Source organism: Gracilinanus agilis, chromosome 5 (genome assembly GCF_016433145.1).
Source record: "Gracilinanus agilis isolate LMUSP501 chromosome 5, AgileGrace, whole genome shotgun sequence".
NCBI classification, from domain to species: domain Eukaryota; kingdom Metazoa; phylum Chordata; class Mammalia; order Didelphimorphia; family Didelphidae; genus Gracilinanus; species Gracilinanus agilis.
The window spans coordinates 202,107,082-202,160,771 of record NC_058134.1 but is presented as its reverse complement, the minus strand read 5'-3'; the positions used below and the strand labels follow the sequence as shown (position 1 = coordinate 202,160,771).

Below are 53,690 nucleotides of genomic sequence, written 5' to 3'. Positions count from 1 at the left end.
TTTTAAAACACTTACCTTCCGTCTTGAAGTCAATACTGTGTATTGGCTCCAAGGCAGAAGAGTGGTAAAGGTAGGCAATGAGGGTTAAGTGACTTGCCCAGGGTCACACAGCTGGGAAGTGTCTGAGGCCAGATTTGAACCTAGGACCTCCCATCTCTAGGCCTGGCTCTCAATCCACTGAGCTACCCAGCTGCCCCCTTTCCACAGATTTTTAAAATATCAGTTAATTGATATGTTTTTTCACCCCCTTTGGGGCCAACTTAGACTGAAATGTTAGTGCATGGGATTTCAGCTATTTAGCTTTGTGTGCATGCACAATTTGGGATGCATCTTAGAGCATTCCCCATTTACTTCTCCACTAATCACTACTCTCAGACCCCAAATCATTTGTGAATACTTGGAATAGGGTAGTATCAGTTGCTAAATGAGCTTTTATTTTTGTAGATATTAATCACTAGATATCATTATTTGTTAATAGACCCAAGATTTTTTGGCTAATTTGAACTTATATATCCTTCCTTGATTAAGCAAGCACCTGATGATTTCATTGTGGGAATATCTAGCTTATTTTCTCTCTTAAATAGTACAGTCCTGCCATTCTCCTTGGAATTCAACAAATACTTTGGTGTTTTAGCATGAAATGAAAGATGTGAATTTGCACCTAACCCTGCTTTATGACTCAATCTGACCTTAGAACCTAAATTTTTCCCTGAAGTTACACTTCAGACTTGCCAACTTCGACTTCTCCATTGTTCAAAAGCAATGTGGTATTGTAAATGCTTTGGAGACCTGCTGTAGAAAGAGGACAATTTTAATTCTAACTGATTTTTATCTTTGGCAGGTTTTTTTTTAAAAAGAACCTATATCTGATGTAACTTTTCATTATCAGCCTTAAAGGTTATAAAATAAAATGCAATTCCCAGGAATTCCATCCCTTTGGTTATTAGTTTGACTGGAGCTCTCTTAGAAAACCTACTCTCTTTCATATTTGTTTGAATGGATCAGAGGTGGTCTACATCCTTAATAATAAAACACACACACACGCATACGCATGCATGCATGCATACATACATGCACACGCGTACCTTTTGGGGTTTCCAAAAGTACTTGACATTTTTTCATCTGATTCTCCTAACAATTGTGATGTTGATACTGTTATCCCTATTTCACAGATTCGGAAATAGCTGAGAGATTAAATGACTTTTCCAGAATAATAACACAGCCAGCAAGTGTCTGAAGCAGGAGTCAAACTCAGGTGTTCCTGATTCCTAAGTTCATTGCTCTTTGTAGCCTACTACTAAGTCATTCATGATCCTAAGTATCAAAGGAAGAATAGAATCTGGTTTGGAAATAATGCAGAATTGTTTTATCACCTTAAATGATTCAGAAAATATCTCAAAGGATTCAGTTATCTGGAAATTACTCTATAAAAGAATGGTGCTATCAAAACTTTTTTCAGGGTTCTAGAAGTACCCTTTTAGAATATTAGCTAATTCTGATAGTTTTATTTAATGATTTTTCACTAATCCCATATCCTCATTCCTATTCTTCCTTGTATTACTCTGTCTTTTCCCTTTTGTCATTCTCTTTAACCTTTTTCTACTCTCTCTCAAAACTTTGCTTTACATGTTTCCTTTATTTTCTCCTTTCCTAATCCATTAACTCTTAAAATCTTTACCTCATCTCTTGCCCAGTAAGATGTAGTTGAGGTGTGAGGAGGAGGCATAGTTCACTTATGGATTTTAGTTGTGACTTTTCTAGCTTCTGCATAAGCTACAGGAAGAATGTCAAACTGGGGCCCCTCCAAGCCTTCTGAACTCTCCAGAGCTGCCCCAAACAAGATTAAAATGTCATTGAGAAATGTTTAGGGGGAAAAAATAAATGAAAAGTATGTTCCTGAGTTATATATTGTTGGTCTTAAGGAGTTGTACTTTGAGATGTAGAGCCCCAGCCCCCTCCTGAAAATTGATCTTAAGGATATAATCCTAATTACTAAACATGATAAAAAAAAAAATCTTTTAAACATCTTTAAGCATAACTACACTGTAAAACTTTAGCTATTTAAGATAATACAAGAAAGTTTGGTGAACAGTAGTAATAAAACTTCATTTCCTAGATCTAGATTAGTGATGATAATCTCTGCTCCTATTGAATTAATTAGTGGCCACATTTTCTGTTTCTAGTAGAGGAAGATTGAGGTGTTTTTTTGTTTTTTTTTTTTTAACCTTTGGAGATTTTTGACATCTTGGATTGCATATATAGAAATTCCTACTAAACTTATAAATGAAGTTTATGGACTTAAGTTAAATAACTTAGGAATAAGAGCATCTTTTCCATATTGATATGTTGTAGAAATAAGTTACATTAATACTAGTTTGTACTAGTTTACTTATAACATGCTACTTCCCCTATCTTTTTTTTTTCCAAGATGAGGATTTGAGATAACATCTTAGAATGTCAGTCTTTTGGTTTTTATGTATGGGTCAAATAACCGAGTACAATTTACAAAAAATGAAAAATGAATCCAGGGAATCATCAAGCCCCATTTTCAGCAATCACTTATCTTATTCAGTCATTATAAACGGATAGGCCTTGGCAAAATTTTTGTGTTTAAACTAAAATAGAGTATCTAGACTAAACATATTTGGGTAAAATGCTTCCATTCTTCTCTGCTATCCTGCATTGGAATTAAAACTTACTGCAGGTGGTGGTAGTTCAGCATTCAGGGTATTGGTGGAACTAATCATTTTGATGTACAAAATCAGGAGTACTTGGGATTTTAGATCAGCAAATATTGAACATTTGCTCAAGTAACCATCAAATCTATCACGAATTGCTTTTTCATATTACTTTGCCTATCAGCTCACTTGCATGGTTTGCATATAATCTAGCCTGTCAGCTTGGATGCATAAGGTGACATCTTTTGAATATATGAAATTTCTTTTTCTTGGGATTCACCCTCTGCAATATTCTGGTGGTCTTTGCTGTTGCCCTTGCCTAGCTTTCCTCCTGATTCTTTGCATTTCTTTGCTTCGCTAGTACCCTGGGGAGGAGGAGGAGGAAGGGAGTGGCAGCAGTGAAGGATTCGATCCCCCCACAGCTGATGGGCAGTTCCCTGGGGCTCGGAGTCAGCTGCTGCGCCGCCCACAGTACCGGCAGCGGCGGTTCCCGCCATACCACGTGGGACAGACCTTTGACCGTCGCTCACGGGTCTTTCCTCATGCCAACAGCATGCAGGTAAAATGGCACCCAAATTCTCATTGCCCTGCGGCTGCCCTTACCCTCAGTCCTCCTGTTTCACCATCCTTCTCCTATTGCTCTCTTCCTCTTCCTCCTCCTCCATCTGGGTGAGAGCAGAACCGTTTCTATGCCCTCCTTTGGGGCTGCTAAGTAACTCACAGTCCTAAGTACTTCTGCATGGCTGTTATATCTAACAGTGTCATTGAAAAAAACCTTTTTATTCACTTGGATTTGCTGAGACTTCTTAGGTAGAAAAAAACTGCAGCAAGGTTGTGATTTGAAGTCTTTGCCTACCTCTGATTCTTTCTGATCCTTTTGGATGGCATTAAAGCTATTGGTTTCCCTTCTTTGTTTATGTCATCACCATCAGTGTTGACTCAGTACCCTTGAAACTTAATTTTCTTTTTTAGATGAATGAAGGAAATGTATAATAGCAGATGGAATGATGACCTTTTTTAGTTCAGTGGAACATTTTTACTTCTGATGTGTCATTTTATTGATGGGGTAGGGAAAAGAGAAAGCACTAGCATCTGGAGAAATTAGTAGAGAGCTTGTGTAAGAGGCTATACTTGAGTTGAGCCTTGTGACAAGTTGGGGTTTCTAAGAGGTGGAGGTCCCAGGAAGAAGTTCCAGACATGGAAAAGCCCATGGAAAGAAATAGATGGGAAATGTCATGTCCTATAGTAAGCAGGCCAGTTTGGCTTGAACATAAAGTGCATGGAAGAGTTTACTTTGTAATAAATCTGAAAAGTAAGGTAGAGCCTTATAGAGTGGGAAAGACTTTCAATACTATACAGAACCTGTTTGACCCTGCAGGCAATATGGAGCCACTAGAGCTTTTTGAGCAGTGAAGTATCAATTTGGCATCTGTGCAAAGGATAGATTGGAGCAAGGATTTGATGGTAATTTTGTTTTTCATTTGTTTCAGTTGTATCTGACACTTAGTGACGTGACTTGGGGTTTTCTTGGCAAAGACACTGAAGTGGTTTGCCGTTTTTTTCTTAAACTCATTTTAGAGAATGAGGAAAGTGAGACTTGCCTAGAAAATGTTCAAGGCCAGATTTGAACTCAGGAAAACAAGTGTTCCAGAATCAAGGCCTGGCACTTTTTATCTGCTGTGCCACTCATCTGCCTAAGCTATTGGAATATTCTAGACATAGTTCAGTTCACGCCTGAGCTAGGATGGTGGCCATTTGAGTAGAAATAAAGTGGAAGACATAAATTATGACAAAGGAGAGAAAATGCTAGGGTGAAAATGATAAGAATCTTGGGGGTAAGAGACAAGCTCCTTCCTAGAGTTTTTGATAAAAGAGGAGAGGAAGTCTGAGCATAGTTATGCACTCTTTAGAGTAAGCAGATTTCAAAGAGTTCAGAAGAAAATTAGGTTTCAGCTCAAGAAAGAAATGCTGAAGACATAAGAGACCATTTAGAATGCAGAAAAAAAAATATCCTTGTATAAAGAGCCTGAATCAACAGGGAGCTTGTCAGCCAACTCATAAAAGAAATGAATGGAGTGTGGAAGCCAGACCACGGAAAGGAAAAGGCATGAAAGAGTGAGAAGAGCCCTGTAACAAGTATCAGGAATGATGAAGCTCAAGATGAGGCTAGGCTGGTGAGAGTAGCCAAGGGATGCTCATTTAATAATGCCACATTGGGAGAAAGAAGAGATTCCAAGAAGAGAAGCCCTTAGAGGGCAAGGCAGGATGATGGGTAACACCCGAGGAGTAAGCTGCTTAATTCTAATTTTATTTTCTCTATCAACAATAAAGATAAGGGTTAAAAGAGAGAGACAGAGACAGAGAGACTTGTGGCCCCAATTAAATATGACCTTTGAATACTGGCAGATAAAATTTCTGAATACTGTTGATGGTAATTTGAAATATGGAAAACGGGAGAGACACTACAAAATTGAAAGGCATATGCCTTGATTTCAAAAAAAGGGAAGAGAATAGTGGCCTGGAAATGACAGGCTGGTAAGTTTGACTTTGATCCCTGAGAGAATTCTAGAAGAAATCATTAAAGTGTTTGGTGGCATCTAAAAAGAGAAATGATGATTATAAGGAATCAGGGGACCAGAATTTCATTGAGAACAGGTTGTGCCATACTAACCTCCATTTCTTTTTTGATGGAATTATTGAAACTGGTGGATGAGGAGAGAATGCTGTGGTATGTAGTTTTACCTTGATTTTAGCAAAAAGTTTTTGAGAAAGTATCTCAGAGTAACTTGGAAGAAAAATTAGACAATAATACATTTATATAGGATTCAAAATTGGTTCACCAGTCAGACTCAGTAGTTAATGGTTGACATGATATATTTCCCATGTAATATCCTACGAGTCTGCTTGGCCTTGTGAATGTTTAGATTTCTTTTTTCTTTTCAGTGATTTAGATAAAGGCCTAGGTGACTTGGTGTATGCTCATGCAGTTTATAGATGATACAGATCTGGAAGAGATAACTAATACACTGAATGATAGGATGCAAAAAGATCTTGAGGCCATTGAGTTGACCCTAATAAATTAGACTAGAAGAAATGTAAACCTTTGTACCCAGTCCCAAAAAAGTCTACTTCGTAAGATGAGGGGAAGCATGGTTAGAGAACATTCTGAATGCAATCTGGTTCCTTAGTGGACCAAGTTCATTCTGAGTTAGCAGTGTGTTGTGGTAGCCTCACACTAATCTTGAGCTGCATTAAGAGAATTGGATGGCGGTGATAGTTGCACTGTATTCTTCCGCATCAGATAGTTTAAGAAAGGCATTGATCCGGCTGGAGGGTATACAGTGCAGCGAAATCAGGAGGACAAAGGGCCTCTGTGTCTGACATGAGGATCACTTGAAGGAACTGGGAGTATATAGTTTGTAAAGGAGACGACTCCGTATCACGTTCAGATTTTCTGAAGTCCTGCCATTTGGTGAAGAAATTCCAACTTGTTCTGTTAGCTAGCAAGGGCAGAAAGAACTATGAGCTATGGTGGAAGGGGCACAGGGCAAATTTGGCGTTTGCTATCAGAAGAAACTTCCTAACAGACATAATTGTCCAAAAGTGGAATGAGATGCTGTCATGGTCTCCTGTTTTTGGAAGCCTTCAGGCAGAAGGGCTTGGTTTTATTGGTTTGTATTTTTGTATATAGATTGGAATATTTGTCATGAATTGTTTTTTCTAGCTCTGTGATTCTGGATGAAAGAAAGACAATGGCAAATCAAGTGTTGTTTTAATGATATTTGTGGGAAACAGAGCCAGTAAATGGAGAAAGCAAATTAGATTGGGATTGGTTGATTGCAGAGACAAGCTCTGCCAGGATAGGTTCCTAGCACACAAGTGGTAGGCTTAGTTTTGGTGAGGATGATGAAAGAAAGGGCTGTCATGGAACATAGCTACTTTTCTTAGGTAAGAGACAGGGAATGGAGAGGTGGGAAATGTCGGAGGCTTGAGGAGAAAGGAAAAGATTTGTTTAGTTTTTTTAATAGTGGTTTTTTTTTGTTTTTGTTTTTTTAGTTTATTAACATTTATGTGTCAGGCCCTGTTCTGAGCTACAAATGAAAAAGCTATTCCCCTCAAGGAGCTTACATTCAATAGGAGGAAGGCAATACATAAAAAGAGCTGAATAACAGAAGTGGGGGGTGTTGGAGAGAGAAGAGAAGTATGCAGGGTGGGCTTGACGGGGTGGTGGCAAGGTGGCTACTTCTGATAAGGAAGGGCCATCCTGGGCCTTTCTCCAAAAAAAAGGGTCATGAAAAACTCAACCAGTGGGAGAAGGGGTCCTAGCTGAGTCCCTGGAGGGATGAGAATATAAAGTCCTGGCTGGGAGGTTGATTTCAATGGATCCAGTCAGCCAGCACAATTGGTGACTTCAAGTGCTATTCAGTCTCTGCATATGATAGGAGCTGAGAAGATGGCAAGGTGGGGTTTGGGCCTGGGGTGTTGATTCATGACTGGAGGAATGAAGAGAACTTGGGAGAAGGAATTTGAGTGGAAAGTTGAACTGGTAAATTAGAGGGTCAGAACTGGTAAGGAAGAAAAGTGAAGAAGCCACAGTGGGAAACAGGGATGAGCATCTCCTAATGGGTGGTGGTTACAGGGAAACTGCAGAATTAAGTTTAGGATGAATAAAACAGGAGAAGTGGAAGGAAAGGAGGGTCTCTTCAACCTCTTCTTGCCCAACATGTTTGGTTGTGCTTTTTACCTCTTAGTTTTTTTCCTCCTCCTTTAGCAGCTGCCCCTGACAAGAATACTAAAAATAACCAGCAGACTTGACAAATATGGGAGGACTTAGTACATGACACAGTGGATTTCTTTAGGGCACCAACCACTCTGGGCTTCTAGGAAATGGAGATGGGAGGAGCCAGTGAGATTTGTCATGGGCTTTTATTTTTAGTGAGTTCCGAACTGCATGCTTGAAGTCATCTACTTAGTATTTGGCATTTGCATAACACTTGTGTTTGCTCAGAGTATTTTTAGGTATGCCTTGCCAGACCTTTGAGGTGTTAAGTTTTATAGACAGGCACATTGATTGGGGCTTCCTTTTGCTCTAATAGAAATAGCTTTGGACTTGGGGGCAAGGGAGGAGACATGGGGTCACACCTCACTTCTGACAATGAATAGCCATGTATCCTGTGGGCAAGTTCACTCAACTGCAGAGCCTCAGTTTATTTACTCTCTGTAAAATGGGGCAACTAATACCCATGAGTAGCTTCACTCCCTCATAGGGTTATTGTGGAGATTCATTAAGCTTATGTTAAGCAGCTTTGTGAATCTAATCTTTTTAACTGCCAAGCGAATTCTTATTACTTATAGTTATGTAGGAAATTAGTTGAACTTCTATAATGTTTGGTAATATTCTGAATTTGCTATCTGCCTTAATGTATCTGACTGGAAAAATAAAATCACTCCTAGAGTTTTAGAAATTAGAGGTGGCAGCTTGGAGGCTCAGGATTGAGAGCCAGGCTTAGAAATTGGGAGGGCCTGGGTTCAAATTTGGCCTCAGACACTTCCTAGCTATGTGACCCTGGGCAAATCACTTAACCCTGTTTGCCCCAGTTTTTCTCATCTATAAAATGAGCTGGAGAAGGAAATAGCAAACAATTCTAGTATCTTTGCCAAGAAAATCCCAACTGAGGTCACAGAGTTAGATATGACTAAACAACAGCAAGTATACCCAAACTTTGGAGGGTGGTGAAGCCAGAAATTTTATGCTTTTGTCCCAAATCTTAGAGGAAGGGATGTCTGAAATAATTTTGAATTCAAACCCTGTCTCTAGCCCTTCTCAACCCACCCAGAAAGCAAGATATATCCCATTATATACATGAAACACAAAAGACATTTTTGCATGAATCATGTGGCACAATATAAAAAAGCACACAAAAGGTGAAAGAGATACACTTCAATCTGTATACAGAATTAAACTTCTCTGGAGGTAGACAGCATTTTTCATGAATCCTTTGGAATTATTGTAGATTATTGCATTATAAAATATTACTATTACTGTGGACATTTCTCTCCTAGTTCTGCTCACTTCACATGTGAAGTGAGCAGAACTAGGAGAGAAATGTCCACAGTAATAGTAATATTTTATAATGCAATAATCTACAATAATTCCAAAGGATTCATGAAAAATGCTGTCTACCTCCAGAGAAGTTTAATTCTGTATACAGATTGAAGTGTATCTCTTTCACCTTTTGTGTGCTTTTTTATATTGTGCCACATGATTCATGCAAAAATGTCTTTTGTGTTTCATGTATATAATGGGATATATCTTGCTTTCTGGGTGGGTTGAGAAGGGCTAGAGACAGGGTTTGAATTCAAAATTATTTCAGACATCCCTTCCTCTAAGATTTGGGACAAAAGCATAAAATTTCTGGCTTCACCACCCTCCAAAGTTTGGGTATACTTGCTGTTGTTTAGTCATATCTAACTCTGTGACCTCAGTTGGGATTTTCTTGGCAAAGATACTAGAATTGTTTGCTATTTCCTTCTCCAGCTCATTTTATAGATGAGAAAAACTGGGGCAAACAGGGTTAAGTGATTTGCCCAGGGTCACATAGCTAGGAAGTGTCTGAGGCCAAATTTGAACCCAGGCCCTCCCCAATTTCTAAGCCTGGCTCTCAATCCTGAGCCTCCAAGCTGCCACCTCTAATTTCTAAAACTCTAGGAGTGATTTTATTTTTCCAGTCAGATACATTAAGGCAGATAGCAAATTCAGAATATTACCAAACATTATAGAAGTTCAACTAATTTCCTACATAACTATAAGTAATAAGAATTCGCTTGGCAGTTAAAAAGATTAGATTCACAAAGCTGCTTAACATAAGCTTAATGAATCTCCACAATAACCCTATGAGGGAGTGAAGCTACTCATGGGTATTAGTTGCCCCATTTTACAGAGAGTAAATAAACTGAGGCTCTGCAGTTGAGTGAACTTGCCCACAGGATACATGGCTATTCATTGTCAGAAGTGAGGTGTGACCCCATGTCTCCTCCCTTGCCCCCAAGTCCAAAGCTATTTCTATTAGAGCAAAAGGAAGCCCCAATCAATGTGCCTGTCTATAAAACTTAACACCTCAAAGGTCTGGCAAGGCATACCTAAAAATACTCTGAGCAAACACAAGTGTTATGCAAATGCCAAATACTAAGTAGATGACTTCAAGCATGCAGTTCGGAACTCACTAAAAATAAAAGCCCATGACAAATCTCACTGGCTCCTCCCATCTCCATTTCCTAGAAGCCCAGAGTGGTTGGTGCCCTAAAGAAATCCACTGTGTCATGTACTAAGTCCTCCCATATTTGTCAAGTCTGCTGGTTATTTTTAGTATTCTTGTCAGGGGCAGCTGCTAAAGGAGGAGGAAAAAAACTAAGAGGTAAAAAGCACAACCAAACATGTTGGGCAAGAAGAGGTTGAAGAGACCCTCCTTTCCTTCCACTTCTCCTGTTTTATTCATCCTAAACTTAATTCTGCAGTTTCCCTGTAACCACCACCCATTAGGAGATGCTCATCCCTGTTTCCCACTGTGGCTTCTTCACTTTTCTTCCTTACCAGTTCTGACCCTCTAATTTACCAGTTCAACTTTCCACTCAAATTCCTTCTCCCAAGTTCTCTTCATTCCTCCAGTCATGAATCAACACCCCAGGCCCAAACCCCACCTTGCCATCTTCTCAGCTCCTATCATATGCAGAGACTGAATAGCACTTGAAGTCACCAATTGTGCTGGCTGACTGGATCCATTGAAATCAACCTCCCAGCCAGGACTTTATATTCTCATCCCTCCAGGGACTCAGCTAGGACCCCTTCTCCCACTGGTTGAGTTTTTCATGACCCTTTTTTTTGGAGAAAGGCCCAGGATGGCCCTTCCTTATCAGAAGTAGCCACCTTGCCACCACCCCGTCAAGCCCACCCTGCATACTTCTCTTCTCTCTCCAACACCCCCCACTTCTGTTATTCAGCTCTTTTTATGTATTGCCTTCCTCCTATTGAATGTAAGCTCCTTGAGGGGAATAGCTTTTTCATTTGTAGCTCAGAACAGGGCCTGACACATAAATGTTAATAAACTAAAAAAACAAAAACAAAAAAAAACCACTATTAAAAAAACTAAACAAATCTTTTCCTTTCTCCTCAAGCCTCCGACATTTCCCACCTCTCCATTCCCTGTCTCTTACCTAAGAAAAGTAGCTATGTTCCATGACAGCCCTTTCTTTCATCATCCTCACCAAAACTAAGCCTACCACTTGTGTGCTAGGAACCTATCCTGGCAGAGCTTGTCTCTGCAATCAACCAATCCCAATCTAATTTGCTTTCTCCATTTACTGGCTCTGTTTCCCACAAATATCATTAAAACAACACTTGATTTGCCATTGTCTTTCTTTCATCCAGAATCACAGAGCTAGAAAAAACAATTCATGACAAATACTCCAATCTATATACAAAAATACAAACCAATAAAACCAAGCCCTTCTGCCTGAAGGCTTCCAAAAACAGGAGACCATGACAGCATCTCATTCCACTTTTGGACAATTATGTCTGTTAGGAAGTTTCTTCTGATAGCAAACGCCAAATTTGCCCTGTGCCCCTTCCACCATAGCTCATAGTTCTTTCTGCCCTTGCTAGCTAACAGAACAAGTTGGAATTTCTTCACCAAATGGCAGGACTTCAGAAAATCTGAACGTGATACGGAGTCGTCTCCTTTACAAACTATATACTCCCAGTTCCTTCAAGTGATCCTCATGTCAGACACAGAGGCCCTTTGTCCTCCTGATTTCGCTGCACTGTATACCCTCCAGCCGGATCAATGCCTTTCTTAAACTATCTGATGCGGAAGAATACAGTGCAACTATCACCGCCATCCAATTCTCTTAATGCAGCTCAAGATTAGTGTGAGGCTACCACAACACACTGCTAACTCAGAATGAACTTGGTCCACTAAGGAACCAGATTGCATTCAGAATGTTCTCTAACCATGCTTCCCCTCATCTTACGAAGTAGACTTTTTTGGGACTGGGTACAAAGGTTTACATTTCTTCTAGTCTAATTTATTAGGGTCAACTCAATGGCCTCAAGATCTTTTTGCATCCTATCATTCAGTGTATTAGTTATCTCTTCCAGATCTGTATCATCTATAAACTGCATGAGCATACACCAAGTCACCTAGGCCTTTATCTAAATCACTGAAAAGAAAAAAGAAATCTAAACATTCACAAGGCCAAGCAGACTCGTAGGATATTACATGGGAAATATATCATGTCAACCATTAACTACTGAGTCTGACTGGTGAACCAATTTTGAATCCTATATAAATGTATTATTGTCTAATTTTTCTTCCAAGTTACTCTGAGATACTTTCTCAAAAACTTTTTGCTAAAATCAAGGTAAAACTACATACCACAGCATTCTCTCCTCATCCACCAGTTTCAATAATTCCATCAAAAAAGAAATGGAGGTTAGTATGGCACAACCTGTTCTCAATGAAATTCTGGTCCCCTGATTCCTTATAATCATCATTTCTCTTTTTAGATGCCACCAAACACTTTAATGATTTCTTCTAGAATTCTCTCAGGGATCAAAGTCAAACTTACCAGCCTGTCATTTCCAGGCCACTATTCTCTTCCCTTTTTTTGAAATCAAGGCATATGCCTTTCAATTTTGTAGTGTCTCTCCCGTTTTCCATATTTCAAATTACCATCAACAGTATTCAGAAATTTTATCTGCCAGTATTCAAAGGTCATATTTAATTGGGGCCACAAGTCTCTCTGTCTCTGTCTCTCTCTTTTAACCCTTATCTTTATTGTTGATAGAGAAAATAAAATTAGAATTAAGCAGCTTACTCCTCGGGTGTTACCCATCATCCTGCCTTGCCCTCTAAGGGCTTCTCTTCTTGGAATCTCTTCTTTCTCCCAATGTGGCATTATTAAATGAGCATCCCTTGGCTACTCTCACCAGCCTAGCCTCATCTTGAGCTTCATCATTCCTGATACTTGTTACAGGGCTCTTCTCACTCTTTCATGCCTTTTCCTTTCCGTGGTCTGGCTTCCACACTCCATTCATTTCTTTTATGAGTTGGCTGACAAGCTCCCTGTTGATTCAGGCTCTTTATACAAGGATATTTTTTTTTCTGCATTCTAAATGGTCTCTTATGTCTTCAGCATTTCTTTCTTGAGCTGAAACCTAATTTTCTTCTGAACTCTTTGAAATCTGCTTACTCTAAAGAGTGCATAACTATGCTCAGACTTCCTCTCCTCTTTTATCAAAAACTCTAGGAAGGAGCTTGTCTCTTACCCCCAAGATTCTTATCATTTTCACCCTAGCATTTTCTCTCCTTTGTCATAATTTATGTCTTCCACTTTATTTCTACTCAAATGGCCACCATCCTAGCTCAGGCGTGAACTGAACTATGTCTAGAATATTCCAATAGCTTAGGCAGATGAGTGGCACAGCAGATAAAAAGTGCCAGGCCTTGATTCTGGAACACTTGTTTTCCTGAGTTCAAATCTGGCCTTGAACATTTTCTAGGCAAGTCTCACTTTCCTCATTCTCTAAAATGAGTTTAAGAAAAAAACGGCAAACCACTTCAGTGTCTTTGCCAAGAAAACCCCAAGTCACGTCACTAAGTGTCAGATACAACTGAAACAAATGAAAAACAAAATTACCATCAAATCCTTGCTCCAATCTATCCTTTGCACAGATGCCAAATTGATACTTCACTGCTCAAAAAGCTCTAGTGGCTCCATATTGCCTGCAGGGTCAAACAGGTTCTGTATAGTATTGAAAGTCTTTCCCACTCTATAAGGCTCTACCTTACTTTTCAGATTTATTACAAAGTAAACTCTTCCATGCACTTTATGTTCAAGCCAAACTGGCCTGCTTACTATAGGACATGACATTTCCCATCTATTTCTTTCCATGGGCTTTTCCATGTCTGGAACTTCTTCCTGGGACCTCCACCTCTTAGAAACCCCAACTTGTCACAAGGCTCAACTCAAGTATAGCCTCTTACACAAGCTCTCTACTAATTTCTCCAGATGCTAGTGCTTTCTCTTTTCCCTACCCCATCAATAAAATGACACATCAGAAGTAAAAATGTTCCACTGAACTAAAAAAGGTCATCATTCCATCTGCTATTATACATTTCCTTCATTCATCTAAAAAAGAAAATTAAGTTTCAAGGGTACTGAGTCAACACTGATGGTGATGACATAAACAAAGAAGGGAAACCAATAGCTTTAATGCCATCCAAAAGGATCAGAAAGAATCAGAGGTAGGCAAAGACTTCAAATCACAACCTTGCTGCAGTTTTTTTCTACCTAAGAAGTCTCAGCAAATCCAAGTGAATAAAAAGGTTTTTTTCAATGACACTGTTAGATATAACAGCCATGCAGAAGTACTTAGGACTGTGAGTTACTTAGCAGCCCCAAAGGAGGGCATAGAAACGGTTCTGCTCTCACCCAGATGGAGGAGGAGGAAGAGGAAGAGAGCAATAGGAGAAGGATGGTGAAACAGGAGGACTGAGGGTAAGGGCAGCCGCAGGGCAATGAGAATTTGGGTGCCATTTTACCTGCATGCTGTTGGCATGAGGAAAGACCCGTGAGCGACGGTCAAAGGTCTGTCCCACGTGGTATGGCGGGAACCGCCGCTGCCGGTACTGTGGGCGGCGCAGCAGCTGACTCCGAGCCCCAGGGAACTGCCCATCAGCTGTGGGGGGATCGAATCCTTCACTGCTGCCACTCCCTTCCTCCTCCTCCTCCCCAGGGTACTAGCGAAGCAAAGAAATGCAAAGAATCAGGAGGAAAGCTAGGCAAGGGCAACAGCAAAGACCACCAGAATATTGCAGAGGGTGAATCCCAAGAAAAAGAAATTTCATATATTCAAAAGATGTCACCTTATGCATCCAAGCTGACAGGCTAGATTATATGCAAACCATGCAAGTGAGCTGATAGGCAAAGTAATATGAAAAAGCAATTCGTGATAGATTTGATGGTTACTTGAGCAAATGTTCAATATTTGCTGATCTAAAATCCCAAGTACTCCTGATTTTGTACATCAAAATGATTAGTTCCACCAATACCCTGAATGCTGAACTACCACCACCTGCAGTAAGTTTTAATTCCAATGCAGGATAGCAGAGAAGAATGGAAGCATTTTACCCAAATATGTTTAGTCTAGATACTCTATTTTAGTTTAAACACAAAAATTTTGCCAAGGCCTATCCGTTTATAATGACTGAATAAGATAAGTGATTGCTGAAAATGGGGCTTGATGATTCCCTGGATTCATTTTTCATTTTTTGTAAATTGTACTCGGTTATTTGACCCATACATAAAAACCAAAAGACTGACATTCTAAGATGTTATCTCAAATCCTCATCTTGGAAAAAAAAAAGATAGGGGAAGTAGCATGTTATAAGTAAACTAGTACAAACTAGTATTAATGTAACTTATTTCTACAACATATCAATATGGAAAAGATGCTCTTATTCCTAAGTTATTTAACTTAAGTCCATAAACTTCATTTATAAGTTTAGTAGGAATTTCTATATATGCAATCCAAGATGTCAAAAATCTCCAAAGGTTAAAAAAAAAAAAACAAAAAAACACCTCAATCTTCCTCTACTAGAAACAGAAAATGTGGCCACTAATTAATTCTATAGGAGCAGAGATTATCATCACTAATCTAGATCTAGGAAATGAAGTTTTATTACTACTGTTCACCAAACTTTCTTGTATTATCTTAAATAGCTAAAGTTTTACAGTGTAGTTATGCTTAAAGATGTTTAAAAGATTTTTTTTTTTTATCATGTTTAGTAATTAGGATTATATCCTTAAGATCAATTTTCAGGAGGGGGCTGGGGCTCTACATCTCAAAGTACAACTCCTTAAGACCAACAATATATAACTCAGGAACATACTTTTCATTTATTTTTTCCCCCTAAACATTTCTCAATGACATTTTAATCTTGTTTGGGGCAGCTCTGGAGAGTTCAGAAGGCTTGGAGGGGCCCCAGTTTGACATTCTTCCTGTAGCTTATGCAGAAGCTAGAAAAGTCACAACTAAAATCCATAAGTGAACTATGCCTCCTCCTCACACCTCAACTACATCTTACTGGGCAAGAGATGAGGTAAAGATTTTAAGAGTTAATGGATTAGGAAAGGAGAAAATAAAGGAAACATGTAAAGCAAAGTTTTGAGAGAGAGTAGAAAAAGGTTAAAGAGAATGACAAAAGGGAAAAGACAGAGTAATACAAGGAAGAATAGGAATGAGGATATGGGATTAGTGAAAAATCATTAAATAAAACTATCAGAATTAGCTAATATTCTAAAAGGGTACTTCTAGAACCCTGAAAAAAGTTTTGATAGCACCATTCTTTTATAGAGTAATTTCCAGATAACTGAATCCTTTGAGATATTTTCTGAATCATTTAAGGTGATAAAACAATTCTGCATTATTTCCAAACCAGATTCTATTCTTCCTTTGATACTTAGGATCATGAATGACTTAGTAGTAGGCTACAAAGAGCAATGAACTTAGGAATCAGGAACACCTGAGTTTGACTCCTGCTTCAGACACTTGCTGGCTGTGTTATTATTCTGGAAAAGTCATTTAATCTCTCAGCTATTTCCGAATCTGTGAAATAGGGATAACAGTATCAACATCACAATTGTTAGGAGAATCAGATGAAAAAATGTCAAGTACTTTTGGAAACCCCAAAAGGTACGCGTGTGCATGTATGTATGCATGCATGCATGCGTATGCGTGTGTGTGTGTTTTATTATTAAGGATGTAGACCACCTCTGATCCATTCAAACAAATATGAAAGAGAGTAGGTTTTCTAAGAGAGCTCCAGTCAAACTAATAACCAAAGGGATGGAATTCCTGGGAATTGCATTTTATTTTATAACCTTTAAGGCTGATAATGAAAAGTTACATCAGATATAGGTTCTTTTTAAAAAAAAACCTGCCAAAGATAAAAATCAGTTAGAATTAAAATTGTCCTCTTTCTACAGCAGGTCTCCAAAGCATTTACAATACCACATTGCTTTTGAACAATGGAGAAGTCGAAGTTGGCAAGTCTGAAGTGTAACTTCAGGGAAAAATTTAGGTTCTAAGGTCAGATTGAGTCATAAAGCAGGGTTAGGTGCAAATTCACATCTTTCATTTCATGCTAAAACACCAAAGTATTTGTTGAATTCCAAGGAGAATGGCAGGACTGTACTATTTAAGAGAGAAAATAAGCTAGATATTCCCACAATGAAATCATCAGGTGCTTGCTTAATCAAGGAAGGATATATAAGTTCAAATTAGCCAAAAAATCTTGGGTCTATTAACAAATAATGATATCTAGTGATTAATATCTACAAAAATAAAAGCTCATTTAGCAACTGATACTACCCTATTCCAAGTATTCACAAATGATTTGGGGTCTGAGAGTAGTGATTAGTGGAGAAGTAAATGGGGAATGCTCTAAGATGCATCCCAAATTGTGCATGCACACAAAGCTAAATAGCTGAAATCCCATGCACTAACATTTCAGTCTAAGTTGGCCCCAAAGGGGGTGAAAAAACATATCAATTAACTGATATTTTAAAAATCTGTGGAAAGGGGGCAGCTGGGTAGCTCAGTGGATTGAGAGCCAGGCCTAGAGATGGGAGGTCCTAGGTTCAAATCTGGCCTCAGACACTTCCCAGCTGTGTGACCCTGGGCAAGTCACTTAACCCTCATTGCCTACCTTTACCACTCTTCTGCCTTGGAGCCAATACACAGTATTGACTTCAAGACGGAAGGTAAGTGTTTTAAAATTAAAAAAAAAAAAAAAAAATCTGTGCAGAAAATTTGTCTTTATTTAACCTAAAGAAAATGGAATCTGCAAATCCTAGTCCAATAAGGTTCACTTCAATTCCTGGCAAAATTCTACAATGAATGACTAAAAGGGAACATGAGGGAACAGCTAGAAAAGGAAAAGCCAACATCAGCTTCAAAAACAAAACCCAGGTAATTTCAAACAAACCCCATTATTCTTTTTAAAAGATGTATCTCATAAGGGTTTAAAAAATAAAAAAGTTTATCTGAAGATCTTCAGTGGATTCAGTGAGTTTCATCAAATCACAACTACAATAGGAATCAAATATATCTAATATGGTAGCCAAAAAACCCCACAATCTTAGGATGTAATTAAGACAATTAATGCTGTCCCACTATATTCTGTCCTGTTCAGACCACATCTAATTATGTTACATTCTAGAGTGACAATATCGGTTAAAGGAACACGAGGATGTATAGCCTGGAGTGAAGTCTAAGGAAGAGATGATGGTCACCTCACAAGATAATGGGTTTCCCCCCTCAGTTCTTCCACCAGATCACCATATGTTTATTCAGATATGTGCGGAGTACTCACACTGCGAGGAGGTCCACGACGCCGGCCATAATAACCACGTCGGTACCGGCGCCGGTCTGCAGCATAGCGGCTACCTTCCACTGGAACTCCATCTGGGCCAGTCACATTGGCCGCTTCTGCCCCCTGAAAAGAAAATTCTATTTTTAACACAAGAGAAAGCAAGCATGATATTAAGATGCTGACAGGCATGTATGGATACAATGCTGAAACCACTTCTGTCCTTCAAGCCCAGAATGTGCCTTCTAAATGCAGAATCAGTTGAGACCCAAACTCACATATCACCCCCCTGGTTCCTCCCTAGATGACTTCTTTGAAACTGGAACTAGATGTCATTATTGTGAAATAGTAAAATTGCTATATATAAAACACATGGAAACATAATAGAATAATATAGTCATGTAATTCAACCACAGCTAAGTTGAAATAACTTTTCCAGCAGTGGTTATACCTATGACCAGAGACCCCTGGAGCTGGAATTACACACAATGAGTAGAACTAAAGAGATGACTCAAATTAACATGCTTCCTACAGATAGAATAATGTCTTGCTTTTCTTTTCTGAATTTAGTGTAGTTCTGTTATTGTATAATTTCATAATCAGTTGAGTAAAATTATATACTATAATCATCGGGCATCCACAAAATTTGACATTAAAAAGGGTCCATTTATTTGAAAAGGTTATAAACCACTGCTCTGACATTCCTGACATGGAGATACTTCCAGCTTTTCTTTTTGGTCTTTAGTTTTGGGGGGGGGGGGGGGGGAGAAGGCTACTAACTCCACCTTCCAAGGAAATCCATTCCACTTATGGATAGCTCTCCTTTTCTTGTTATCTCTTGCATTGATTTCTTGTTATCTCTTGCATCTGTCTCTCTATTCCAACAGAGGCTACTTTCAGGTTATCCCCTCATACTTGGACTCCACACATGACAGTCAATCCATCCTTTGTTTCTGTTCCTTTACACAAGTTTTGCCTCATGCCTAGGATTTACTCCCTCCCTCATTTCTGCCTCTCAGAAAACACCTTCAAAGGTCAGTTCGGGTACCATATCTGACATGAGGCCTTTTTTGATTTATCCAGCTCACTTCCAATAGGACTTAGTTCCGATTCTAGCTTCTAATTACTTTTCCTACCTTATTCCTATCTATTCCACATTCCATACCCCACCCTTTGCAAGTTTCTTTTAAATGTTACACCTTCTCCTCTTGTGCTGGGTCCTTAATAAGCTCTGAAAGCCTAATGCCTCCCACATGAAATTACTTTATGTATACTTCTACAGGTACAGTCTCACTAGGAATGTATGCTCCTTGGGGAATAGATGTTTTTGGTTTGGTTGGCAAAAAAAGCCCTAGCATCCCCAGCCTAGTATGTAAGAGCATAGCAAATGCTTGATGACCAATTTACATAGACTAAATTTGCCTTTCTGCACCTGTCACCCACAATAATCCATAGTTTTGTCTCTCAGAGAAAGCAATCCAGGTCTAATACATTTTATATGAAGCCCTTCAAGTAACTGAAAACAGTTAGTTTTCCTCCAAAATCTTCCCTTGTTTCCTCTAGGTATTGTTCAACTAAGGCAAAGCACATGACAAAACCATCACTTGGCTTCTTCTACACCAGTGTTTTCCAAAGTGGGTGCTACCACCCCCTGGTGGGTGCTGCAGTGATCCAGGGAAGTAGTGATGGCCACAGGTGCATTTATCTTTCCTATTCTTTGCTATTAAAATTTTTTTTAATTAATTTTCAGGGGGCTAAGTAATATTTTTTCTGTAAAGGAGGTAGGCCAAAAAAGTTTGGCTGATCTAGCTGATCTAGACCTACACTAAACCTCACACCTAGCTCAGTTTCTTTTTAGCTAAATATTTTTCCTAATTAAAGAAGTTTAGAAAATAAAAATGAAGATTTAACTAGAAATATTCATTGATAAGACAAACTATCAGACAATACCATAAAGTATGATGATACGCTACCAGGTAGTTAAAATCCTTTCATTTATGCACCAAAATGAATGAAAAATGCAACAAAAGATATATAACTTAAAGCAAACACTCAACTCACTAAGATATCACATCTTATTATAAAGACTTCTTATAGTTGAGGAGTTCATAAAATTCTCTTTCCCCAGTATTTTGATAATTACATTTCAATAAAAAAAACAGATCTACTTTTTACTACATAATAACATTCTGAGAGAGGGGTTTTATAGGCTTTCCTCAATTGCCTAAGAAGTCAACAAAAGATTAAGAACCCTTGCTACAGATCCTCCAGAAATCAACACAGAAGTCTGGCAGTCCTCCAGAATCCCTAGTCAGATCTTCATTACTACTAAGATTCCTGTTTGTTTTGTATCTGATTTCATAATCACAACCTGAATGGTAAACAGGAGATTCATTACGTACCACGTTTTATTGAATCTTTGCATTGTTCCTTTTTTCAAGTCAACTCTCAGGATATACTACTTCAGGATGAAAAACACACTGACTTCCATATTTATGTGGGAAAGATATTGGGGGGGAAAGGGGGGGTTGGAGAAGGACAAGAGGACTATGCAATTACTGGCCAAAGGGTAGAAAGTCAGAAGACACAAATTCCTGTTCTTTGTGGATGAACTTTCTGCTTCAGTTTCAGATGTGCTTAATCCAAAAACTCCCAGTCAAGGTAAATAAAGTCTGTGCCACTCCATTAAAGAAACCAGCAGGGCTGAGGGCACAGTCCAGGTTCCATTGTTATGCATGACTTCAAACCCCCCCCCCCCTTTAGTTTGAGATTATTCCAAAGAGAATAATTCAGAGAACAGTTTGCTACATTATCCCATATAAATTTTCTCTAAAGCCAAATCCTGAAGATCAGGCATTTAAAATCTTCCCATTCCGGCCAAGATATTTCAAAGGGGTCAAGAAGACAGGCCTTATAGGTCATAATGAATTACACCCAGTTAGAAAAGATTTAAATGGTAAATTTGTTCTTACCTTCTCGCCTTCAACCACATCAAACTCTACAATTTCTCCATCACCCACACTACGCAGATATTTCCGTGGGTTATTTTTCTTGATGGCAGTCTGTTGAAAGAAGATAGAAAACTTATCAAAGAACCTAGTCTGCATTCTTTGCTCCCATGATCCCAACCTGTTTCTGAGAAGATACTTTTTAAAGAAGAATATCAGTAGTTACTGATATTTAAAAAGCTGCCACTCCCCAGTGAGGGTGGCTCAGCAATAAGGACAAGAAGTGCTATACTTTAAGGGTTAACAGGTAATTAATAAGCTTTTTAAATGAATGTCACATTTCTTCTTAGACCCAAATTCAACTCAGGAAGCATATTAAACAGAACTGACAAATTTATTTTCCTTGTTATTTAAAAGCAATGAAATCCATGCAATGATAGAGAAATATGCTTAAATTCCTCAGAGTCCCTCTTAAAATGAACAAGTTCATGCTGTATGTATGCATAGCATTATACTATGCATAGAATTATGGTTCTTTTAATAGTGCTTGGTCAGTTTTGAGGGTATAGAGAGGATATCTACAATCTCAAATGAGGAGTTTCTTCCTACCTACAATTAGGCAAAATAAGCTTTAAAACTTGTAATGAGTTGCAAAAAAAAAAAAAAAAAAACCAGAGGAATAAAAATTATGTAGAGGGTTAGAAAGTTTTGAGATAGTACTTTTTTTAATCCTAGAAAGCCTCCCCTCCCCCCCCCCCCCGTGGATTTAGAAATCATAAGAAATAATAATAAAATCATTTTTAGAAACCAAAGACAGAAATGATACATAAATTTAAATACAATTTTGTTAACATGCCCATTTTCCTGTCTCTTATCTTCAACCATAAATACCACATAGATTCCCATCCTTAAATATTTCTTTAAATGATCAGATTAATGAAAATATAACCACAAGCCAAAATGGCTCAACTTTATTTGTATACAAATTCTCATTCCTTCCTTCCCTCCCTCCCACCCTTAATGTGGCAAGGGAAAAGAGAGAAAGGAAAACAATTTCCTTCAATGTCTCAACACTCTTGAGCTACACAGTAACTTGTATGACAGGGACCCAGTTTCTATACAACTAGGCCAATCTTATTTTAAAGAGATTAAGTATGTGTAATCCAGACCCTCCCCGGTTCAGGAGTAGGAGGGAGAAGGGGAGGGAGAATTAGCTAACAGGGCAGAGACATCACTCACAAAGGGGAAAAAAAAGGCAGTTAAAGACAGGATGTGTGCTTATACATATGCAGCTACAATTCATAACAACCCCTCCCTGCCTCCTAGTTCCTTTTTCCTGTTAAACTAGGCAGGCCTGGGCACATCTGAATGAATCACTACCTTGGAGGGGTTGTAATCAGCTCATTTTTATATGCTAATCAAGACTGGACATTAGAGAGAAAACTTGGAGATTCCTTATTTAACCAGAGGCAATTCCAGAGTGCTTTACTGACTTATGATACTGACCTCCTACAGGGTGTCAGTCTTGGAAAGTAGGTGCAGATCACACTAAACAAATTCAATAAAATGTTTCTAGGTAGAATGGAGATGGCTTCAAAGAGAAATATTACAGTCAACCTGATAAAATAACGTACCTGAAGTGCTTTGATCATTTAAGTGATTTATAAATGTCAGTTCAGAAATCTAGCTAGAATGGACCTTAAAGGACAACTGGACCAGCCCCTTTCATTTTAATTTTAAATAGTAAACTGAGCTCTGGGGATCTTAGGTTGACTTGTCCCAAGGTCACACAACAGTTTAAATCAGATTCAAGGTTTTGACTCCAAAGCCAGTGTGCTCTTTCTACTGTTCCATACTGCCTCTGAGTTTTCAATCAAACGTACTCCAGTGACAGTATTCCAGTCACAGGGACTGACAAAAGCAAATAAAGGAATAGGAAAAAGTATATAAAGGGGAAGGCAAGTTTGGTTGGACTGCATTTGGAAGATAAAAGTAAAGGCGAGGTGTAATGGGCCTTATGTTGTCACTCTAAGGAATCTAAAACTTACTTATTATGCAATAAGAAACCATTTAAAAACTTAATAGCAACAATATGACCTAGTTTGTGCTGAAGGAATACCATCCCTCATGCCACTGATACATTAATTTGTGTTGGGAGAAAGAAGTCAGAAGAATAGTTGGGAGGCCACTACAATAGATAGAAAAGGGGTATTGAAGGGATGAAAGACTTGAAGAGGTTAGGATCATTAAAACTGATTGGACATGGAGGTAAGAGGAATGGCAGAGTCCCCCAAAACACCAAAGTTGCCAACAGGGGAGGCCAACGTCATACTCTAGTCAGAAAGTCCTGTCAGAATGAAAAGCAGGGTTTTTTTGGGGGGGGGGCGGGTTGGGGGATTTTTTTTGGTGGGGGGAACAAGGAGAACAAGTTAAATTCACTCTATTTTGACATACTTTCGACATAGCTTGAGGTAGGACATTCCAGTGGCAATATCCTATGGCCAGTTTAATGTACAGACAATGGAAAGAAGGCAGTTTCCTCCTGTATAAAATAAGGGAAGACTGTTGGACTAGAGGGAGCAAAATCCCTTCCAACTCTTAGATGTATGATTCTATGAAGTTTGGATGAGGTCAGAACTAGAAATGTAGATTTGAGAGATGGGAGCAATGAGATTATTCAGGCAGAGGGTACAGAAAAGAGAATCTTAAGCAACACCCACTTTAATGGGATGGACAAAGACAAGCAGACAAAAATGATCTTTTAAAGAAATAGGAAGAGAAAGAACCACCAGGAAAGTGTAGTATCCCAAAAGCCAAGAAAAAGGAACTATTCAAGGTATAAAGAAATCACAACTGCTACACAGAGGTCAAGGAGGTTGAAGATGAGTAACTGACTGAGTCAGACTACAGGGATATGATGAGAATCATGTCTACACTACTTTTTTCCTCACCCAAAGAAATTTAGCCATGACCAATGAGAAGAAATGGGATGATGGATCAATGAGGTAGATTAGTCAAGGGAATCTTTTAAACAGTAGGGAAGGAATCAGTAAGGAAAATTACAGGTTGGTAGAGATTAATTGCCCTACCTAGACAAGAGGGAAAAAAAATCAAAAGGATTATATAAGTTTTGCAGTGTAGTTGAAGGAACTGGCATCAGATTGCCTCACAATCCACAATTAGCTAATTCTGTGCCTAAGGCAAAAATATAAAACTATCAACCCCCTTCATAATGGGAGGAGGGGGTAGGGTAGCACATGCTTGAGAAGGCAGGATTGTTTTGTTTTTTCTACATCTCTGATCTTGGCTAAATTCAGCAAGTATCTCAGCTTCGTGTTTGTTATAGCCCTGAATTATTTAGTAACAGAAAGACCCAGTTCAAGTGATGCAATACAGACTTTCAGAGTGACAAAAGCAGGCAAGATTTTGTACCTGTTCTGCTGAGCAACCCAAGTGAGGGTAACAGGAGATTTCAAGTAGAATAAGCCAGATGTTTCTCCTCACCAAGATAGAGGATTATCAGTTCAAGAGTGACAAGGGGTTAAGAGATTCTAGAGCGAATTTTTAAATTTCCCAAATTTTTTTTTGTCAAAACTTTAGATTTCATTGATGAAGGGTAGTCAACCAAAGTATAACTGCTAGAATTATCACAGACATTGAGTAGATCAAGTGACTTGCCCAAGGTCCTGACTCCAAAGCAGGATCCCAATCATCTAGACCTCATCCTACTTATCACAGACTAAGGAAAAAAGGGTTTGTGGACAGTCATTTCAAACATACGTTACTTCACACAAAAAACTTTTTTTAAAAAAAATAATAACTTTCTTGTAAGTAAACATGTAGACCTGAATACCCCACTGATGGACTAGGACTTATAATGCATGAGATGGGCACCACTTGCAGCGAAAAGATCCTGTGTTCCCCACCCATTCCTACTCTTCTAGTCTTAGCCATCACAGGATTAAGAACTATTTTCAAATGGAGTGCATGGAATATGCACCCATCACATCCAAATTGTGTAACCAGAATACCATACTACTCCTCTTTAGTTTCTTTAAAGGGCTGAATAGTAATACAACTATCTCCCTATCATACATTTCCCTTTGCTCTATTCACTTCTAACTACAGACACAATCAACAATTGGCTCTAAGAGAATGAATGGTTCCTTCACCAAAGGAGTAGGAAGGAAAATCCAAGGTGAGGGCCACAAGGAAGGGCATGTTCATACTTGCGGAAGAATAGGCTAAGAAACAGAAAGTATTCTGAAGCAGAGGAGTTAACCATCTCATTAGCTGACCCACTCACTGACTTATAGGATAGGACTACGCCTGGCATTTCAGACTATGTGGACTCCCACCCACTTTCCCAGCCTTATTTCATGCTACTGACCCTTCAGAAACAATATTCTAGCCCAACCCACTTATTAGACATTCCCCAAATCACTCTCTTATCTCCTTTCTACTCATCTCCATTAGCACAAGCCATTTTTTGTCTCTATACCAATCTGGGTACATTTTTTCTAGTAGAATTAAGCTCCTTAATGGCAAGGATTTGTGTATAAGTGTTCACTTAGCACAGGAGTTCTTAACCTTATACTGTGTCATGAACCCCTTTTGGCAGTCTGATGAAGTCTAGCCTATAAATATCTCAGGAGGTTTGTAGCTTACATTCATAATTGAAAGAAATACTAAATTTTAGTTAAGACTTTCATAAAAATAAAGACAAATATTTGCCTAAGATGGATGGATTCTCCTGAAATCTATCCATGGCCTCAGAGGTTAAAAACCTGAGTCTTCATATTAGACTATAAAGTTCCTTCATTCAGGGAAGGGATTGTTTCTGATTTTGTCTTTATAGCCCCAATGCCAAGCAAGGTTCCCAGTATGTACAGGGAAGGTATTTAAATGTTTGTTAAATAGAAAGGGGGGGAGGGTGATGGCAGCTGGGTAGCTCAGTGGATTGAGAGTCAGGCCTAGAGATGGGAGGTCCTAGGTTCAAATCTGGCCTCAGCCACTCCCCAGCTGTGTGACCCTGGGCAAGTCACTTGACCCCCATTGCCCACCCTTACCACTCTTCTACCTGGGAGCCAATACAGTATTGACTCCAAGATGGAAGGTAACGGTTTTAGATAGATAGATAGATAGATAGATAGGTAGATAGATAGATAGATAGATAGATCAATCAGACCATGTGCTAACTGTAACATAAGGGAAAAGATGAAAAATTATGCCAAAGACAAAAACTTCAAAAAGTGCATCTGTATAAGAATCATGGATGAGGAAAAGTCACTTTAAAAAAGCAAAATATGGGTATTTATCCATTCTATCCAATCCTCCACAATTTATAATGAAATCTGATAATGATGAGTTCTTAGATTTATATTATATCATGGATTAAGGAAATTCAGAGCTTTATCATTCCTCTTACCTGATGTACAAACACATCTTCTTTAGTATCATTTCTGTAGGGAAAGGAAGGGGGAAAAAAATCTCACAATTAAAAAGTAATTACTAAGCATAGATTTTTAAAAATTTTAGGTTGCCTTAATAAAGAACAAGGAACCTAACCCCTACCCCAGAAAATAACTTAAGAAAATAAACCTAATATCTCCTCATGAGGTAAAGGATTATAGAAAGATTTCTAAAGCCCCCTTGGAAATCACTATAACTCCACAAATCCAAATTCTTAAAAGATTCTTCATGCTAACATTTCTTTAACACCATAAGACTGCTCCAAATGTCAACACTGACACCCTTTTTGATCCACTGTACAATCAATGGAACAAGATCCAGCTTAAAAACACTTAACACACACAACCACCTCTTCTCCCTTCACTTTCCACCCCACGTGGTATGTAACCAGAGCCCTAGTCTGTTCTCTCAGCAAAGGCAGAGACTGTCAAAAGGACAGGGCACAGCTGTGAGCTAGGCTCTCCTTACACTGATGTTCAAAACAGCCCCCCAAAATAAGGAGGGAGGTGGGAAACCACAGGAAAAATGTCAAAATATATTCTCACTGCTATTCCAAGTATTCCCAAATGCCTTTCCAATTCATATGGGAAACAACCTAGCTTACCAAGATACTATACTTATATTGAATCTACACCTGGGTTTTAATTCTAACTCTGCCATTTTAAGTTTTATGATTTTAAGTTATCTGTGCCACTCTCCATTTCCTTATATATAAACTGAGGGAGTTGAACTGGGTAATTTCTATCTTTCCAGCTCAAAATGTATTCTTGTTTTATATTTTAAAAGTTTTCCTTACAGGGACTACTTTTAAGGATTAAATTTATTCTTCATTCTTTTAGGAAACAATAATTAAAAACACTGACCAACAGTTTTTTTTATAGTACTCAAAAACCTTGTTATTAATTAATAAGCCTAAAATAAAAAACATCTGATAAAACCACTTGTGGTACCACAGAAGCCACTGTAAAATTAAAATACATACCGATTGATAAAACCATATCCGTTTCTGACGTTGAACCATTTGACTGTGCCAAGGACTTTCGTGGCTAAAGATTAAAGATAATTAAGTTAGTTGATAGCCTACAAATAATAAGGATTTCCATTAAGGCAGATCTAAGCATTATTCAAAACCTAATAAATCCATAGAACACTACCAGTTTAAATAAAAAAGATATTAGGCAGAAAATGAGCAAGAGAATGAAAATAGGCAGGCCTTGCCTCTTGGTATAAAATAGAAGTATTTGCTCAACAGAAAGATTTCTAGATTATGGTAGTAATTTTAAAAATAATATGGAAAAGTGCTCTTTAATTATGTTTATTTAGTATGAGAGTACACAAAGCTAAAACAGATAAGATGAACTAGCCAGACCTATCTTTTCTCATTTTGATATACAATTAATGCATTATAGCATCCCCATTTTCATGGCAGAACAACCAAGGTACAATAATAAGGAGAGCTCTATCCAAATAAAGGAGTACTCACACTACTGAACCAAGAGCAGAAATGAGGTTGCCCTGGTATGGTCCTGGTACCCAAACCACAAAACTCAAGACTGAACCCACTTTTATATTCACTTCTGTAGCCAACTGAAGTCAAAATCAATTTTCCTTCTAAATTCTCTAAACTCTCAAACTTGCCACCTTCTCCCCTACTCTATGATCCTCCCCCACCTCTAACTACAGGGCTTTTTACCAAGCTTTAGGTAGCTTATCATACTGAAGTGAGAGAACCTGCCTTCCAAAACATTCACTTTCTTCTATTTTGCTTTATTCACTCCTACAGCTCAGGGCTTTTATAGGAACTTTAAGTCAACTCGGCATTCCACCAAAAATCTGACCCTCTGAGAAATTTGTATTTTAATTAAAACTTCAAAAAATTTGTACTAATTCAGAGGATACATCAGAATACACCATTTTTCAGAAGCATAGACACAAGCTTACCTAAAAAGTGCCAATATAAGAGGTGAAACTATCACCAATCTTTGAATATCTAAATCACTAGAGAGAATTATCCTTTTAAAGGACAAGGAAGTTTGAGGTATCAAAGCAGAGCAACTCTACAACTGACACATGGCTAATTCACTTACTTCCTCAGAGAAAAGTTATAGTTGCTAAACACTAAGTTGTAAATTCAGGCTCTAGTACTAAATACTCTAATTTCCTTAAAATTTGCATCAGTTATATTTTATTCTGGGGTTGATGATAAAGCCCTAATGCTTTTGCAGCTCTATTCTTGGCTGCCCACAAGAAGATTAAGCAACACTAAGTGGGAAGACTTTTTAAGTTTGCCTCCTGTTCCAAATAAAGGGATCATTTTGCCTCTAGTCTCCTACATGATGCTTCTGACCTAACCTAAAAAGATAGTTTAAGGAAAGGTGGGTTCCGCCCCCAAGTTTTTCTGCTGGCAAAAAAGGTTGATTTATACCTGGTATAAAATCATTCTATAATCCTCAATATAAACAAGCAATAAATAGGTCAACTGAAAAGTCTGGAAATTTCATTTAAGTGAGATGTTGATTAAAAGAATCGGAACAGAACATTTTCTCTAAGCTATTAAAGTCACAGCTTTAACAAAATGAACTTTTGGGGGGCTCTCACTTTAGTTAAATCCTATCCGGGATAATGTTGGAATGTAACAAGCTTAGAAATCCACACTAGTTTGAGTACGTACTATGTAACAAAGATCTATGTTGCCTTTTTATAATGAACCTAAAAAGCAAAAATCCCACAGAATCAGAGGGAGGTTCATTTTTGAATGACATAAATCCAATGTCTTAGATTAAATGTATCTATTAACCATACCAAGTCTACAATAACAGATTTAGAATTGTCTGGTTATTAATAACCCCTTCCTTCATCTATGTGACTGGGAGGAAAAGTATAAAAAGGAAGCATCAGTCTATTAAGTAGGGTTAGGAGTTAGAAGACAACAAAATATACCACTTAGTCTGAATCCATCCAAGCAGTTTTTAAACCTATTTTCTCAAATATAGTAAAGCAGTACCTAATTAATCCTTATCATTCAGATTTTCAATTTGAAGGCAGATGACAAGTACGATCATGTTTAACAATCTTTGTCTTGTTTTTTCATACTTTCTCCTTTGCTAGTAGTTATTACTTAAAAGGCTAGATTAGAAACATATAATTTCATATAAACTATATTCTAAAATGTACTTCTCTCTTAGTATATTTTGAATTGTAGTTATGGGTTTATTTTATCCCTCTAAGTTAAGAGATATAACAGCATGGAACTTAAGCTCCATCTATCACAGTACTATCAGAATACAGAGGAAAAAAGGTACAGACTGCTACGGAAAAAAAAACTGTAGGTTCAACTTTTTTTTCACCCTAAACCTAACCCATTCTCCACTTAATACAAATACAAACCTTCCCCATGCCATTCTGGGAAAATGATCTTCACATACAACCTCCCCCTCCCCCCCATAGTGTCTGGGTGCATATATGCAGGATTTCCACGTTGATGATTTCACTCACATTTTCCCCCTAAAAAGTTTTGTTTATCAAATCTAAGTAGAGAATGAGAAGCCAATGGGGGTTAAGCAAAATATTCATCTAAAAAATTCCTAAGAGTTACTGCCATGGGATACTTTCTTCCAAGTAATCTCTCAATAAGATAAGTTTTAAAGACAAATAGCATCAGGATCTTTTTTTGCATTTGCAAATGGATGTGCCTTTCTTAATCAAGCTCATTTCTTAAGCAGAACAGATGTTCACAGGATGCTGTGAATGAAATTTTGGGGGGAGGAGTTAAGACTGGCCACTTTTCCTTTACTCTCTGGGTTTTCACCAGTTTCACCCTACCAAGCCCCATTCCTTCCCTCTCCTCCTTCCACCCCCCCAACTCCCCGATAATGGCTCTAAAAGCCAGGTCAAAAAAGTAAGTATCAGGGGAGTGGCATATGTTTTTCTACATAGGCATCTCACACCCACATACGAACTTTTGAGTTTAAAAGAGTGAATGACAGCACATCTACACACCCTTTAGTCATCTTATTCGCCGCCCACACGCAAGCATACACACCTGATTACAGTCTGGTTCTTGCCTTCCCTAAACACGGTCAACAGGGTGTAACTCAAATCGAGGGGAGGAGGGGAGGAACACCATGTGGCCAAACCTTTAAGGGTTTTCTATCCCTGTCCAACAGACAGATTTCACCTTTTTCCTGCCAACAGTTCCAGGTTAAAGCCGATTACAATCCACAGTAACAAGATTTTATGTCGGAGCAAGTTGTAAGCATGTGCTGGTACTAAAGTCGAGGAGCCAAGGGGGGAGGGGAGCAGAAAGCCCAATTTAACGGGGTTAGCAGTGTGGGATTCTCCCTTTGGGGGAGGGGTAAGAAGAGATGAGGGGAAAGGCTTGTGTCAGCGGGTTTGGAAGGATTCGCCAGAGAAAAGCAACACCCCTTTGTCAGTAAGATGCGTGGCTCAAACGAGGAGCAATGGCGTCTACCCCACGAGGAAATGGGCATCCAGGGCAGGGCATATGCACCTTGCCACGGGAAAGGCGCCCACCACCTTTCACAGAATCCTCCGTTTTCTCACGTATAAACACGCTCCGTCTTCCCTACGGGAATGTGAACTTGAATTCCCTTCCGTATCCTTTACCTTCCTTAAAACTCCCTCCTCGAAACCTCCCAAATACTTTTCCCACCTCGCTGAGACGGGAGGGGAGGGAAATGCACCCTCTTCGGGTAGGAGGAAAAGAAGGTGGGGTGCAGGCAAGACTCGGTCCCAGGAGAGGAAGAACTGGAATAATTTGGGTGGAGGTGGAGGGGCCGCACGTGGACGGCTCGGCGTGTGCTCACCTGAAGAGAGCTGGGGGGAGGGCGATGGCCAGGTTCAAGGTGAGGAGGACGGACGCCGGTCAACCACGCACACACTCGCTCACGCTCACACGTGCGCACACTCACACGCGCGGAGCCCGGCTTGCTAGCACGTGCTTGCAGCTCTGGACTCCTCCAGACCCCCCCCCACACACACACACACATACACGCGCGTAGTTTGCGCTCCCCGAGGGCAGCCACGGCCCCAGTTCCCAGCACCCGGGGAGAAGGGAGGGGGGCTCACCGAGAACTTTCTTTTCCTGGTCTTCTGTGGTTGCGGAGGCGGCGGCCGGGGCGGGGGCCGGAGTGGCTGCCGCGTCGCCACTGGGGTTGTTTCCCTGGACGGTGGCAGAAGCGGCGGCCGGGGGGGCGCCACTGCTCACTGGGCTCTTGGGCGCGGAGTCCGGGGCCGCGGCCGCCGCCGCCGCCGCCGCCGCCGGGGCCTGGGGCTGGGGGGTGGTCTCTGCCGCCTCACTCATGCCGCCTCCGGGCTCGTTCGTTCCTCTCCCCTCGGCCACCCTAGGCGGTTGGTCGGCGGTTAGTGGTGGTGGTGGCGGGGCCGGCGCTACCGCGGCTGCTGTTGTAGGCGCCGGTGGAGGCGGCCCAGGTCTTGGGGAGGGGGCCGGTATCGCGTCAGGGGTGGACGCGGGGATGTTTTCAGCGGCGGCTCTAGCTGTCGGGGCGGCGCGCGCACTCGATCTTACTGCCCGGAAAATGGCCCGCACAAGTTTTTCTAGGTGCCCTGGAAGGGGAGGGGAGGGGGAAGGAGGGGGAAGAGGCGGGGCGGACCGGGCAGGGCGGGGTGGGGTGGGGGTTATTGTGGGAGGAGGGAAGGGAAGCTCAGGCCCCTTAGCTGGCAGCCTTGGTGAGGCTTCATTAGCATTTAAAGGGACAGTCGAGGGCCCTTTGGGAAGAACCGCTTCCCTCCGGGGTGGGATTCTTAACTTGGAGTTCTAAGCCTTGGTCAAGGTTGCCCCCCAACCCCGGGGCTTCACGTCTCCTCTTCTAGAGTAGACTCCGAGAGTACGGAGAAGTTCGAAGAGCTAGAGGACCTGAAGTCCCTAGAGCTGAAAGGGAGGGACCCGAAATCGTTTGGTTGGGGTGGGGGGGAGGAATCCGAAGTGTTTAGAACTGGGAAGCAAGGGAACCTCCGAGTTCATCTATTCTATTCCAAACTCCCATCTTTTTTGATTTTGGAAAGAAGAAACTGAGTTCCTGAGAATGATTTGACCGAAGTGTTTAATAACAGAATTAGAATGCAAAAGGTTACCTCTCCGTATGGGTCCACTTGTCTCCTACTTCATTACTGGAAGTGAGGAGGAAGAAGATTGACCATCCTTGTACTCAAGACCCCAGCACCCCTGACACACAGACTGTTTCGGTTAACTTGTTTTCTGACAGGTCCTCACATGATCTGGTTTCATGGAATCTTAGCGTTAGGTAGTTTGAAGTAAGCTACTTTCATGGAAGCCTCAGTGATTCTGGAGTGCGGGGGATTTTGGTTCAAATTCCCTCCTTACACTTGCTACCTGCATGACCTTGAGCAAGTCATTTAAGTCTTCTGTTAAATGAGAGAACCGGACTAGAAGGCTTCTGAGGTCCCTGCCAGCTTAAAATCTAATGATCCTAAATGGAGTAGAGGTTATTCCTCCTATGACTTCATCAATGGTAAGAAGACATTTCAAACCTATCAGGATACATCAGACCCAAATCTCCACACACACACAAACACACTGATACCATTGCTGTGTGGTAGGCTACAGTATTCTCTTTGCTAGATCTAATTCCTTGGGATTTGGATTCAGATTATTCGATTCCATTCATCTATTAATCACTTGATAAATGTTGGGATACAAATACAATTAATGGAACAAGCCTCACAAGATTATCATGCATGGAACAACAATTTGTGGGATAGTGAGAAAGATTCGGGAGCACTAGCTCTGAGTTAATAAAGGATTTAATCCTTGGGGAATCCTAGCCCCAGAAATAAAAAGTAAGACAAGCTCTCCTACTACATATTGCAACCCCAACTCTGGATTCGTAGAGGAAAATCTCAAATCTTGGGACTTTTTTGATGCCTGTCTATGGTTTCCTAAAAATGGATTATAAAGGTGCAAAATAGATCGGGTATAAGAAGACAGCTATTTTTTTTCTCCACAGCAAAAAGAAATGCTTAAAACACAAAAGTCTGCATTAGCAAAGCATGAAACAATAAATCACAACTCCTTTTGCACCATTCTGGCAGGTTAATACTTAAAAATTTTGAAACATGAAACACTTGGGATACCCAGCTAAGCAAACATTTCACTTTCACCTTGGATCTGCAAGGTCTGAGCAACTCACTTCTGGTGGACCACAGCATGGCTTGGGCTCACCTTCCTGTCATCCATCATCCTCTCCAAGAAGCATTATTGTAACTGCAGGAAGCAACTGGACAATCAGCATTGAGACCCAAGAGCTCCTACTGACTTCCTAAACTCCCAAGGTTGCTGTGGAGGGAAAGGGAGAACATCTAAGTCTGAATCACTTTTAAGTCATCTGTCCTCAGAGAAAATAAAAACAAAAGAGGAGTCATTTAAGTACTGAAGGTCTAGGCTCAAGTTCATTCATTAGGGAAAACATGTTCTCACTGCCATATGTGCACCGCTACCACTGTGCATTCCTCCTCCCTTTCCTCCCACCCTTTGGCTGGAAGTGTTATTTGACAGATAACAAAAAGACTTTTTATTTTAAAGTCAGCTTTGTAAGCTACCGTTCCTGAACTCGTGACCTATTCTTCCAGTTCTGGAATTTTTTGAGGAGACACAAGGTAACCAGAAACCTCTGGTTTTATGTATCCATTAGTGAAGGATTGACACCTTTGTCTCATCCCTCACAGAGCCAAAGCACATGCTCCAGTGGGATTACTCCTGTCTTCATGGAATATAATTAAATGGTAAATTGCAATTCAAGTGTTATAGGTATTCAGAGAAGAAACCAGAGCTATAAGAACCAGAAATCAGAGGAAAGCACACTGGGAAAGGCCTTGAAGAATGCTTAGCATTTGTTCAGGAATGAGGGGAAAGTATTAAATCAGAAGACCTCAAAAATATCCTCAGTTCTGCCACTTATTAAGCCTGTTAACCAGAAATAAATCACTCTATCATCCTGAACTTCAGTTTACTCATCTGTAAAATGGGGATAATAATTATACCACCTGGGTGGCAGGCTCTTATGCTCTTTAAAAGTGTTATATAAATGTGGGTTGTAGGTTGTTGAGCAGTTTGAAAAAGAGGGAGGGAGTGTAATATGATCTAAGGCACAGAGGGAGGAGTAAGCATGACTTGTTTGTAGGACAGTGAAGAAACTTGCCTGGGGGAGGGGAAGGAAAAAAGAGAAACATGTTGAACACTAATAAGAAACAAAGTTGAATTGATAGAGTAAGATACCTCAAAAGGCCAAGGAAAAGAATTTTTACTTGATGAAATGAATTGCCTCCAAGTCTTATTAAAGACCTGTAGTGTAGAGAGAATTGTACTAGGTCTTAGGGAGATAAAGTTTAGGTAAGGTAAAAACCAGTCCCTGCCTTCAGAAAGATTACAGTCTTAGAAGGGGGATAAAACACCCATATAGATGGACATAATATACAATCAGGTGATGATAATAAGGAGTTACAAAACAAAGTGCTACATGAGGTCTGAGACAAAAGGTTTTAATGACCAGAGAAAGCTCCATGTGGAATTGATCATTTGAAAATATTAGAGATCATTAGAAATTGTAAATAAAAATACTTTCCAAACTAGCCACCATCATTAAATCCAGACAGAAACCTATCTATTTTTTTGTAATTAATTTTGGAAACCAACTAGAGACCTTGATGCCTTCTCTAGTTACTTTGATTCATTTGTCCAAAACAAAACTAATTCACACCTTTGTTCCATTTTACTACTCTCATATAGCTTTGCCTCCAGTGCCATTTTGGTAATAGAAGAAATTGCTTCCAGTGGACAATAGAATTTACTAGCCATAAAAGATAGGGGAGAGGAGCAGGTAGCTGGCTCAGTAGAAAGAGCTCCAGGTCAGAGATTCAAATTTAACTCTTAGAACAGATTCTAAGAAAGAAGGTAAGGTTGTTTGTTTTGTTTTAAGACAAGAGAGAGAAGTAGAAAGCCCATCCATCTTTATCTTCAACTGCATTTTTCCACTTTACCCAAGAAAAAATGCTAAAATATTTTAATTAAAGGTCTTCTACCAGACTTCAAAAGACTTGGGTCCTTTGAAATGATAAATTTCCCCCAATCAATCAGCTTTTATTAAGGTATACCATGAGCCAGGCAATGTAGTAAACTTTAGGGAGATAAGACAAGTGAGTAATTTGAAATAGTCCCTGTCCTTAAGAAATTTACATTTTGGACTTAAGGGAGAGAATCAGTTATGTGTATATGTATGTGTGTATGTGTGTATGTGTGTATATATATATATATATATATATATATATATATAATGGATACAAAGTGGTTTGGGAACTGTGTAATAGTACTAAATAGCCTAATGGCTTGCCTTCATCATGAGTCCATTGACTCTGACTATATTGGAGCTATCCTAGTCTTTTCTACTCTTTCCTGACTTCTACCTATTCTAAGATAACCAAAGCTGGGGGCAGCTGGGTAGCTCAGTGGATTGAGGGCCAGGCCTAGAGATGGGAGGTTCTAGGTTCAAATCTGGCCTCAGATACTTCCTAGCTGTGTGACCCTGGGCAAGTCATTTAACTCCCATTGCTTAGCCCTTACCACTCTTCTGCCTTGGAGCCAATACACAGTATTGACTCTAAGATGGAAGGTAAGGGTTTTTAAAAAAATAACCAAAGATAAAATAAGTTCACAGAAAACAAATCAGAAACACATGAAAAATATAAAATGACTTTTCTTCTACAATTAATACTTTTTTTGATGGTACCTATATTGTCTATCCACATTTGTTAGACCACAATCTCCTAAAGTCCATTGTCTTGTTTTAGCTTAGCTCCCATGTAGAGAATAGAACCATAGTTAGTATTTATGTAGTGCTATAAGACTTGCATAGAGTTTTACAAATATCTCATTCTATCCTTATAGGATAGACATATCCTATATATATACATATATAGATATAGATATAGATATAGATATATAGATATAGATATCTATAGATATATATAGATATATGTAATGACCCCAGGAGGCAGACGAATACTACAATATTATCCTCTTATGGGAACTTAATAAATGCTATTTTGATTTTAAATTTGATTAACTATAGTCAGGATACAGGGAACTGGTCATTCCTTGGCCTTCTGGTCCAAAGAAGTGATTATTATTGTAATTTACCATTGACAAGCATTTAGGCTGCATCAGACCAGCTTCACCCAGGCAATGTAAGATCCAATTCATTAACAAGCTAAAGCCCTTCCTTTAGAAAAGGTATCCTATTTACTGAGTGAGAAGGGTAAAGGGTAAATGTATTCCAATTCAGGGCCCTTGGGTAAGCCCTTCAGAAATAACAGGTGAGGTTCCTAGTATCTGAGAGATTCTAAAACAATTATGGAGCCAGTTCACCCTGGGATTTCCCAGAATTTGTGCTGGAAGGGCTCCCATAAGGACTCATCTCCTTCATCCAAAAAAAGCACAGAGCAGCTGGGTCTACATACTGGAGTGTTAAATAACTACTCTACAGAATGAACAAAAACACTCTAGACCACTGAAATCATAGAAACTGTCCCTTTCCCTATCCTTAACCTTAATAAAACCTGGAAACAAAATCATTTTTTAAGGTCAATCAGCAAGAATTTATTAAAAGTCTTCTATGTGCCAGACACTATACTAGACACCAAGGTTTGCTGAGATAGTCCCTGTCTACTAGAAACTTACATTCTATTGAGGAAATAAGGCATATCACAAGAAATAAGATTTAAAAAACAGTTTTAAAATCCTAAAGGGAAGTTTGTATTTGATTCTAATGAAAGCAGGGAGCCACTGAAGCTCTTTGAGCAGAAGAGAGACATGTTCAGACTTGTGCACTGGGTCTTAGGAATATCAATCTGACTGCTATGTGGAGAATAATAGCTTGAAGAGGAAGACAAAATTAATAGAGAGAGACCAGTTTGGAAGCTATTACAATTATACAGACAAGAAGTGATGAAAATCTGAATTAGAGTGGATGTCACCAAACATTGGCAATATTTTTTTGCATTATATATCTTTATTTTTTATTTGTATTCAGGCTCCCCATTCCTATCCCCTCACCCTCACCACAGAAGGCAACATCCTGCAAAATATATAGATTCCCTTTCATGTTTCTATTTTTCAGTTCATTCTGTGGAGGTGAACATTCACAAGTTCTTCAAATATTAAAACTGCTGCTGTTTATAATGTTCTTTTGGTTTTATTTGTTTAATTCTTCATTATTTCGTGTAGTTCTTTCCAAGGCTTTTAAAAATTAATCTGCTCAGTATTTCTTTCAAAATGGGTATTAAGACCTCTGAAGGGTTTGCAAAGAAAAGTTATAAAGCAATAAATTCAGAAAATCATAGGCTTCTGATCACTGGGAAAGCACTCAGGTGCTTAGTATACTCTAGCAGGTACATAGTAGGCACTTCATAAATATTTATTGAATTAGGTAGCACTCTACCTGGCAGGCACTTCATAAATATATCTTTTACTTTGCTTTATTATGATCCATTTTGCCCAGTCATGGGAGGGCTTCATTTTAGGATTAAGAGCATCCAGAAGATGATGTCTAGGATGATAAAGGAGCTAGAGATCATGCCATGTGAGATTAGTGAGAGAATTAGGAATCTTCAGCCAAAAAAAGAACACTCAAGAGAAGACATAATGTTCCTTATCTATAGAGTAAAAGAATTGACCTAGTTGATCTTTCAGTTCTATCTCTGTGATCTTTTGATAGCTATCTTAAAATATTTAAAGACTTGTATACCTAAAGGCCATTTGGCTTGTTCCATTCATCCCAGAGGACAGAACTAGCAACAATGGGTAGAAGTTTCAAAGAGACAAATTTCAACTGGATATAAGAAAAAACTGTGAAGTGGGCTGTCCCCAGGAAGTAGACTAGCATTCTGGTAAAGGTTTAATGACCAACTCTTTACCCAGCACACCCTTTAAAGTTATTCTGCATTATGGACATTTTCTCCAACATTTTTTTGTTTATATGATCAACAAAACAATAAATCAAGCTCACACTAAAAGCATAACAATTGCTTTGCTATTCCATTGGAAGAGGCTCCAACACACTGCTCCCTTGCTCAAATGATCTTCAAGCCAGAGGCTAGAAGTCCATATACAAAGAATGTCATGGAGAATTCCACAGCCCTCCCCTCAACCCCAGAGTCAAGTTGGACTAGATGACCTTAAAAGGCTCTGGCAATTCTGAGATTCTACATATCCAGTATCTCTGTTATTTAAGTGATAGGTACCTCAATTTTTTCTTCTCTAAATTAGAGGAAATAATGTTTTCCCTGCCTACCTTATAGAATTGTTACAAGTGTCAAATAAAATAACACATGCAAAACTACCTTGTATAACAATAAAAGAGAGCCTCTAACCAATATTTGATAGAGTGGGAGACAGAGAGAGAGTCTGTAGTGAGTCTCTCTTCTAGCTCTCCCCTGGGGCCAAATATACACTGGGAGACTTTAAGGGGGTGCCACCCCAAAACTGGTGACCTGGATGGTTGTGCCACCCCACAGGAGTTGGGGGTGAGGCTTCCCTATAAGACAAGGTATGTGGTACCCCAATCCAATTCCGAATAAGGACAGGGTTCACACAAACCTCCCCCCCATCAGTTAAATTCACAGCAGGTGGTCCAGATGGAGGCAGCCAGACCAATCTGTAGTTCCCCTCTCCCTTGTAGTCTCTCAGGCACTCTTGAATGCTATCTGACTGATGAATGGCTTTTATTATTCACAATTCAGGGTTTGGGGAAAGAGGTGAAGGGCAGAGGGATTTTGGGGTGCCCTCTTCTCTATTTCTATGGGGTCTCTCACTCAGGAGGGAACCTTTGGGGTTCCCACTGCCAAGCTTCCTCCCCCACTCCTTCTCCTTCTGTTTCTATTTCTAGTTTCTATTTCTATCCTTTTTCTTTGTATTTTAAGTTTTCTTTTCTTTTCATTGTAAGTTTTGACTGAAAGGGTCTCTTAGCAAGGTAGGGTAATGGGAGAAAGTGATGAAGAGATTGCTCCCAAAATGGAGCCCCAAAACTTAGCTGACTCGATTGTTGAAGTCTTGATGGTTGAGATGTGATGGAATGGCTTTGATCAGGGAATCAAAGTTTCAAAGAAAGATCCTCAGGAAGCCCCCAGGACTGGATCCGAGCTGGGATGTCCTCCTTTCTCCTCCCAGTCCTCTGCCAGAAGCTCTCTTCTCTTCCTCCCTTCTCCGGAGAATTTCCCAGAATTCTCTCTGACACTGTCAGTAACTGTCACAACTGTCTCTGGCTCCTTTTGTCCCATCCACCTTGCACAAATCCCCTCCTTACACTTGTAATTATTATTTAAATATAAGGCATCATTATTAGAAAAGCTTATTAAATAGTTCCAATAATTATTTGAATCTACTAAATTTAAGCTCATGGATGCTTTAATTTGAAGGAATCTAAGAGATCTTTTAGTTCAAAACCTTCATTTTAAATATGAAGAAACTGAGGCACACAGAGGTTAACTGACTTGTCCAAGATTTTATTGAGAATAAATTGAAGAACTTGTGAGGCAGCTAAGTGGCTCAATAGGTCGAGTGCTGGACCTGGAATAAGGAAGACTCATCTTCCTGAGTTAAAATCTGGTCTTAGACACTTACTAGCTAGGTGAACTTGGCAAGTCACTTAACCCTGTTTCCTATTACTGTTAATGGAACTACTATCTTTCCAGTCACAAAGGTTCCCAACATGTCAGTATAGACAACTCACTTTCATATTTGCCAAGAAGGAAATGCAAATCACTTCAGTATCTTTGCCAAGAAAATCCCAAATGGGGTCACAAAGAGTCAGACACAGCTGAAAAGGAAGGACTAAATAACAGCAAAGTAGAAGAGCCAGGATTCAAACACAAATCATCTTACTCCCATCATGGGCAAACTTTTTAAAGAGGGGGCCAAAGGAAAGGAAATGCTCATCTGTAAGTCTGTTTCTAAGACAACTCTTTCAAAGTTTCATTGTATTATATCCTACTCATTGTATGTGTCAGATTAGGAATAATGTCAAATGGAGAGTTTGCCCATCATTATCTTACTCCAATTCCAGCCCTCTTTCCACTCAACCACAGTACTTTTAAATATAGCTCTCTAGGTCTTTCAGGATTAGTCATTGAAAATTAATGAAAAGTAATACTTTTAATATTTTTAAAACATTTTTATCTTTACGCCACATTCATTTCCCAATAATTCTTCCACACCACTTGTGTCTTTTCTCATCCTCCATTTCTTTTCCCTTTTTGTCTGTCACAATGTATCTCTCTATCAGTGTAGAGAACTATCTTTGGGGTCTATTATTGATAGTCTTGGGTCACTGTGAGGATGAGAAGTTATTTTCCCGGGATCACCAACTTAATGTATTAGTCAGTCAAAAAACATTTAATTAAACACTTGCCCCAGTCTTCTAGAAAGATACATTCTTTCTGTATAATATCTACATCTATATCTATATCTATATCTACATATATATAGAAAATGTATAATACATTCTATACTATATAATAATAATAATAATAACAAAAGTAACAACAATAGTGTAAAGGAAAAGGCTACTCAGTATAGTGAATACAAAACTGGCTTCAAAGTCAGAAAGGCCTAAATTGAATTCTGCTTCTGTGATATACTAGCTGTGTGACCATTGGACAAGTCACTTAACTTCTCAGTGCTCTAAAGAATTCATAAAGTTGCAGAAAAGGTATTTATTTGCATCAGTAGAAGAGGTTTCCTCACCCAGAAGTTGTCTATGCCAATGAAATCGCAGGTCTATTCAATCCTTATCTTTTATAGAAGACAGCTTCAAGAGATTTCAGAAATCTGATCTGTGCAGTCATTGCTTTAGAGGTCTCAGATCTCCCATCAGTAAAGATATAGAATAAAGCATACATTTGTCAGACATTGCCTCTTTCTCTCTCTTTCTCTTTTTCTCTCTCTCCGTGTGTATATACATATACATATTTACATATATGTATATGTACATTCCTAATTATATTTATTTTGCTACAAGATAGTATTCTAAGTGTGTGTGAAGGGAACCCTCCTTCTCCCAGGATCACACATTTAGGTCTAACCTGCTTCTCTGCGCTCCAGCATGGGTCACAGAGACAATGACCTAGGCATATGACCTGCAAAGGAAAGGTTATGGATCCAGGGGAAAGAAGGAGTAAAAGAGAGGGTTCTAGGAAGTAGCTCTGTCTATCTCTATACTTTCTATTCTCTTGGACCATCAGGGAGAAGATGATGGCTGAGATAAATAGCTATGTGGAAAAGTGCCCACATGGCAAGATTAGAATAGGCTTAAATCTCTATATCTATGCTCTCTATTTCAAGTAAATATTAATAAACTCTATGGAAATTAAGGGCCAGAGTATTAATTTAGCTTTAACATAAGGAATAGAATAGGGAAACCATCAAAGAAGTTACAGAGGTATAGAAAATCTAAAAATAAAACCATTTTAAACAAACAATAAAACACATTTAAAAAATTAAATAAAATTGGCTTGCTATAACCTTATCTCAAGTCATTGTGAGACTCAAATGAGATAACAGCTATAAAATACTGAAACTTAATGTGATATATACATATATTCTATACACGCAAAAGTGTGTTTCTGTGTGTATGTGAAAGATAGACTGAGAAACAGAGAAAAGAGAGATGGAGAAAGAAGTGGGAGAGAAAGAGAAAGACAGAGAGGAGAGACAGAGATAGAAAGAGGGCAGAGAGAATTATATTAAAGTGTAAAGGAATTGGTCCTAAAAACCCAGGTTGTTATTATTGTTGGATCATTTCAGTCATGCCCAACTCTTCGTGACCCCATTTGCGGTTTTCTTGGCATAGATACTGGAGTGGTTTGCCATTTCTTTCTCCAGCTCATTTTACAGATGAGGAAACTGAGGGAAGCGAGGTCAAGAGATATGCCCAGAGTCATATAACTAGTAAGTGTCTGAGGCTGGATTTGAATTCATGTCTTCTTGATTCCAGGCTGGACACTCTATCTATCTCCACCTAGAAAGCCCAGGCCCTAATAATATAAGAAGGACCCATAGCAAGATATTAAACTAAATATAAAATTTCAGCCATGCAATTTATGAAGTATGAGTCCCTTGAGTTAATCAGAAAGAAAGCATTACAATATGAGAAACAATGAGAGATTACTGCAGCAAGTAACTATTAAAAGTTGCAACTATGACTCAAAGAACAGGTCTTTGAGAAACACAAGATACATGAAGATGGAAAAGCAGAAGCCTTGAGGAGCCATTCAGAGTTAGGAGAGGCAAAGATCAGGCAGACTCAACTGATGTAAGGAGCAGGGAAATGGGTGCTATGTGGGCCAGTCAGTCATGAGAGGAGTTGGGCCAGATGCTTTCCTGGTGAAATTATCCTTTGGGCAACAGACCTGGAGGCAGTCACTCTGTATTCCTTACTACTCTTTGGATTTCCCCATGGAAGCCTAAAGACTTCTGGACATGAGAAAATCTATTGTTGTTTTTTGCTTTCTTTGCTTTATATTTTGTTTTTATAAAGTACATATTTTACATAATAATTTCTAGTAGAATGGTTTGGAGGGGGCAGCTAGGTAGCTCAGTGGATTGAGAGTCAGGCCTAGAGACAGGAGGTCCTAGGTTCAAATTTGACCTCAGCCACTTCCCAGCTGTGTGACCCTGGGCAAGTCACTTAACCCCCATTGTAAAGTATGACTCGAAGGTGGAAGGTAAGGGTTTAAAAAAAGAAAAAAGAGTGGATTGGAATTGGAATATAGGTGACCACTTGAGGGTCATTATTTGTACTAATCAGAACCTAGATGTATTATATAAGGTACCATTTTTTTTATCTCCTCCCTGTTGTGGCTAAACCTCTTCAGAAAGGCACTTCTTTTCCTTTTATTCTTTTCTTAACTCTATATATTTTAGTTTCTGACCTTATCATTCAACTGAAACTGTTTTCTCCAGAGCTAATAGAATTTTCTCAATCCTCATTCTTCTGGACCTCTCTGTAATCTATGATACTGTAGACTACCCTCTTCTCTGTTTTTGTGACACTATTCACTCCTGGTTCTCCTTTCTGTTTGACTATTCCTTCTCAGGCTCCTTTGCTGGCTCTCCATCCAGGTCATGCCTATTACTGGTGGGTATCCTTGCTCTGTACCCTCTTCTCTTCTATACTGCTTCATGTAGTGATCTCATCACTATCAGTTATCATGGATTTAATTATCTCTATGCAGATGATTCTCAATTCTTTCTTTTTTTTAATTTTATTTTTATTGTCATGCAAAGCATATTTCCATGTCGGTCAAAGTCATACATAAACAAAACCCCAAAATAAAACCATAAATGCAGTGATATGAAAGATGACTCCAACAGTTCTTTCCCTGGAGTTGGATAACATTCCCCATCATAAGTCTTTCAGGATTGTCCCAGATCATTGCATTGTTGAGAGTAGCCAAGCTTTCACAGATAATCATCATCCAATTACTGTGTACAATGTTCTCCCAGTTCTGTTTATTTCACTCTGAATCAATTCCTACAGATCATTCCAACTTTTTTCTGAAATCATCTTGCTTATCATTTCTTATAGCACAAAAGTATCTCATCACCAGCATGTACTACAATTTGTTCAGCCATTCCCCAGTTGATGGACATCCTCAATTTCCAATTTTTTGTTACTACAAAAAGAGCTACTATAAATATTTTTGTATAACTAGGTCCTTTGTGCTTTTTTAGACTCTCTTTGTGATACAGACCCAGTAGTGATACTACAGGACCAAGGATTATGCACAGTTTATTTTATTTGTACTAAATTTTTTTCATTTAATGTACTCAGAATTATTCATTTTACATATCATAATGCTCTCCATCTCTTGTTGACTTATAAATTTTTCTCCTATCCATAAATCTGATAGGGAGTATGTTCCCTATTCTTCTAATTTACTTATGATATCTCTTTTATGTCTCCATCATGTCTCTATTTTTATCTTAGTGAATGTGTAAGTTATTGTTTTAAACCTAGTTTCTGCCAAATTAGCTTCCAGTTACCCCAACAATTATTACCAAATAGTGCTAAAAGCCTGGATGTATGATTTGGTCAAATACAAGATTACTATAATCTTTTGCTGCTGTTATTTGTTTGTCTGTTCTGTTTCACTGATCTACCTTTCCATTTTTAAGCCAGTACCACTTGATTTTGATAATTACTGCTCTATAATACAATTTAGAGTCTGGTACTGCTAGATTGCCTTTTTAAAATCTTTTTTAAATTAATTTTTTTTATATTCTTGATCTTTTATTTTTCCAAGTTAATTGTTATTTTTTCTGACTCTATAAAATAATTTTTGTTAATTTAATTGGAATTGCATTGAATAAAAGTAGATTAGTTTAATAGGATTGCCATTTTAATTATATTGGTTCTACCCATCCATGAACAATTAATATTTCTCCAACTACTTAGATCTAACTTTATATGAATAAAGTATTTTTTAATTATGTTTGTGTAGTTACTTGGTTTGTTTTGGCAGGTATACTCCCAGGCATTTTATTTTTATCTATGGCTATTTTAAATGGAGCATCTCTTTCCCTTCTGGCTGATAATTTATGTAGATTTATTTTATTTCCTGCTACTTTTCTAAAATTATTGATAGTTTCAACTAACTTCTGTAAGGATGGCCTGGCACTGGAAGCTGGCTGAGAGACATAAGCCTAGTGTGGGAGAAGGGAGACAAGCTATTAGAACTCCCCTTCCCCCTCCCTTACCAGAGCTGGACCCTGGCTGTTGATCTTAACAGAAGTAATGGTGACTCAGTGACTAATGATGCAGATCTGACTAAACTTCTTCAAAGCTGGACTTGTTATCAGTAGAGTATATTCTCACAAGAAGTTGATGACTCTTGTTGTTAGGATCTACTCCCCAATCAAGGATGGATAATATCTTCAAAGTTGCCTTCACAGCTGATCTCTCTCACAGAGTCCCAACTGCCACAGAAGCAGGAAAATGAAGGCTGGCTGTGGGTAAGGTATATACAGGCCTATGTAGTTTAGATCAGAAGATTCTCTCACCAACTGACTTAATTTAAACAAGGGTTTAATAACTTGAAGGGAATAGGAATAAGGGAATATGAAAGGAGAGTGGGATAGGTTATATCTTTCTAATCATCTTGGTTGATTGCAGGATGATGATAGAATAGCTTCTCCCCTTATATACCCACATTCTAACTGCCCTTAACTGTTCCTCTCTTGGGGTTCTATGGCAGTGTACCCCACTTGGGATTCCTTAAGTTACACTTATTAGTTAAACCTTTTGGATTTTCCACATATACCATCATGTCATCTTCAAAAAAGAGATATTTTGTTACCTCTTTCCCATTTCGAGTCTATCAATTTCTTTTTCTTCTCCTATTGCTATTGCTGCCATTTTCCAATACTATATTAAATAATATTGATGATAATAATGATAACCTTGTTTTACTCCTGATTTTATTGGGAAAGTTTCTAGCTTCTCCCCATTACAAATAATACTTACTGATGGTTTTATGTGCAGAGGAAATTTCATCCCCTCCCCCTCCTGGATTGCCAATCTACTCCATCCCATTCTCCACATAAATAATAAGGGTTTAGGTGGAGCTCACAAGGTCTTTTTGGCTCACTACTTCCCAGAGCAAGCAAGAGGCAAATGGATAATCCAGCAAGATGAGTACATGTGGTCAGAAATAGAGTAAGAAAGAAACTTTAAATCTATGCTTGCTTATCCTTTATATTTCAAGTGATTATTAATAAACTTTGTAGAAAATAAGAATGTGGAAGATATTAATTTTAAATATAACATTAAGGAAGATGCTTCATATCATTTTAAGAAAATGCTTTCCAGTGTTGTCTGTTGTTATTTACTAGAAATAAGTGTTGTATTTTATCAGGCTTTTTCTGCATCTACTGATATAATCATGTGATTTTTAAAAATTATTTTTGGCATTGATATTATTAATTATGTTGATATTTTTCATTATATTAAGCCACCCCTGCATTCTTGATATGAATCCTGTTTGGTCACAAAGGATTCTCTTTGTGATATATTGTTGTAGTCTCCTAGCTGGTATTTTGTTTAGGATTTTTGCATCCATATTCATTAATGAATTTGGTTTATAATTTTCTTTCTCTGTTTTTTGCTCTTCTTGGTTTAGGTATGAGTACCATATTTGTTTTGTAAAAGGAGTTTGAATAAAATTCCTTTTTGGGCTGTTATTTCAAATAATTTATTTAACATTGGAATTAGTTGATCCTTAAATGTTTGGTAGAATTCACTTGTAGGGGGCAGCTCGGTAGCTCAGTGGATTGAGAGCCAGGCCTAGAGACAGGAGGTCCTAGGTTCAAATCTGACTTGAGACACTTCCCAGCTGTGTGACCCTGAGCAAGTCTTGACTCCCATTGCCTACCCTTACCACTCTTCTGCCTTGGAGCCAATACACAGTATTGACTCCAAGACGGAAGGTAAGAGTTTAAAAAAAAAAAAAGAAGAAGAAGCTTTTGAGGGAATCACCCCAGTAATTAAAAAAAAAAAAAGAATTCACTTGTAAATTCATCTAGTCCTGATGCTTTTTTCTTTGGAAGTTCATTTGTATCTTCTTCAATTTCTTTTTCTAAAATAGGTTTATTTAGATATTCTATTTCTTGGCTCAGACAGTCTAGACAGTTTTGTAGGGGTAAATATTCTTCTATTTCTCTTTCATTGTTAAATTTCTTTTCATACAGTTGACCAAATAACTCTTAATGATTACTTTAATTTTATCTTCATTGGTGCTGTATATTTACCCTTTTAATCTTTAATTCTCTCTCTCTCTCTCTCTAATGGTTTATCAATGTTGTTGATTTTTTTCATAAAATCACCTTCCAAATTTACTTATTAATTTAGTGGTTTTCTTACCTTTAATTTTATCATTCTATCCTTTTAATTTTTTAGGATTTCTAATTTGGTATTTAGTTAAATATTTCAATTTTGTTGTTTTTCTAATTTTTAATTGCATTCCCAATTAATTGATTTTTTCTTTCTCTATTTCATTAATATAAGCATTTAGAGATATAAATTTTCCTCTAATTACTGCTTTTGCTGTATCTCATATTTTTAAATATTTTTTTATTATTATCATTCTATTTAATGGAATTATTTATTGTTTCAGTAATTTTCTTTTTTAACCCACTCATTCTCTAATATTAAGCTTTTTATTCTCGAATTAGTTTTTATCTTTTGTTTTCATGTTTTCCTTATTATATACAATTTTTATTGCATTAAGGTCTGAAAAGTATGCATTTAATATTGCTGCTTTTCTATATTTAAATATAATATTTTTGTGCCCTAATATATGTTCATTTTTTGTAAAGATGACTGTGCAGCTGAGTTTCTGTTTGCATTCATTTCTGTCCAGATATTTATCATATTTAACTTATCTAAGTTTCTATTCATGTCTTTGATTTCTTTCTTGTTTCTTTATTTATTAGATTTATCTAGTTCAAAGGGAGAAAGATTAAAATCCCCCACTATTTTTGTTTTGTTTTCTATTTCTACCTGTTAGTCATTTAATTTTTCCTCTAAAATTTTAGATGCTATATATAACATTTGGTCCATATAGGTTTAATATTGATAATGCTTCATTATCTATGGTACCTTTTAACATAATATATTTTCCCTGTTTATCTCTTTTAATTATATCTGTTTTAACTTAACCTTTGTCAAAGATCATAATTTCTAACCCTGCTTTTTTTGTATCTGCTGAGGCATAGTATATTCTTCTCTAGCCCTTTATTTTTACTCTGTGTATGTCTCTCATTTTTATATATTTTTCTTTTTGGGTTTTGATTCATTCTGCTTTCCATTTTCATTTTATGAGTGAATTCATTCCATTCACATTCAATGTCATAATTAGTAGTTGTATATTTCTTCTTATTGTGTTGTTCCTCACTGTTTGTCTTTCTCTTCCTGTCTTTTTGCCATGTCTGTCTTCAATGCCCAATTTCTTCTATCACTATCCAATTTGCATTGATTGTTATAAATCTTGTCTCATCTTCTCCTTTTGCCTTCTTAGTTCCAAATTGGCCCATCTTTTGAAGGGTCCCTCCCTAATTCCTTGTCCTTACCCCTTATCTTTTAGTTCTTATTCTGGCCACCTTTCCAAAATCCCTTCTTCATTCTCCCAACCATACCCTTCTTTTTCTTGATATGAGTTTGATTTTAAGAATCCCTTCTTTATCTTATCCTAAGAACCCCTCTCTTATCTCTTTATCTTATTCTCTTGTTTCTTGATATGAACTCCTTTCTAAGTATCCTTCTGTTTTATTATCCCCTTGCCCTCTTTTCTCTTATTCTACCCTTCCTTCTCTTAGTCCCTCAGTCCTTTTTTTTTTTTTTTTTTTTTTTGGTTAAGATATTTTATTTTACAAATTACATGAAATAGCAATTTTCCACATAAGTTTTCTGTAGTTATGTGATCCAAATTATCTCTCTCATTCTTTTCCCTCACCCTTCCCAAAACTGGTAAGCAATTTGATCTGAGTTATACATGTATTATCATGTAAAATATATTTCTATATTACATATTTTATAAGAGAATACTCATATAACCAAAACCCCAAAATAAAAACCCAAATAAACTAAAGTGGAAAATCATATGCTTTGATCTACTTTCTAACTCCTTTATTTCTTTCTGTGGAGGTGAATAGTATTCTTTGACCTAAATACCTAACAATTGTCCTGGATCATTGTATAGCTTAGAGTAGTTAAGTCTTTCACAGTTGATCATCGTACAATATTGTTGTTACTATACAAAACTCTCCTCATTCTGCTTATTTCACTCTACATCATTCATGTAATTCTTTCCAGCTCTTTCTGAAATCATCCTCATTGTTTTTTATAGCATGATAGTATTCTATCACCATCATATACCACAATTTATTCATCTATTCCAATTGATGGACATCCCCTCAATTTCTAATTTTTTGCCAATACAAAAAGAGCTGCTCTACATATTTTTGTGCAAGTAGCTCCTTTCCCCTTAGTCCCTTAAGAGTACTTTTGGTCCCTCCCTTATCCTATCTCCTTTCCCTCTTCTTTGTATATTAAGAAGACTGTTATCCTTCTAGCTGTGTATTTTGTTCTCTCTTTAACCCAGATCTGAAAAGAGTAAGTTGCCAGTATAACCAGCCCTCTATCCCTGGCTCCCCTTCTCTGTAGCAGTTTTTCCACTATTCCTCTTTTATATGACATAGTTGTTCCATTTTACCTCTTCCTGATCTATTTATTATTATTTTGGATCATTCTATTATATTCACTTCAACTTTGTCTTTTATTTATATGCCATTGCAAAGTATCCAGGTAATGATATAATTTTGTTTTAATTTGGTAAATTGTATTTAATTAATTAATTTAGAATATTTTTATATGGTTACAAGATTCATGTTCTTTCCCTCCCTTCCTACTCCCCCCTCCCATAGCCAACACATAATTCCACTGAGTTTTACATGTGTCATTGAAATGATATCATTCTTAATGGTGATAGATGACATTTTTCCATATATGAATTAAACGATTTGAGTTTTTGGGTTGCGTATGATTGGTCTTTTATCATTACCTTTGTATGCTATGCATCAAATTTCCTACAGAGTTCTGGGGTTTTCCCTTGTAAAAGTGAAATTTGGGAAATGTATCAAACTACATTTCCCGTGGTCCAACGGGTTTCCGTTTATGGTTCTTTGGGCGTGGGGAGGCCTACGTCGAAGCGGAGAGGAGTTTATAATCTCCTGGGTTGTGGGGAGTGGCCTCTTGGCTAGCAGACTCGGGAAGAGACTGGAAACAATAATGGCGTGGGCAGCTGTTTTGAATGCTTACAAGCGCGTGGTCTAATAACTTTATCTATCAGCATGGCTTTAATTAAATTACTAATATATATTATTATTTCAGTCATAATTATTTTTAATATTTATACCCTATGCCCACTCAAAACTCCTTTAGTTTGGTAAATATCCATTTTTTTACTCTGTATATTGTAATGCAAGCTGGCAAACAGAAACTTTTTGCTTCTGTAATTTCTAATGGCCACACAAAGTCAGTTAAACATCTTAGAATCTTCAGAAAGTCAGTTAGAAATTAAAGCTATAAATAGAGGTGAAGTTCCAACTGATGAAGCTTTTGCCTTCTGGCTTTCGCTGTGGCTGGAGGCTTTTGCTTTGGCCTCTTGGCTTTGGCCTAATTGCTTCGGTCTTGGCCTGGGCTTATTTTGTTTTGGGGAAATTTGGACCTACCTAATTTCTCTGGACCTCTCCCTGATCTCCCATCTCCATCCCTCCCCTTCCCTGATTTTCCTTTGGGTTCTGGTTGGAAGGGAGGGCTTGGTGATTAGACATTGTGGGGTTTAGTTGTTTGTTTTTTTTTTAGATAATTGGAGTATCCTCAAATAAGTCACCCCTAGATTTGATAAAGACTTTACTTAAAAGGCAGTCAAATCTTCCTGACTGAGAGAGCAGGTCTCTCTCTCTGTCTAAACCTCTCTGCGACCCATCCCCCACCATCACCCTCTCCTTAGCAGCAATTGGAAAATCCTGAATCCCTCCCCCCTTCTGACTGACCCTGGTATTAATAAATCCCCTTGTTACCTATTCAAACCCTCTGGTGAGTCATTGTGTTGAAAATTAAGACAAGGGCTCAAGAGGAAGGAATCATTTTCTTTATTTCTTGAGAAAACTCGGGCATCCATCTTGGCAGGAAGTACCTCCCTGAGACTTCCTCTAGCCACCAGTTTGACTGGCAGGGGGAGGGTGGGGGCCCTCTCAACTCCTCCCAAAAGAGACTTCTGCAGGGGTGAAGGCAGGGCCCTAAGAGCATCTGCACAGGCAAAGGCAGTGCCCTAGGCTTGGATAACAATCTCCAGCCCAGGCTTGGACCTCCAGTGAGGACCCAGTGCGGACCGGAGCCCGGCAGTGGAAGCAGCCCCAAAGACTGCTGAAGGAACCCCGGGCAGAGGGGCAGACCGGGAACTACCAGGAGGCCTGACCCCGAGGACAAGGAGACCGGAGCCCGGAGCTTGTAAGGCCCAGGCAGACCCTGAGTGCAAAGACAAAGCTGAAAAGGGGCGGGGCCAACAATGGCCAGCAATAAGGAAGTCCAGAAGAAAAAGACTATCAAGAGAAACTCTGGAACACTCAACAACTTCTACACAGAGAAAATCCAGACACCAGAGGAGGGAAAACAAAAATCCAAACCTCCCCAAAAAAATGAAAGCTGGTCACAAGCTATGGAAGATTTTAAAAATGAAATGTTGAGGAAGATGGAAGAAATCTGGCAATAAAGTAACAGTTTAAAAGGCAGAATTTCGCAATTGGAAAGTGAGACAAGACAACTGAAGACCAAAAATGACCAGATTGAAAAGGAAAACCAAAACATTAGAGCCGAAATCCAAAACATTAAAGCCGAAAACCAAAACATTAGAGCTGAAAACCAAAACATTAAAGCCGAAAACCAAAACATTAAAGCCGAAAACCAGTCCTTAAAGGGTAGAATCGAAAATTTAGAAACCAATGATCTCTCAAGACAACAAGAACAAATAAAACAAAGTCAAAAGACTGATAAAAATAGAAGGAAACATGAAATATCTCAATGAGAGAGTGACAGACCAAGAAAACCGGTCTAGAAGAGACAACTTGAGAATCATTGGTATTCCAGAAAAGGCAGAAATTAATAGAAACTTGGACTCCATACTTAAAGAAATTATTCAGCAAAATTGCCCTGAAGTTCTACAACAAGAGGGCAATATAGACATTGAAAGGATCCATAGAACACCCTCTACACTGGACCCAGAAAAGTCAACACCCAGAAATATAATAGCGAAATTGAAGAGCTTTCGAGTTAAAGAAAAAATCTTACAAGAAGCCTATAATGAAGGGGAAATTAAGGCAATCATTAAGAACTATCTCGCCCAATTATATGGCAACAAATATAACAATTTAGGAGATATGGATGAATATTTACAAAAATATAAATTGCTTAGATTAAGAGCAGAAGAAATAGAATACCTAAATAATCCCATATCAGAAATAGAAATTGAACAAGCCATTAAAGAACTCCCTAAGAAAAAATCACCAGGACCTGATGGATTCACAAGTGAATTCTATCAGACATTCAAAGAGCAACTAATCCCAATACTATATAAATTATTTGATATGATAAGCAAAGAAGGAGTACTACCAAATTCATTTTATGACACAAATATGGTACTGATTCCAAAGCCAGGTAGACCAAAAACAGAGAAAGAAAACTATAGACCAATCTCCCTAATGAACATAGATGCAAAAATCTTAAATAGAATATTAGCAAAGAGACTCCAGCAAGTAATTAAGAAGGTCATCCACCATGATCAGGTGGGATTTATATCAGGAATGCAAGGATGGTTCAACATTAGGAAAATCATCCACATAATTGACCATATCAACAGTCTAACAAACAAAAATCACATGATTATCTCAATAGATGCTGAAAAAGCCTTTGACAAAATACAGCATCCATTCCTATTGAAAACATTGAAAAGTATAGGAATAGAAGGACTTTTCCTAAAAATAATAAACAGTATATACCTAAAACCATCAACAAACATCATATGCAATGGGGATAAATTAGAAGCCTTCCCAATAAGATCAGGAGTAAAACAAGGATGCCCATTATCACCTCTATTATTCAACATTGTACTAGAAACACTAGCAGTAGCAATTAGAGAAGAAAAAGAAATTGAAGGTATCAAAATAGGCAATGAGGAGACTAAGCTATCACTCTTTGCAGATGATATGATGGTCTACTTAAAAAATCCTAGAGAATCAACTAAGAGGCTGGTAGAAATAATCAACAACTTTAGCAAAGTGGCAGGATACAAAATAAATGCACATAAATCATCAGCATTTCTATACATTTCCAACACATTAGAACAGCAAGAAGTAGAAAGAGAAACACCATTTAAAATCACCCTAGACAATATAAAATACTTGGGAATCAATCTAACAAAACAAACACAGCTATTATACGAAAACAACTACAAAACACTTTCCAAACAAATAAAACTGGACCTCAACAATTGGAAAG

At 38.3% G+C, this 53,690-nt stretch overlaps 1 protein-coding gene across 1 annotated transcript; it reads right to left on the bottom strand.

The window, feature by feature from the left end:
* Positions 1-2,887: 2,887 nt before the first annotated feature.
* Positions 2,888-32,106, bottom strand: LOC123250044 (Y-box-binding protein 3-like). Its single transcript, XM_044679085.1, has 7 exons — positions 31,618-32,106; positions 27,512-27,575; positions 26,486-26,519; positions 21,082-21,171; positions 18,113-18,235; positions 14,279-14,476; positions 2,888-3,217 (listed from the first exon to the last, which is right to left on the bottom strand). Exons 1-7 carry the CDS (start codon positions 31,850-31,852, stop codon positions 2,888-2,890), a joined length of 1,074 nt encoding a protein of 357 aa, XP_044535020.1. The 5' UTR covers positions 31,853-32,106.
* Between the last annotated feature and the right edge of the window lie 21,584 nt (positions 32,107-53,690).

What these genes read in the sequence shown, in the direction of transcription:
- LOC123250044 (XM_044679085.1), bottom strand. Translation starts at nt 31,852, where the DNA reads ATGAGTGAGGCGGCAGAGACCACCCCCCAGCCCCAGGCCCCGGCGGCG. An exon ending in ATGTGGTTGAAGGCGAGAAG is followed by an intron (nt 18,236 to 21,081) that starts GTAAGAACAAAT and finishes TTTTCTTTTCAG; the next exon opens with GGGGCAGAAGCGGCCAATGT. An exon ending in CTCATGCCAACAGCATGCAG is followed by an intron (nt 3,218 to 14,278) that starts GTAAAATGGCAC and finishes TGTTGGCATGAG; the next exon opens with GAAAGACCCGTGAGCGACGG.